Below are 72,089 nucleotides of genomic sequence, written 5' to 3'. Positions count from 1 at the left end.
CCAATCTCTCGGAGAAGGAGAGGTGGTCGATATCACTTCTCTCTGTATGCATATATGTTCATGACGATCTTCTGTTTCCTTCGTTTGCTTACTAGCTAGCTAGCGTGTCTAGTCCTCTCTATACGTATGTATAGTACGTAGCGTCGACCAAGCACGGACATAAGAGAGGACACTTCTCTCTATTAATTATAGCTAGCTAACACAATATATGAAACACCTAAATTAACCCCCCAAAACCCCCAAACCCCCCCCTTCAAAAAAAAACAAAAACCCCAACCACAGAAATGCTGACGCGTGGATGCCTATTGGTCCCGGTTGGTGCCACCAACCGGGACCAAAGGGTCTCCTGCCTGGGCTCCGCACACAGGCCACGTGGAGGCCCATCTGTCCCGGTTCTGGATTGAACCGGGACTAAAGGAAAGGGCATTAGTACCGACCCTTTAGTCCCGGTTCCAGAACCGGGACAAAAGGTCCTTACGAACCGGGACAACAGGCCCTTTTTCTACGAGTGCAAACATGAGGGAAAATAAAGTGAATACCTATTCTCAAAAGTGGCATGTAGTGTAAGCAATGAACATAGGAAAACAGAGGTTATAGGAGGGGGAAATAATTTTTTTGTGTTCAAACTGGCAACAAAAGTAAGTTGTCCATCAATTTGCATACATCACAGCAAGACCAGGAAAAATGGTGACACGACTACAAAGGATTGGAGCTATAGTTTCACTGAATGTCCCATGGAAGAGGGAAGCGCTGCCATGACACCCACCTGCATCACAGTTATTTCCTCCATCCCACGCTCTTATATTATGGGACGGAAGAAGTATGTTGCAAGGAAGGGAGGGGAGATGCAACATGATGGATTGACGCACACGACATATGAATAGATCAGGCGAAGGTGAGCCTCTCCCCCCTCTCCCTCCCGCGACGCTCCCGCGGGCGTCCGTGGGGCAACCCTAACTAGCGCCGCCGCCGGTCCCCCCTCCTCTCCCCCCTCTCCCTCCCGCGACGCTCCCGCGGGCGTCCGGGGGGCAACCCTAACTAGCGCGAGCGGGCGAAGCCCGCTCGTCGCTGGCGGTGGCGGGGCCTTCTCGTCTCCGCCCGTGGGGGTTTTGGCACGGACCGGAGTCCGGTCAGATGCGGCGCTCGGCGCTGGGCGCGGCAGCTCGGCGGCGCGCCGGCGTGGGCCAGCGACGGCGTGTGACGGCTTTGCGAAGGGCGGCACGGCGGTGGTGCGGGCTCGAGGATGGTGGCGGCGGCTGCGTCACGGCGGTGGTGCGGGCTCGAGGATGGTGGCGGCGGCTGCGTCACGGCGGCTCGTCCAGATCCGCCTCTAGCACCGCGGGTCGTGGGCGACCTGGGCCGCGGTCGGCCTTCCTTGCCATGGCTCGGGGGAAGGGGGCGGCGCGGCAGCGGGTGGATGCGTGAGCCGCGGCCAGGCCGGGCCCTTGCGGCTGGTCGCCGACGCACGGCGTGGGAGACTCCCCTGGTGGCCATCCTTGGATGCGGCAGCAGGCTCTGCTCCCTCCTCTCCGGTGACGGGCTTTCTGCTGTGGCCGTGCTCGGGGCCGGGCCTATGACACGGTTGGGCGAAATCGTGGTTTCGGGGGGGGGGAGCCAGTTGGAGGGACCGGAGCTCCGCTGCCGAGCTGCCCGTCGCCGGTCGTGGCTGCGGGCCACCCCTCCCCCTTCCCCCTTCCCCATCTCTGTTTGTCAACAATTCCGGCATTGTTCGGCGGGATTGCTGGTGGTCTCAGAGGTGGTTGTGGTGTAGATTGCTCAAAGCCTCGAACTTTGGTGGTTCTCGGGGCGGTCTGGATGCAGGGCGTCGGCTCTGGCGGTGGGAGGCGTGTTGGTCGTGGGTTGCCCGCACGGCTCAGGTGCGGGCGGGCAGCCATGGTCGATTGGGCGGCATGGATGCGGTGTTGGTTATTGTAGCAGAAATTCAAAATTTTCTACGCATCACCAAGATCAATCTATGGAGTAATCAAGCAACGAGGGGAAGGAGAGTGCATCTACATACCCTTGTAGATCGCTAAGCGGAAGCGTTCAAGTGAACGGGGTTGATGGAGTCGTACTCGTCGTGATCCAAATCACCGATGATCCTAGTGCCGAACGGACGGCACCTCCGCGTTCAACACACGTACAGCCCGGTGACGTCTCCTACGCCTTGATCCAGCAAGGGGAGAAGGAGAGGTTGGGGAAGACTCCATCCAGCAGCAGCACGACAGCATGGTGGTGAAGGAGGAGCGTGGTAATCCTGTAGGGCTTCGCCAAGCACCGTAGGAGAAGAGGAGGACTTGGGAGAGGGGGAGGGCTGCGCCAGAACTTGGGTGCCGCCGCCCTCCCAATCCCCACATATATATAGGGGTAAGGGAGAGGGGGGCCGGCACCCTCAGATCCAATCTGAGGAGGGGGCGGCGGCCAAGGGGGGTTGCCTTGCCCCCCAAGGCAATGGCCCCCCCTTTAGGGTTCCCCCAAACCCTAGGCGCATGGGCCCTAGGGGGGAGGCGCCCAGCCCACTAAGGGGCTGGTCCCTCTCCACATACAGCCCATAGGGCCCTCCGGGGCAGGTGGACGCTCCCGGTGGACCCCCGGAACCCCTCCGGTGGTCCCGTTACAATACCGGTAACCCCCAAATTATTCCGGTGACCATATGATGACTTCCCATATATAAATCTTTACCTCCGGACCATTCCGGAACTCCTCGTGACGTCCGGGATCTCATCCGGGACTCCAAACAACATTCGGTAACCACGTACATCTATTCCCTATAACCATAGCGTCATCGAACCTTAAGTGTGTAGACCCTATGGGCTCGGAGTCATGCAGACATGGCCAAGACAACTCTCCGGTCAATAACCAACAGCGGGATCTGGATACCCATGTTGGCTCCCACATGCTCCACGATGACCTCATCGGATGAACCACGATGTCAAGGATTCAATCAATCCCGTATACAATTCCCTTTGTCCATCGGTACGATACTTACCCGAGATTCGATCGTCGGTACCCCGATACCTTGTTCAATCTCGTTACCGGCAAGTCTCTTTACTCGTTCCATAACACATCATCCCATGATCAACTCCTTGATCACATTGTGCACCTTATGATGATGTTCTACCGAGTGGGCCCAGAGATACCTCTCCGTTTACACAGAGTGACAAATCCCAGTCTCGATTCGTGCCAACCCAACAGACACTTTCGGAGATACCTGTAGTGAACCTTTATAGCCACCCAGTTACGTTGTGATGTTTGGTACACCCAAAGCATTCCTACGGTATCCGGGAGTTGCACAATCTCATGGTCTAAGGAAATGATACTTGACATTAGAAAAGCTTCAGCATACGAAGTACACGATCTTTGTGCTAGGCTTAGGATTGGGTCTTGTCCATCACATCATTCTCCTAATGATGTGATCCCTTTATCAATGACATCCAATGTCCATGGTCAGGAAACCGTAACCATCTATTGATCAACGAGCTAGTCAACTAGAGGCTTACTAGGGACATGGTGTTGTCTATTTATCCACACATGTATCTGAGTTTCCTATCAATACAATTCTAGCATGGATAATAAACGATTATCATGAACAATGAAATATAATATAATAATAACCAATTTATTATTTCCTCTAGGGCATATTTCCAACAGTCTCCCACTTGCACTAGAGTCAATAATCTAGTTCACATCGCCATGTGATTAACACTCACAGGTCACATCGCCATGTGACCAACATCCAAGAGTCTACTAGACTCAATGATCTAGTTCACATCACTATGTGATAAACACTCAAAGATTTCTAGGTTTGATCATGTTATGCTTGTGAGAGAGGTTGTAGTCAACGGGTCTTGCCATATTCAGATCCCTATGTATTTCGCAAAACTTTATGTCATATTGTAGATGCTGCTACCACGTTCCACTTGGAGCTATTCCAAATTATTGCTCCATTATACGTATCCGGTATCTCTACTCAGAGCTATCCGGATAGGTGTTAAGCTTGCATCGATATAACTCTTTACGTCGAACTCTTTATCACCTCCATAACCGAGAAACATTTCCTTATTCCTCTAAGGATAATTTCGACCACTATCTGATGATCCAGTCCTAGATCACCTTTGTACCCTCTTGCCAGACATGTGGCAAGGCACACATCAGGTGCGGTACTCAGCATGGCATACCGTATAGAGCCTATGACAAAAGCATAGGGGACGTCCTTCGTCCTTTCTCTTTCTTATGCTGTGGTCAAGCTTTGAGTCTTACTCAACTTCACACCTTACAACTCAGGTAAGAACCCCTTCTTTGACTGGTCTATTTTGAACTCCTTCAAAAACATGTCAAGGTGTGCGTTCTTTGAAAGTACCATCAGGTGTCTTGATCCATCTCTATAGATCTTGATGCCCAATATGTAAGCAGCTTTATCCAGGTCTTCCTTTGAAAAACACTCTTCAGACAACCGTTTATGCTTTCCATAAATTCTACATTATTTCGGATCAACAATATGTCATCCACATATACTTATCAGAAATGTTGTAGTGCTCCCACTCACTTTCTTGTAAATACAAGTTTCTAGCAAACATTGTATAAACATAAAAGCTTTGATCACTCCATCAAAACATATATTCCGATTCCGAGATGCTTGCTCTAGTCCATAGAAGGATTGCTGGAGCCAGCATACCTTTTAGCATCCTTAGGATCGACAAAACCTTTTATTGTATCACATACAACTTTTCTTACGAAAACTGGTAAGAAAACTTGTTTTGACATCCATCTGTAAGATTTCATAATCGAAAAATAGAGTTAATGCTATCATGATTCCGACAGACTTAAGCATCGCTACGGGTGAGAAATTCTCATCGTAGTCAACTCCTTGAACTTGTGAAAAGACTCTTTCCCACATGTCGAGCTTCATAGACGGTAACATTACCGCCCATGTCTGTCTTCTTCTTAAAGATCCATTTATCTCAATGGCTTGCCGATCATCGGGCAAGTCCACCAAAGTCAATACTTTGTTCTGATATATGGATCCTATGTCGGATTTCATGGCTTCTAACCATTTGTCGGAATACGGGCCCACCATCGCTTCTCCATGGCTCATAGGTTCATTGTTGTCTAACAACATGATATCTAAGATAGGATTACCGTACCACTTAGGAGTAGTACATATCCTTGTCGACCTACGAGGTTCGATAGCAACTTGATCCGAAGCTTCATGATCACTATCATTAACTTCCTATTCAACAGACGTAGGCGCCACAGAAAACTTCTTTCTATGTTGCATCACTCTCTGGTTGAAGTAAAGGTTCGACAACCTCATCAAGTTCTATCTTCCTCCCACTCAATTCTTTCGAGAGAAACTCCTTCTCGAGAAAGGACCCGTTCTTAGCGACAAACAATTTGCCCTCGGATCTCAGATAGAAGGTATACCCAACTGTCACCTGTGGGTATCCTATGAAGATGTGTTTGTCCGCTTTGGGTTCGAGCTTCTTCGGCTGAAGCCTTAAGCATCGCAGCCCCAAACATTAAGAAGTGACAACTTTGGTTTCTTGCCAAACCAATGTTCACACGACGTTGTTTCAACGGACTTAAATGATGTCCTATCTAAAGTGAATGTAGCTGTCTCTAATGCATAACCTCAAAATGAAAACGGTAGATTGGTAAGAGACATCATAGATCGCACCATATCTCATAGGGTTCGATTACGACGTCCGGACACACCATTACCTTGTGGTGTTCCAGGTGGATTCAACTGTGAAACAATTCCACAATGTCTTAAGTGATTGCCAAACTCATAACTTAGAAAATCACCCTTTGATCAGATCGTAGGAACATGATCTTATTGTTATGATGATTCTTAACTTCACTCTGGAATTGCTTGAACTTTTCAAACGTTTCAGACATGTGCTTCATTAAGTAGATATACCTATATCTACCCAAATCATGAGTGAAGATGAGAAAATAGCGATATCCATTGCACGCTTCAATTCTCATTGGATCACACGCATCAGCATGCATGATTTCCAACAAGTCACTTGCCCGTTTCATTGTACCTGAAAACGGGGTCTTAGTCATCCTGCCCATGAGGCATGGCTCGCATGTGTCAAGTGATTCAAAATCAAGTGACTCCAAACATCCATCGACATGGAGTTTCTTCATGCATCTTACGCCAATATGACCTAAGCGGCAGTGCCACGAGAAAGTGGTACTATCATTATTAACTCTACATCTTTTGGCGTGAACATGTGTATTACCACTACCGAGATTCAATGAACCATTCACATAGGGTGCATGACCATGAAAAGTATCATTCATGTAAACAGAATAACCATTATTCTCTAACTTAAATGAATGACTGTATTGCAATGAACATGATCTAATCATATTCATGCTCAACGCAGACACCTGATAACATTTATCTAGGTTCAATACTAATCCCGAAGGTAGATGGAGCGTGCGATGGTGATCTCATCAACTTTGGAAACACTTCCAACACACATCGTCACCTTGCCCTTAGCCAGTCTCCGTTTAGTCCGTAGCTTTTGCTTCAAGTCACCAGTAATAGCAACTGAACTGGTATCCAATACCCAGGTGCTACCAGGAGTACTAGCGAGGTACACATTAATAACACGTATATACTTTGTTGAAGTTGCCAGCCTTCTTATCTACCATGCATTTGGGGTAATTCCGCTACCAGTGACCGTTCCTGTTGGGGATATTACTACTGGGCGTAAACAGGCCTATCTGGGCCGGGTTAACTTCGTCAGTAGTTAAGTATGTTAAAGCCCAAGAAGACAGAGGAGGGATCAAGGCCCATGGTCGGTTCAAGGCCTGTAGCCATAAACCGGCGTTAGTAGTTAACCTGTATTGTAAGTTAGGAATAAGTAGAGACCAAACCGGACACATCTATGAGCCGGTATTGGGACTCCGTAAGCCGACGGGAGTCACCCGTGTATATAAGGGGACGACCCGGCGGCGGTTCAAGGAGAACAGACAACAACTCGAGACATAGGCGAAGCTTGTTTGCTCCCTAGTCATCGAAACCCCATCAATTCCATAACAACTAGACATAGGCTTTTACCTTCATCGAAGGGGCCGAACTAGTATAAACTCTCTTGCGTCCTTGTGTCCGCTTTAACCCCTTCAAGCTAACCCGTCGCGATGGCTCCATGACTAAGTCCTTTCTCTAGGACATCTTCCGTGACAAAACCACGACAGTTGGCGCCCACCGTGGGGCAATCGCACGATGGTTTCCGGTTCTTGGAGGGACGCTTTGAAGGACTCGAGGGCTATGCTGTAGGCCGGATGACTAAGAGTCGTCGCAGCAAGCTCTACATCGACGACGCGGGCTGGGGCCCCGAGGCCGGCTCAATTGAGTACGGGTACCGGGTCCCCTTTGGTAGCATTCACGTTTTCATTGGCAAGATCGGTGAACCGGGCCCTGAGCCGGACATCTGCACCGGCCTCGTCGAGACGGCTCAGCGTGCGCGATCCGCCCGGGTTAAACCGGCCATGAAGCGTGCCTTCGTGGGAGTCATCCATGGAGGAAGTTATGAGGACGGATCGGAATTTCGCGGCACGGCCGTCGTTTGTTCCGGTGACGAATCTTCGACCGGAGAAACCGAATCTCTTTATCAGCTACAAGATGGCCGGATTGGGAGTTGTTCCGATGGCGATAGTATTCCGAACCCCTTTGATCTGCCCAACTGGGTTGGAATATTCATGGCCGGAACACAAGCAGCGCTTCATTCTTCTACAGCTGCGGCAACGATCTCCGGTTCAGAAGCGGCGACGGCTGCCGGGGCAGGAGGCCCTGTGCGCCCGCCGGCTCAGGTTCTATCAGAACTATTTGATGTGTTGGCTGTGCTTATGGCGGAAGTTAATCCGCCGGATCAGGACATTCACAATGCGGAGATTGCAAAGGTAAAGGAACAGATCACCCAGGCCAAGGCGTATCTGGCGGCTGAGGACACCAGGATGGCCGCAGAGCAGGCCGCTTTAGACGCACAGGCCTACAAGCTTATGTTGGACCAGAGCGCATCGCATGAAGTCATGAGGAGGAAGCACCGATCCCGCTTACCTCCGGTTTTCTAGGCCAGAGACCTTTTCAACACTCCAGGACCAAGGGCCGGCAATCTGCTGGAGGGAAACCGGGTAGAAGCCCCTGGGACCGGTGCACCGGTTCAGCCTCGTCAGATGGACCCGCCTCGTCAAAACACCGTTGTACCTCAGGCTGCTCCGGGTCACTACTCCAACCCAATGGACAATCTTGTTGCCGCTGCTGCACGGCTGGAGGCCATTCTAATTGAAGGTGACTCGCCGCAGGCAGTAGAGACGCGACGGGTCAAGGAACTTCTGAGGACAGCTTTGGCCCAACAGGAAGCGTACTCGTACAGCCGCGACCGGATCCACTCGACCCCTCGTCCAAGACGAAGCTATAGCAGACATATGGATGAACCGGCAGTATCGAGTAATGAACGACGTGGGGCACCCCGTGACAACAACCTGGCGGGTGGTGCTGATGACGCTCAGGGAGTGGTGGACCGGGCCCGCGCGCGCAGGGAGGCCGAGTTAGCCACACAGCATCAGGCTTGGCAGCTCACGCCGGTTCGTCCAACCACCTTGACTGAACCTGGTGTTACTTCTAGTTCTTTGGGGGTGCCTTGCCTTATCCCCGCTTTACGCAACGTGCGCCTGCCCAAGGATTTCAATGGCCCGCGCAAGGTACCAAATTACACGGCGGATAAACCTCCAGAGACATGGGTGGAGAGCTATGATATGGCCATGGAGATGCTTGATGTGGATGACGCGGCGTGTGCGAAATACTTCACCATGATGCTCGAAGGAACGGCCCGTACTTGGTTAAAAAGCTTGCCGGCTAATTCTATCAGTTCATGGGCCCAATTACGAGCCCGGTTTATCAGCAATTTCAAAGATACCTGTAAACAGCCTATGTCGATAGTGGACTTAGCTGCATGCGTCCAGGAGGAAGGAGAATCAACGACTCATTGGGTGCACCGGGTTTCACAAGTGTTGCACTCCTCAGACCGCATCAACGCTGACACCGCAGTATTAACCCTAGAAGGCAACTGCCGGTTTGGACCCCTGAAGCTGAAGTTGGGACGGATGAAGCATCATTGCACCGACATGGGGACCCTCATGGCCGCTTTGGTGAAATACGCTGATTCTGATAGTCCTAAGAATCCCGAATCTGATGATGACAAGACAGGGAAAGGGAAGAAGAACAGCAGCTCCAAAGGTCAGCAGCATCACTGGGCAGGCAATGGTGGAGGAGGCAAGCGTAAAGCGCATGTTAACATGGACTTTGTGGCTAATACCAACGCATAGGACAATGGCCAGCGACGCAAGGGTAGGCCGAAAAATCGTAATGGAGCACCCAACCCTAACCCAAACCGCCTAAACTATCTGCTAAGCCAGCCCTGTCCAAGACATGGGACGAAGGAGGCGCCGGCAAACCACCTTTGGAAAGATTGCTTTATTATGCAGGAGTTCAAAATTCTAATAATTTCCGGTATGATCACGAATCTGGCGGTGGCTCGGGATCCGTGCCGGGTTACGGTGGAGGAAGTTTCGGTTCAGGATTCAATGGTAATCCGGGCGGACATAATGGTCAAAATAGTCAGAACAACCAGGGTGGTTACAACCAACAGCAGCAACAGTCAGGTTACCAGAGCAACCCAAAGCAGTTGAGTAATGGGCAGTACCATGTCTTCACCACTAGCTTGGACAAGTGAGACCGGAAAGTTCAGAGGCGGGCGGTCAACTCTGTTGAACCGGCCATACCCCGTTATCTACGTTTGTCTGAACAGTCAATCATATGGAGCAGAGAAGATCACCCTCCCCAGGTCGATAATCTGGGTCAGTTGGCTCTGGTGGTGGCGCCTCAGGTGGGAGGTTACAAGTTCACCAAGGTGCTCATGGATGGAGGGAGCAGCATTAACATCCTGTACTATGAGACTTTCCGTCGTATGGGACTAACAGATAAGAATCTCAAACCGTCTAATATAGTATTCCACGGTGTAGTGCCTGGCAGATCAGCATATCCCGTTGGTAAGATAGCTCTGGAAGTGGCCTTTGGGGATGATCATGATTCCAGGTCGGAGACATTGACGTTTGAAGTGGTGAAAAATCCAAAGTCCATATCATGCCCTGTTTGGGCGACCGGCCTACGCCAAGTTTATGGCTCGGCCCTGTTATGTGTATTTGCAGCTCAAGATGCCGGGTCACAAGGGGACAATAACGGTTCACGGAAGCCGCAAAATCGCTTTGGAATGCGAGGAAGGAGATGCGGCTTATGCAGAGTCGGTTTGTGCCACTGAGGAGTTGGAGTACTATAAAGACAATGTTGATCCGGCGGACATGACTCCGTTGAAGAAGCCAACTACGGAGCATGATCCGGCCTCGAAGTTCAAATCGGCAGCAGAAACTAAGCTTGTTGACTTCGTACCTGGTGATTCGTCCAAGCAGTTCAGCATCAGTGCCAACTTGGATCCGAAATAGGAAAGCGCGCTCATTGATTTCATCCGTGAGAATTGGGACATTTTTGCATGGAAGCCCTCTGACATGCCAGGTGTACCGAGGTAACTCGCTGAGCACACACTTAATGTGGATCCTAAATATAAACTGGTGAAACAGTTCCTCCGCCGGTTTAACGAAGAAAGACGTAAGGCAATTGGAGAAGAGGTAGCCAGGCTCTTAGCAGCTGGCTTTATTGTTGAAGTTTTTCACCCAGAGTGGCTTGCCAATCCGGTGCTGGTCCTCAAGAAAAACGGCACCTGGCGCATGTGTCTGGATTACACAGATCTTAATAAGGCTTGTCCAGCAGATCATTTTGCCCTTCCCCATATTGATCAAATTATTGATGCTATGGCGGGCTGTGAGCGTTTAAGTTTTTTGGATGCATATTCTGGCTATCATCAGATCAAAATGGCAGTTAAGGACTAGGAGAAGACGACATTTATAACTCCCTTTGGAGCCTTCTGCTATGTGTCTATGCCCTTCGGGCTCAAGAGTGCCCAAGCAACTTACCAACGGTGTGTACAAAATTGTCTTCACAAGCAGATTGGCTGTAATGTACATGCTTACGTGGATGATATCGTGGTTAAGTCCAGGCAGAAGGAGACTCTGATTGATGATTTGAAGGAAACCTTTGATAACCTGAGAACATACAAGATGATGCTTAATCCGGACAAGTGTGTCTTTGGTGTACCGGCGGGCAAGTTATTAGGCTTCTTGGTGTCCAATAGGGGAATTGAGGCTAATCCGAAGAATATCACAGCCATCACCTCCCTCGCTAAACCGAAGTGTATCAATGATGTTCAGCGCCTGGCAGGCCGGATTGCTGCGTTAAGCCGGTTTATCAGTCGCCTCGGTGAGAAGGCAATCCCTTTGTATCAGATGTTGAAGAAGACGGATCAGTTTGTCTGGAGTTCTGCTGCTGATGAAGCATTTGAGGACTTAAAACGGCAATTGGCCAATCCTCCTGTGCTCGCCGCTCCCATTGACAAGGAGCCGTTGCTGCTATATGTTGCTGCTAATGCTCGGGCGGTCAGCGTGGCTATTGTGGTAGAGCGAAAGGAGGCAGGTAAGGAGCATCCGGTTCAACGTCCGGTCTATTATATCAGCGAGGTGCTCATTGAGTCCAAGCAAAGGTATCCACATTGGCAGAAGCTGGTGTATGGAGTTTTTATGGCAAGCCAGAAGCTTAAACAATACTTCCAAGGGCATCCAATTACAGTGGTCAGTTCTGCTCCTTTGGGAGATATCATCCAGAACCGGGAAGCAACTGGCCGGATTGCAAAGTGGGCTATAGAGCTGGGGCTGTACGGTTTGAAGTATGTGCCTCGGACAGCGGTTAAGTCTCAAGCACTTGTTGATTTCATCAATGATTGGACGGAAATGCAAGCACCTGAAGAAAAGCCGGATCATACGTATTGGACCATCCATTTTGACGGATCCAGGCAATTGAAAGGCTCAGGGGCTGGAGTCGTATTAACTTCCCCACGAGGTGATAAGTTTTGTTATGTTCTCCGCTTAATGTTCCCTTGTACTAACAATGCAGCTGAGTATGAAGCCTTGCTCCATGGTCTCCGGATGGCTAAGGAGATGAATCTAAGTCGAGTTAAGTGCTTCGGTGACTCGGACCTTGTGGCTCAGCAGGTGTCTGGCACTTGGGACTCCAAGGACCCATTCATGGCAGCATATCGTCGTGAGGTGGATATTGTTGCAGGTTATTTCAGAGGCTATCAGGTGGACCACGTGGACCGGCGGAAAAATGAAGCGGCGGACGCTTTAAGCCGGCTGGGCTCTCAGCGCAAACCGGTCCCGCCCAATGTTTTTCTGGATGTGCTGCACAACCCGTCGGTCAAGATCCCTGGTGAAGAGGATTTGGCTATTCCAGATCCGGAGGCTCAATTGGTGGCAGATCTTCATGTTATTCCGGATTGGACGCTTCCTTACCTGGCGTACAAGAACCGGGGCGAGTTGCCAGAGGATGAGATTCTGGCCCGACAGATAATCCGGCAATCCAAGTCCATGGCTATCATCAACGGCGAGTTGCATCATTGCAGTGTATCAGGAGCTTTTCAACGCTGCGTGTCTCCTGAAGAAGGCCGTGAAATTTTGCGTGAGATCCACGAAGGAGATTGTGGTCACCACGCCGGTTCAAAGTCTCTGGTGGCTAAAGCGTTTCGCCATGGCTTCTATTGGTTAACTGCTCATGCTGATGCGGAGGATCTGGTCAGACGATGTGATGGTTGCCAAAGGTTTTCAAGATGTGCTCATGTACCGGCTCAAGAATTGAGAATGATTCCAATTACTTGGCCGTTTGCGACTTGGGGGCTGGATATGGTTGGGCCTTTCAAAAGGTCCAAAGATAAGAAGACCCACCTCCTAGTGGCGGTTGACAAGTTTACAAAGTGGGTGGAGGCAGAACCTGTTGGCAAGTGTGATGCGGCCACGGCGGTTCAGTTCATCAAAAAGGTGATTTTCCGGTTTGGCTTTTCGCACAGTATTATCACAGATAATGGTACCAATTTTTCCAAAGGTGCTATGAAGGAGTTCTGCGAACGGGAGCACATCCGGCTCGACGTTTCATCAGTGGCACATCCACAGTCCAATGGTCAAGCAGAAAGAGCTAATCAAGAGATCTTGAGAGGCATCAAGCCCCGGCTCATGGTTCCTTTGCAGAGAACGCCGGGTTGTTGGTTAGAAGAATTACCATCTGTGTTATGGAGCATCAATACAACACCCAACAGATCAACAGGATACACACTGTTCTTCATGGTTTATGGAGAGGAGGCGGTTTTCCCCAGTGATATCCGTCATGATTCACCTAGTGTAACGGCTTATATTGAAGCGGACAACGAGACAACACGGCAAGATGCTTTGGACCGGTTGGATGAAGAGCGTGACATCGCAGCCGCCCGATCGGCGATTTACCAGCAGGATCTTCGTCGTTATCACAATCGCGGGGTCAGAACCAGAACCTTTCAGGAGGGAGATTTGGTGCTTTGGCTCATCCAAGATCAGACTGATATGCATAAGTTATCCCCACCTTGGGAGGGGCCCTTCATGGTCAGCAAGAATCTGCACAATGGGTCATACTATCTGATCGAAATTCGAGAACATAAGGACTCACGTACATCAGAGGAGGAGACCAACAGGCCGTGGAACATAGCTCATCTTCGGCCTTATTATACCTGAGCCATTGGTTCTACTTATGTACATATTACAACGATGTATATATTAACTATAATAAACCGGAACCTCAGCTAAAGCGGGGTATCTGTTCTTTTACATCATGTGTGGTTACACGGAGTTGCTCTAAAGCGGCTTCCAGTTTACCCCTTGAGTTCGTTTTGCTAAAAGCATCATGTTATATCACTTGGAGGATTGGTCGTGTCTGAACCAATACCATGCCTCTAGATAGGCGAGAGTCACCAGATCACTTGGGGACTTGGTCATGTCTGAACCAGTCATGCCTCTTGATCGGCCTAAGGCCACAGAATCACTTGGGGGCTTGGTCGAACCCGAACCATGACCATGCCTTTTGGTTGGCATAAATGCCACGGTTTCATTTGGGGACCTGGCTGACTAGAACCATAGTTACACCTAACGGGAGCTTGGTCGTGTTTGGCCATGGTAACGCCATTTGATCAGCTTAAATAAACCTTTTTTGGCAAACGGTTTTGTCATTGCTTTTGCTTCACACTTTTCTTTGAAGGGTTTTTTTTGCTTTTTATTGCGTTTTTTAAACCGACAAAGTTTTTTAACCAATCAATTGACGGAACACAGTTCACGTCAATCCAGAGACTATTTGCCCGGTTTGATCCTTGTTGTTAACATCCTCTTATGGAGTAACACGGTGTTTATTATAACCCGGCACGGTTTACATGGTAAACCAGCGTCATATATATATATATATATATATATATATATATATATATATATATATATACAGGAGTTGTTATCTCCTGCAACAGTGTGGGTTTGCAAAACTCCGCTTCAAGATTGGCCAAGCCAACTTCACACTCAACGATGGCAGGTATTATGTATCTCAAAAATTTGATCATATATTTAAATTTTGTTTTGGATGTTTTGATTTCATATATACAGACATCATATTCCGCCTGACGGTACAACCGCGGTGGCACTTGACGAATTTCTCGTTTCAGAAAGTGTTTTGGAAAGTTCATTACCACAGGAAGAACAAATTATGCACGAAGGCATATCAACATCAAAGGTATCGGCTAGCCTATTACAAGGCAACATGGTGCCCATAATAATATAATTGTTTTTCGCAAAGGAGAGGCAGTTTTAAAACCGGCTTCTGGTTCAAGCTTGGTCACCAGCCTGGCCTAATGGTTGTGGGTCATCCTACGCCGCTTCAGCCTCCGTTTCTCTATGCAGTGGCTGGAAATCCACAGTTGTCCAGTCGATTCCCATTAATGCTTGAAAAACAGCTTCATCATGGATCAGCAATGACGGGTCAATATCGGGAGCGTAGTTATGCTTACGGATTGGAGGGATCAGGTTTTCTGATTCATGGATTGGTGCAGCTATTCGCTTGTTCTGACTGTCATATTGCGCTTGATAATGAGACAAGTCTGCTTCCTCAGCCAACTGACAAGCTAGCGGACGTACCTCCTGGTTTATTGCTCACAGATCCGCTTCACCAAATTATGACACATCTTCCTTCAAGCTGGGATAGCCCTGAGCCGCTTCAATAGGATCAAAATCCGGCACCCAGGCTTTTGCCCGGATTAAGGCATTGATTGCACCGGTTCGAGCAGCAGATTTCTTCAGCTCTTCAACCCGGGCAGGAAGCACTGACAGTTTCATCAGAGTATCTTGAATCAAAGTGGGCGCCGGTTTGTTATGAGATGCGGTACAGATGATCCGCTGGGCACCAGTATACAATTGTTCAACCAATGTATAGGCGGCTTTCAATTTCTTCCGCACATCTGACCCCAAGTGACCAATGCGTGTCCCTGAATACCATAAAGGGTTAATAAACCGGCGACTCTGTAAGAAGGCAGAGCCAATTCAGAAGGCAAGCTGGCTTACCAAAGATAGCAGTGGTCATGGCATGCACGTGCCGCTTTATGCTGGTCAGTTCATCCGCCACTGGTTTTAGTGCAGCCTCGGCATCCTCTGCTCGTTTGATCAAAGCGGACTTTTCAGTGGCCCAATCCGCCCTTTTCTTCTTGAAGTTCTCCTTAAGTTGTTCCATGGCGCTTAAAGCGCTGGCCAATTCCACTTTTTCTTTGGAGGTTTCAGCCTGTTGGGTTTTCAGGTTTTCTTGGAGATCGGTGACTTGGTTTTCTTTCGTCTTCAGCTCTGCCTGCATGCATACAGATATATGCTTCAACAAATCCGTATAAGGATTCAAGTACCAACCACATAACAAGTTATGCACTTAGCACTTGGGGGCTAATGCATATTCGATCTTCATCTTTCAATTGTTTACAAAGTCCCAAGATCAATACAAGTATTCAACTTGGCACTTGGGGGCTAATGGCTATTTGCTCATATATATATTCTGATGCGGCAGTTTCAATTACTTAAAGTACCGGTTTAACTATGCTAAGTTGAACCGGCCCTTGGGGGCTACATCAGCGAATTTCAAAGCATCAAGATTTATATTATTAAGTCCCAGTTTGAAAGAATATTACAAACCGGCCCTTGAGGGCTAGGAGAGTCAGCAAGAATGGAAGCATACAAGCAGGAAGGAGCATATGGAAGTTACCTCATATTTATCTTTCATCATATTAACCAGACCGGCTTCATAGTCGCGACTGGTATACATCCGGTTCAGATAGCCGGAATGGATATCTTGGGCGTTCAGAGCAGCGTAAGTCGTCAGATCAGCGTTCCACTTGCCTTTGCCAAAGGCAACAAATTCTTCCTTGGCAAAATGTTTGGATAAAGCGACAGGATTGCTTGGCTCAGTATGGCCAGTGCCAGCAATGACAACCTCATCATCCTTGGTACCGCCGGTTTGCACTGGAGCTGTTGGCTTGTCAGTAGGTTTTGCTGGACCGGTTGAGCTTTCAATCCGGATGGAACCTGTGGGCTGATTGACAGGACCTGAGGTATCAGTAGGTCTCTCTTCAGCAATAAGATCATCATCTTGCTGCGGTGGATCGTTGGGAATATCCTCAGGAATAGCCGCTTCAACATTGGGTGTCTTGCCTGCTTCAAGAACGACATCTTCTTCAGCCGCTTTGTCCAAGCGGGCCTTTTTGCTTGACCTAGGTTTGGCCCTGAGAAGAATAATAAAATCAAATACAGCATATGTTCTAAGGTGATGTACTGCAAACATCACAATAAGTATAGCTTACCCAAGCACCGTTTTAAGCGGTGGGAGCTGAGTAGCCGATGACTCGCCAGAAGATGAGTGGGAAGTAACCTGGTAATCAGAGTCAGACGGATTAAGAGGTTGACGAAAGCAGCCCGCTTTAGGACAAGCACTGACAAGCAAAGTAGAGACCTCTGAATGGCGTTTCCGAACCGGACTATTCGGTAAACCGGCGGAGGTAACTACCTGGCCGCTATGCCGGGTTGTGCGACGAGCTTCGTGTTGTTGGGTCTTCATAAGAAATTTAGGATCCAAATAAGCAAGAGGATGAGAAAATTTAACTTTCCGGTTTGCCTGGCGGATTTTTTGTGAAGGCAAAGTTTCTGAATCGGAAGAGAGAATAATTACCTCTGCAACATCCGCGTGGCTGGCTTCGGTATCATCCTGACAAATATCATCATCAATAAGACGCATGAAAAATAAACCAAGTGAGTCAAGCTCTGCCTCAAAGTCCGGATTATCCACATCATCATCAGGGGCCGGATTAGAAGATGCAGTGGTTCTTTTCCTGTGGGTAGTCTTCTTCACAACTTTAGTTTTTTGCCGAGTTGCTCTTTCCGGTTTGTCTGGTTTTTCTGGTTTCTCCTGCGGCAGTTTTTTGCTCCAAAACGCATCATTGCCCTGATTACGCAGACACTGATATTAAACAATGACCAGACATATCAATAACAGATTTAGCAAAGAGAAAAATCAAAGTCTTACAGCTGGCGGTTTGTTGGTGACACAGAAGGGAAGCAGGCCGGTTCTAGCATAGACATGTTCCGGTTCATTCAGCATCTTATTCACACCCTCTGTGATTTCTTCATCGGAGAGCTGGATTTTTGAATGTCGCAGTGGGTCATCAACACTGTCAGTATACTCGCACATCAAACCGGAGCGCCGACTAAGGGGCAGTATGCTCCATGATATCCAGCAGCGAGCGAGATCAACCCCTGTTAAACCGTTGGCCATAAAGGCTCTGAGCTTTGACAGTTGGGGAGCATATTTGCTTCTCTCCTGGGCAGTCAATCTTTGAGGAAAAGGGTGTGTATTGCTGAGCCGCTCCGGACGAAAGCCAGGCAAGGGATTCTCACCAGCAGGGGAGGTGTCTTTGCAGTAGAACCATGTCTGATTCCACTCCTTGGGGTGACTGTTCAGCTTGGCGTGAGGGTATGTGACCTCCTTCCTTTTCTGAATCGCCACGCCACCCAACTCCGTATTAGAGCCATCAGTAAACTCAGTATGGCGGTTTAGATGGAAAAGGTCTCTGAACAATTCCACTGTGGGCTCCTCTTGAAAGAACACCTCACAGAGCACTTGGAAGTGACACATATTTGTAACAAAGTTGGAGCCAGTGTCTTGCGGATGGAGTTGGAAATCGGCTAAATCATCCCGGTAAAATTTAGAACCGGGCGGCTTAAAGCCCCGGGCTAAGTGATCTACGAAAACAACAAGCTCTCCTTCTCGAGGTGTGGGAGGGCATTCTTTGCCAGGAGCCCTCCAATGGATGGTATCTTTGCTGCCTAAAGCGCCAATCAGGACTAAATCGTCCAGTTGATCCTCTGTGACGCGAGAAGGAACTCAATTGCACTCATATACTTGCTTGGCCATGATGGAATCTACAAGGTAGAAGATCCCGGTTCAAAAAATGCATTTGATCAAGGTACGTTGGTATGTGCACTGTTAGACCGGAGACAGAACTATCTGAACCAGAGTTCATGAAGCAACCAACATCTGGCGGTTCAACAAGGGGACTAATGGCATATACCGGTTTGGAAAATTTTCTATAAGGTTAAACCGCCTGATCTAAGCATTGAAAAGCTGAGATTGCGGATGGAAAAGTACGCAGAAACAGGTTTCACAAGATTTCTTTACAGCATTGGATCTGAAGCAAGTTCAGAAAAGAGATAAATACTTAGAGGTTCAAAGGAGCAGTACCGAACCAATGAGCAAAACGTTCATATAGATCTATGGTTTGAGATGCATAAGTGAAGGCGAAGGTCAAACAACTATCATTGCACAGATGTCGGGACCCCGATCCTAAGTCACACCGATCTAGCATGTAACACATCATATCACTTTGCGGCCTCACGCACGATATTCCCACGGGTGCCACCTTACCTGGCCCGGGACCGTTTGCGCCTTTTGGCTCACGTATATGATAGTGTCGCTAGCATCCATATGACAAAGAACCCGGGCTGACATGGCTAGTCGTGAACCCAAAGCGGTGCTAACCTATGGGGACAGGCATACATGAATCACATCGAGCATGTCGGTCAACAGCATATGAATCCGGGCTGTAGCACTGGGCTAACAGGACTCCGGAAGTCACCGCGTGACATTTCCCCGAAGGGACAGACACAGGAACGAAGTGAAACACATGCCGGCCAGTCAAGTGTCCTGATCAGTAGTGCTGGGCTAGCAGGACTCCGGTGAACCGGGCTGTAGCGGACTACTATGGCTCAAGGAAGCACTAGACTACATTTCCCCATAAGAGAGGCTGCCAAGGATAAACAACCAGATTGTCGGATCCCACACATAGCAATACATGTTACACGTACGCATAACATGCAAGTATGTGCTGTACAACATGGCATCACAACATAACGCAAACTCATATAGATAAAGGCCCAAAAGAGCCTCATAGCATTAAGTACAAGCAAGGGTCACATGACCCATCATTCGGAGCATACAAGCAACAAGCGGAAGCATTACATGTGTGAGTACAGACAACTACAAATGAAAAAGGCTGAGGAGCCCAACTATCTACAGCATCCGATCAAGATCGTAGCTGAGGTACAAGCTACTTGTCGAAGTCCACGTAAACTAGTAAGACCGAAGTCTCCGCTGCAAAAACATAAATAAAGCAACATGAGTACAAAGGTACTCAGCAAGACTTACATCAGATCCTATCATACATGCACTTGTATCAAGAAGGTAATGTGGAGTTTAGTTGCAGCAAGCCAGCTTTGACTCAGTGGCTATCCTGTACTACGACTGCTGGTAACCCTTTTGAGGTGGCGCACACGAGTCCACTAATCACCACGTCAATACACTACTATGGATTCATTCCCGTCTTCCTACGAGAAGGCCATCCATAGCACTCACATTTGTCTTGAGCATTTTAGAGTATCCACTTCAAGTTGTCTATGTACCACGTAAGCATCCAAGAAGTCCGTAACCGAGGACACAACTATTCGAATAGATCATGATAACCCTGCAGGGGTGTACTTCTTCACACACGCTCTCACCACTTATCACCATGTACACGTCATGTACCTCGACAACCTTCAAGCGGAAGCCTCGCGAGGGTGTCGTCCACGACCTGACTAACCACACAGGACTCTAGTCCAGGTTTATCGCCTATTCGGGTTCCATCCGCAAGGAGATCCGGCTGGGGTGTCGCTCACGGCCCCAAACGACGTGTGCAGGGTTCCCAAGCCCACCTCGTCGGATGGATCTACGCTTGGTACACCGTGCCACTTGTGCCTAGTCTGTCCCAAGCCCACCTGGCCGGGTGCCACTTGGTAGACTACTAACACTACCTACAAACACCAGAAACTATTTGCAACTCCTGGACAGAGATCAAGTTGGCTAATAAATCGAGAAAGCTTGGAGCTCCCGAAGCCCAATGTGTGGTAGTAATTAGTCATTGGACAACTTACACAGAACTCAGTTCTTAAGGACGGTTCCAGTGAGACAACCCACCATGTACTCCTACATGGCTTCTCACCGCTACCTTTACCAAATCGTGTTCACACGCTTAACTCTCAGCACCAGAACATATCGTACCACTCCAATTCATTCCCGATGAATCAGACCTGACACAACTCTAAGCAATAGCAGGCATGGCATGGCAAGAACACAACATGGCTCAATCAGATCCTACACATGCTAGTGGGTTTCAACTATTTACTGTGGCAATGACAGGTCATGCAAAGGAATGGGTTCAACTACCGCGGCATAAAGTAGCAGTTGATTCGCTGTTGTCCTAATGCAATAAAAGAGAGCAGGAGCGAGAGAGTGGGATCATGTCAGAATGAACAAGGGGGTTTGCTTGCCTGGTAGATCAACAGGGGGGCACTGCTCCACAGATAGATACTCTGGATCGGTCTCCGGAGCAGGACCTATCGAGAAGTAATGGTGTCGACAATCAATACACAAACATATGCAACAATATGATGCATGAACATGGCATGAAGATGTGATGTTGTTTGAGCTAATGCAACCAGCATTCAATTGGTTAAAGTCCATTTGAACTAAAGATTCAAATGCATCTTTAACATAAGCTCTTAAATATGCCATTTTAGTGTTTCCCTTATACAGCATGTATAGATTGTTTTTTATGCATGAAAATGGTACAGATGGATAGATTGAATTTTTCTAATCATTTTTCATATATAAATTATTTCAATCTGAGCTACGGTTGAATTTCTATGAATTTTTGAAGTTTTGAATATATTCTGGAATTTCTGAATTATTCTAAATCCAGAAAAGGATTAATTGCGTCAGCATGACGGCAGCATTGCGTCAGCAGGGCACAGGAGCTGTCCGAGTCAAACCTGACGTCCGGGTCCCACATGTCATTGGCTCATTGTTAACTGGGAGTTAATCCCGTGTTGACTGGGATTTGACCTGTTGTGGGGCCCGCCTGTCAGTGTCTGTTAGAGAGGGGTTAGTGGTGATTAGCGCCTAACTAAACGTCCACGTCAGCCCACCGGAGTTCGGCCGGCGACGACCTCAACCGCGGCAGAAACTCACCGGAAAACAGCTACGGGGCTCGGTTTTGCGCGTGGTTTGCGTCTACGGGTAGCTGAAGGTCTCGCGCATCTAAAGGAGGCAACGTCTCGCGCTGGAGTGGACTAAATTGATGGCGGCGGCAGCTTTTACGGTGGCCGGAGTTCGGCCTCGACCGGAATTGCGGCTGCAGCGTGCAAAAGACAAGGGGGAGAGGGGGATTCGAGGTGGGAGCTCACAGCGGAGTTGCTGAGCAGGCCAGTGGGCTTGGGGAGGCGCTGAAGACGGCGAATCGGAGTCGGCGGTCGGCGGCGTCCGAGGAGGAAGACGATGGCGACGGTGGCTCCACAGGGCGTCCGGCGTCTTGTGGCTTGACGGTGGGGAAGAGGGAGATGCGGCGAAGCTCTCGGGCTTGTCGGAGAGGCGAGGGGGAGGCGGTGGCTGCGGCTATGGCGAACGGCGGTGACGGCAGCGCTCGGGCGCGGTGAGAGAGAGCGAGGGAGAGGAGAGGAATGGGCACGGGAGAGTGAGAGGGGAACGGGGCGGCGCGTGGCGTCGTCCAGGGAGGCCAGAGCGACGAGGAGGGGAAGCAGGAGGTGGCGGGGAGACGTGGCCACGGCGTGCGTCGTGCCCGGCTTCTCCTCTGCCTACTGGCAAGAGGTAGAAGACAGGGCTGCCCCTGGTGGGCTGGGCCGCCAGGTAAGGCCAGGTAAGCCTTTCCCTTACTTTGTTTTCTTTTCTATTTTCTGACCTTTGTTTTGATTTAATAAAAATACTAAATCAAGTTATTTTCTTCTGGAAATTTTTGCTGGGGCCTAAAGGATTATTCCAAAGCCCCTCACCAAAATTCAGAATTATTGGACACTATTTTATATATATAAAAATATTTATCCAATGCAAATAATTACTGGATTAATTCCAAATGGCCAAAATAAATATTTATGAGCTCCTAAAAATATTGGTTTGAAATTTTACCTCTGCCCAATATTTTCAGAGAGAGACATGAATATTTTCTTGGACCCTTTTGGAGCAATTTTTATCTAGGTCATTTCTAGAAATGATTTCTGAGGGTTTTACAAATCCCCATTTCAAATTTAAATGAAATTTAAACGTGATGCACACATGACTAGCTAGCCTAGGTCATACCAGAACTAGGGATGTGACAACAGAGTAAAGATTTGCGGATTCATCTAAAGATCTATCGTATGAACAAGAGGCAGACGATGAACACTGAAGAACTGCGAAACCCTAGGCCAGATCTGCGGGGGAAAGGATAGAAGATTTACCGGAGCTGAGGAAGATGCGGAAGGTTGCCGCGATGTTCTGGTGCACTCAGGTTGATGCAGCGGCCAAGGATGAAGCAGAGGTCAACGGCGGCGGCGGAGCTCCGAGGCTGGCGACGCGAGGAAGATGAAGAAGGCACGGAAGGAGAAAAGAAATGACCCTTCGGTCCTATTTATAAGGCGAAAGAACATGAGTCAGGCGTGACAATCAAGGGGCCACAAAACGGAGCTGTCGCCTCGATTTCCGCCGATCTATTAAACAAAGAAGCATAATGGATAGCTTCGTTATGACAGGTAACTTCATTCCGGTTTACAGCAATCAGAGAAGATGACATCATGGCGGTTTACCAATTTATAAGAAGATGTTGAAGATGAAGCTTTTATTAAAGGATTGACATGAACCCGTTCAAATCAATCTGGGGCCTAATGTTGGGGATATTACTACTGGGCGTAAACCGGCATATCTGGGCCGGGTTAACTTCGTCAGTAGTTAAGTATGTTAAAGCCCAAGAAGACAGAGGAGGGCTCAAGGCCCATGGTCGGTTCAAGGCCTGTAGCCGTAAACCGGCGTTAGTAGTTAACCTGTATTGTAAGTTAGGAATAAGTAGAGACCAAACCGGACACATCTATGAGCCGGTATTGGGACTCCGTAAGCCGACGGGAGTCACCCGTGTATATAAGGGGACGACCCGGCGGCGGTTCAAGGAGAACAGACAACAACTCGAGACATAGGCGAAGCTTGTTTGCTCCCTAGTCATCGAAACCCCATCAATTCCATAACAACTAGACGTAGGCTTTTACCTTCATCGAAGGGGCCAAACTAGTATAAACTCTCTTGCGTCCTTGTGTCCGCTTTAACCCCTTCAAGCTAACCCGTCGCGATGGCTCCACGACTAAGTCCTTTCTCTAGGACATCTGCCGTGACAAAACCACGACAGTTCCCCTTACAATAGAAGCACTTAGTCTCGGGTTTGGGTTCAACCTTGGGTTCCTTCACTGGAGCGGCAACTGGTTTGCCATCCATGAAGTTTCCCTTTTAGCCCTTGCCCTTCTTGAAACCAGTGGTCTTGTTAAACCATCAACACTTGATGCTTCTTCTTGATTTATACCTTTTGCGGTCTTAAGCACCGCGAACAGCTCCGGGATCAACTCCATCCCTTGCATGTCATAGTTCATCACGAAGATCTAGTAGCTTAGTGATAGTGGCTAGAGAACTCTATCAATCACTATCTTATCTGGAAGTTTAACTCCCACTTGATTTAAGTGATTGTAGTACCCAGACATTCTGAGCACATGCTCACTAGCTGAGCTATTCTCCTCCATCTTGTTGGCAAAAAGAAATTGTCAGAGGTCTCACACCTCTCAACACGGGCATGAGCCTGAAATCCCAATTTCAGCTCTTGGAACATCTCATATGTTCTATGGTGTTTAAAACATCATTGGAATCCCGATTCTAAGCCGTAAAGTATGGTGCACTAAACTATCAAATAGTCATCAGGATGTGTCTGTCAGGTGTTCACAACATCCACAGACGACGTTGTAGGGGTTTGCACATCGAGCGGTGTATCAAAGACGTAAGCCTTCTATGTAGCAGTGAGGACACTCCTCGGACTACGGACCTAGTCCGCATCATTGCTTACAATATCTTTCAACTTAATCTTTCTCGAGGAACATATTGAAACAGGGAGCTACAACGTGAGCTATTTATCTACAACATATTTGCAAAGACAATTTACACTACTAGGGAAAAGGCTAGCAGCAGCGCGGGTTTTAGGTGTATCAGCAGCGCGGGGACCGGCGCTACTAATAAGGCGCTACAGCTAATAGTTAGCAGTAGCGTGGGAGAAACCCGCGCTACTACTAACTTTGTTAGTAGTAGCGTGTGCCACCCACGCTACTGCTATTACAGACTCGCGCTACTACTAATGAAGTAGTAGTAGCGTGCCTACAATACCAGCGCTACTAGTATCCTAAATACTAGTAGCGCACAGTTTTTTCCCACGCTACTACTAACCTATTAGGAATTAAAAAAAATCAACCAATTCCATTCCATCACACAATTCCTCATTGTAGCGGCAACTCATGTATAATTCAAATCACACAGTGTTGTGCGTAGCAACTTGGTAAGCAACTACCTAAGTAAGCTCTACTGCTATTAACTTGGTAAGCAACTACCTAAGTAAGCTCTACTGCTATTACACATCGGGCAGCCTCAATGAGCCGCACCTGACCGACGGTAGCCGCCGTCGTGAGTTGCGACACCATCACGTCCCTCTCCCTGGCCCTCGGCTCCAGCTGGCCTCGATCGATGTCGTCCTCGTGCCTGCCTTGCCACTAGCGGGCTGCTTCTCCTCTACTCGCCTAGGTACCCTACTTCTCCTCAGCGCTCCCGGGCCCAGGTCCCCTGCTTCTGCTCGCGTCTCCAGCAGCAGCGATCCGGAGGCGGATCCAGCAGCACACCTAGGTCACAGATCCCAGGTCCTCAGCGCTCCAGCAGCAGCAATCTAGGGCCTTCTTCTCCTACTCGTTCATCTCCTGAGCATGCTCCTACTTCTCCTACAACAAAAGCAACATCAGGTCAATGACAACAGCAGCAGGTCAATAACAACAGCAGCAACTCCTGGGAATGCTTCAATTTAAGTCCATTTCTTTGATCAACAACTTATGCTAAGGACGACGTGCTATCGAACTTTGGAAAGTACAGTACGAATATGACAACAGCAGCAACAGTTTTACAACAAAAACTAAACTACTAAAATTACAGCAAATGCAAGTTAACTGAACATTTTGATCTACTTGAAGTTCATTGATCTCCATTACCTACTGGAGTACTCCATTTTAAGCTACTGAAGCTACTCTAACTATCCTATTTTACTCTAACGGAAACTAAACTAAGCAAGCACTACTGCTTGCAAGTCCTACACTAAACTAAACAATCATGATTTCTAGCAACAGCAATCATCATCTTCAAGTCCTAACTTAACAGCAGCAAAGAGAAGAAGAGAAGAAGAGAAAAGAGGAGAAGAGGAGAAAAGAGATGAGAAGTTTCTGTTAAGGAAAAATAATTACTCCTCTCTTCAAATGAATCAAATGAGTAGCTCTATACTGCATGTTTAATTAAAGTAACTGAAAATGTTTCTGTTAACTTAAATTAACAGAAAAAGGTTTTATTTGAAGTAACTGAAAAAGGTTTCAGTTAAATTCACTGAAAAAGGTTTCAATTAACTGAAGAGAGGTTCCATTTAATCCATTTACAGTACTCCTAATGCTTGTGCTGCAGTAAAACTACTCCTAATGCTACAACAGTTAACAACAACTGAAATTACTGTAATGTTCAGATATTACAGTACATACTCCACTGAATATTAGTGAAACTTAATAGAGGTCGGAAAATATGCTTCGTTTCAGATAAATTTTGACAAATCCAGTGTGACAACTTCATTCCAGTCAAATTTTGTCAAATCCATTGTTACAGGCTAGCAGCAGTAGCTTAGTTACAAAATTGGGAGTAGAAGTTGTTACAGGCTAGTAGTAGTAGCTACAAATTTACAACTTCATTTCAGACAAACTTATAACTTCATTTCAGAATTAGGAGTACAACTTGATTTCACTAAATCCAGTGTTACAGGTTAGCAGTAGTAGCAAGGGAACTGTAAGATTAACAAAGCTACAGAAAATCAACAAGCTATTTCAAAGGATGATTCATGACTAACAAAGGTTGGCCTTGGCGAAGCTGCACATTCATGACTAAGCTACAGAAGTTGGAGTAACAGAAGCTACAAAAGCTTCACAAGAAGATTAACAAAGACGTGCAAGATTAACAAATCAACTACAGTGCTGGATGGATGGATGGACGAGAAGGAGATTACCATGAGGATGACGACGCCGTGGCGCTGTGGCGGGGCAGGGCCCGCGCTACCAAGGTGGGGGCACCATTAGGACGACGACGCCGCTTTGCTGGTCCGGCGCTCTGCTACTCCGGCGTCGCTCTAGATCCGCCGCTTGGGCCACACTCCAGGTCCGCTGCTCCACATCCAACGCCTCCATCGCTCACATACAGCACGGGCGCAAGCCTCCGTCGCATAGAAGCTCATCACCGGCGCAAAAAAAACTCAATCTTTTCACCTAAGTACGTTGGTGGACACCTTCAGACAGATGTGGGAATTAATCCCTGCAGCATTAATCAAGGATACAACAAAAAATTGTCAAGGGGAAATCTCGGTGCAGTAGCATGACAAAAACTGAACTTGAGTAAAGTAAACCTGGTTGCGTAATCACTTATTAGATTGACCGAACTTATTCTTTGCACAAATGAGAAATCTAAAGCCCTTCTTGTACTTTTGCCGCTGCTACTAGTACAACCTAAGCACTAACAACCAATGAGCAAGAAATATGATGCAGGAAGAAAAGAATACATCCATCTGAAGCCCTTCACATGAACCAGATCCTCTTACACGTGCAGAATATCAACATTGGCCAACTAAAATCAGTCACAAACATGGATTTCACATCCAGGTCGGCAGTAAATCACGCATCTACGCAGGTCAACTAGGATAAGCAGGTGAACAAAATCTTCATCTAACGAGGAAACTCTGATGAAAGATACCATCTCTTGCTCTGTATCTTCTGTAGACATTCTTACACTGAATTTATGAACACATTCTTCTACTATCCACTACTTACTATTCACAGGGATTGAATGCTAAAATCAAGGTACTACAACAATCTAGTCTAGATAAACAACACAGGGCGCAGGGGGAAGTCCTCTTCGTAAAAAAATCTCGCGGAAACCGCCTCATTAGTTGGAATTAGGATGCCATGGCAAGACGAACTGAAAAAGGAAAAAAGGCAGCCGTACTGACCTTGATGAACTCGGCGGGGACGCCGCGGACGCGCTCGACGAGCAGGCCGGCACCCTTGAGCTCGCGCATGAGGCACGCCACGCTGTCCTTCCCCGCTTGCACACGGCCTGCCAAATCGAATCCAAGGGGGTCAGGGGCTGCCTACGGTGAAGAGAAAGAGAGGATAATGGGGAACCTCACCTCCATGGCGTCGGTCCGCACTAGCAGCAGCAGGAGGAGGGTCGGAGGAGCAAGTAGTAGGACCACCGACGGGCCGTCTGCATCGGCGGCGGGCAAGAGGGAGCCCTCCCCGCGCCGCGCCACACCCGGAGAAGGGGGCCCCTAGCAAGGGTTTGGGGCCGGCACAAGGGCACGGCGAGGAGGAGGATCCGCACGTGAGGTGGGGGGCGCCGGTGGTGGGGTTGGGGGAGAGGAGGTCGTCGGCGTCGGTGGTGACGGCGGGGTTGGTTGGGGGAAACGTGGGGAGTGGAGGACGAGGAGAGGCGTCGTGGGAGAGAAAGGCAGAGCAGGGGTGAGAGGCTGAGGTGGGGCGGCAAGGAGATAACTTAACAGTAGCGTTGGGTTTATACCCCACGCTAATCCAACGCTACTACTATGGTATGTCTTGGGTGCACGATTGAGACCATTTAGTAATAGCGTGGGATTTATAACCCGCGCTGCTACTATCAACTTAGTTGTAGCGTGGGTTTATAACCCGCGCTACTACTATGGCTGGTCCGGAGGGGCACGGTGAAAATCACTTAGTAGTAGCGAGGGTTATAAAACCGCGCTACCACTATCAACTTATTAGTAGCGCGGTTCCTTTAAGCTCGCTACTGCTAGTTAGCAGTAGCGCCTGTTTTTAAACCGCGTTGCTGCTAAGATTTTGTGTATAACGTTTTCCCTAGTAGTGTTAGACTATGTTCATGATAATTGAGTTCATCTAATCAAATTATTTAATGAACTCCCACTCAGATAGACATCCATCTAGTCATCTAAGTGAAACATGATCCGAATCGACTAGGCTGTGTCCGATCATCACGTGAGACGGACTAGTCATCAACGGTGAACATCTCATGTTGATCGTATCTTCTATACAACTCATGTTCGACCTTTCGGTCTTCCGTGTTCCGAGGCCATGTCTGTACATGCTAGGCTCGTCAAGTCAACCTAAGTGTATTGCGTGTGTAAATCTGGCTTACACCCGTTGTATTCGAATGTTAGAATCTATCACACCCGATCATCACGTGGTGCTTCGAAACAACGAACCTTCGCAACGGTGCACAGTTAGGGGGATCACTTTCCTTGAAATTATTGCGAGGGATCATCTTATTTAAGCTACCATCGTTCTAAGCAAATAAGATGTAAAACATGATAAACATCACATGCAATCAAATAGTGACATGATATGGCCAATATCACTTTGCTCCTTTTGATCTCCATCTTCGGGGCTCCATGATCATCGTTGTCACCGGCATGACACCATGATCTCCATCATCATGATCTCCATCATCATGATCTCCATCATCCTGTCTTCTTGAAGTTGTCTCGTCATCTATTACTTCTACTACTATGGCTAACGCTTTAGCAATAAAGTAAAGTAATTACATGACGTTTATGTTGACACGCAGGTCATAAATAAATTAAGACAACTCCTATGGCTCCTGCCGGTTGTCATACTCATCGACATGCAAGTCGTGATTCCTATTACAAGAACATGATCAATCTCATACACCACATATATCATTCATCACATCCTTTTGGTCATATCACATCACAAGGCATATGCTGCAAAAACAAGTTAGATGTCCTCTAATTGTTGTTGCAAGTTTTTACGTGGCTGCTATAGATTTCTAGCAAAAACGTTTCTTACCTACGCCAAAAGCACAACGTGATATGCCAATTTCTATTTACCCTTCATAAGGACCCTTTTCATCGAATCTGATCCGACTAAAGTGGGAGAGACAGACACCCGCTAGCCACCTTATGCAACTAGTGCATGTCAGTCGGTGGAACCAGTCTCACGTAAGCGTACGTGTAAGGTCGGTCCGGGCCGCTTCATCCCACGATGCCGCCGAATCAAGATAAGACTAGTAACGGCAAGTAAATTGACAAAATCGACGCCCACAACTACTTTGTGTTCTACTCATGCATAGAAACTACGCATAGACCGAGCTCTGATACCACTTTTGGTTATTGTAGCAGAAATTCAAAATTTTCTACGCATCACCAAGATCAATCTATGGAGTAATCAAGCAAGAGGGGAAGGAGAGTGCATCTACATACCCTTGTAGATCGCTAAGCGGAAGCGTTCAAGTGAACGGGGTTGATAGAGTCGTACTCGTCGTGATCCAAATCACCGATGATCCTAGTGCCGAACGGACGGCAACTCCGCGTTCAACACACGTACAGCCCGGTGACGTCTCCTACGCCTTGATCCAGCAAGGGGAGAAGGTGAGGTTGGGGAAGACTCCATCCAACAGCAGCACGACGGCATGGTGGTGAAGGAGGAGCGTGGTAATCCTGCAGGGCTTCGCCAAGCACCGTAGGAGAAGAGGAGGACTTGGGAGAGGGGGAGGGCTGCGCCAAAACTTGGGTGCCGCTGCCCTCCCAATCCCCACATATATATAGGGGCAAGGGAGAGGGGGGTCGGCCCCCTCAGATCCAATCTGAGGAGGGGGCGGCGGCCAAGGGGGGTTGCCTTGCCCCCCAAGGCATGGGGGCGCCCCCCTTTAGGGTTCCCCCAAACCCTAGGCGCATGGGCCCTAGGGGGGAGGCGCCCAGCCCACTAAGGGGCTGGTCCCTCTCCACATACAGCCCATAGGGCCCTCCGGGGCAGGTGGACCCTCCCGGTGGACCCCCGGAACCCCTCAGGTGGTCCCGGTACAATACCGGTAACCCCCGAATTATTCCGGTGACCGTATGATGACTTCCCATATATAAATCTTTACGTCCGGACCATTCCGGAACTCCTCGTGACGTCCGGGATCTCATCCGGGACTCCAAACAACATTCGGTAACCACGTACATCTATTCCCTATAACCCTAGCGTCATCGAACCTTAAGTGTGTAGACCCTACGGGCTCGGGAGTCATGCAGACATGGCCGAGACAACTCTCTGGTCAATAACCAACAGCGGGATCTGGATACCCATGTTGGCTCCCACATGCTCCACGATGATCTCATTGGATGAACCACGATGTCAAGGATTCAATCAATCCCGTATACAATTCCCTTTGTCCATCGGTACGATACTTGCCCGAGATTCGATCGTCGGTACCCCGATACCTTGTTCAATCTCGTTACTGGCAAGTCTCTTTACTCGTTCCGTAACACATCATCCCGTGATCAACTGCTTGATCACATTGTGCACATTATGATGATGTCCTACCGAGTGGGCCCAGAGATACCTCTCCGTTTACACGGAGTGACAAATCCCAGTCTCGATTTGTGCCAACCCAACAGACACTTTCGGAGATACCTGTAGTGAACCTTTATAGCCACCCAGTTACGTTGTGACGTTTGGTACACCCAAAGCATTCCTACGGTATCCGGGAGTTGCACAATCTCATGGTCTAAGGAAATGATACTTGACATTAGAAAAGCTTCAGCATACGAACTACACGATCTTTGTGCTAGGCTTAGGATTGGGTCTTGTCCATCACATCATTCTCCTAATGATGTGATCCCGTTATCAACGACATCCAATGTCCATGGTCAGGAAACCGTAACCATCTATTGATCAACGAGCTAGTCAACTAGAGGCTTACTAGGGACATGGTGTTGTCTATTTATCCACACATGTATCTGAGTTTCCTATCAATACAATTCTAGCGTGGATAATAAACGATTATCATGAACAATGAAATATAATATAATAATAACCAATTTATTATTGCCTCTAGGGCATATTTCCAACATGCGGGTGGTTGGCGGAGTGAGGTTGCGACGGAGGGGTAGGAGCACCGGGGTTCATCACTCGCCCAGTCCCGATACTGGCCGACGGAGGCGGCGTCCGTGGATGTCGTTCTCCTTCTTGCAGGCTCCGTCGTGGTGCTCCCGTTGCCTTCGTGTCACTCCGGGTGAAAGCCTGATCTTCGAGATCAGACGGTGACGGCTTCCTACAGTCGTTTCCCTCTTGAGGGCATCGTCTTGGAGTCCTCGCTCCGGCTTTGTCCATCTCATTACCCCTCGGTGGATTGCTCATATTCGTGGTGGTCTTCGGCTTATCATTAGGGTGCTTTGTCGTCGTTGGGGTGGTGTTTTCGGTGCTCGGCACCTTTAAATCTCGCCTTGGGTGTGTGTGTTGAGTGTGGTGGTGGCGTGCGTTTGTATCTTCTTACTCGTTGTTGTGGTGATGGTGATTTATATATAAAGCGGGGGGAAATCCTTTTTCTTAATAGATCAGGCTGTGGAGGCCTCCACTTGCATGTGAGAGGTGAGGCCTCACTGTAGGCAGTGATCTCCGAAGTTGCATGATGCCCAAACATCAAATAAGACTGTTGATGCTCCAAGAAACATATACTTGGCGTCTTTGCAAATTAAACTGACTATACCTCCGCCATCAGCTCGATCAACTGCCCCATCAACTTTTCTATGTGTGTTGCAAATAGATGGCGCGACCTACCTTGGTCGTGAGGGACGGTTACTAGTCCCTCTAAAAGAGCACTCTTCACTGGCAATAGCTCCAGTTTTGCAAGAAATCATTGGATGGACTTGAAGGTAGAGAGTGGGGCTCTGAAATTGTTACTCGTGAGTCACCTTTCTCCAAGCTCATTGGATGAACCACATTTTAACAGAGACATTTACCAATTTGCCTCGTTATGTCTAACTTTTCTTCAGTGGGCTTTATCCGATGGGCAGGCCCAGGTTGCAAGAGTTCTTGGAAATTTCCACGGGGATAGGTGTCCTATAAGACGTGGCACACTTATCGAGAAAGCATGAAGTAACCCAACAATCTAACAGCCAGAAACAACCGGAACGCGAAATCTGACGATCAGAATCTTTATGGCCACAAGTGGTCTGCAAAGTTGCCCAGTTTTACTGTCCTAAAGTTTTTATGGGAAATATGTTTATTTGTTAGTCGGATAAAAGTGGGGAAATTATTGCAGCAAATGAAAAACATAGATGTTTGTATATACAAAGTGACTCATGTGTTCAAAATATATTCCTGCGTATTTGAAAATTGTCTGTAACATATTTGGAAAACTATTCATCGCGATTTGTGAAATGTTCACAAGTTTGTCAGAATGTTCATCGCATATTTTGTAAAAAAAATCATGTATAAAGAACATAGAAAGGAAAAAACTGAACATGAAAAAGAACAGAAAAATATCTAGTAGAATCCCGAAAGAAAAAAGACAAATAAACAAAAGAATGACAGAAAAACTAGAAGAAAAAGGACAAGAAGTGAAAAAACTGGCGAATACCCCCGCACATGGCCCGACAAAAATCGATGATGGATGTGCACAATTCTTGAAAATTCTGCATTTTGAGCATGGAATAGGAATTGCGGATGGTACTATTTTTCTCCTTGCACATGAAGTATCTTCTAGTAACTCTGGCAAAACACGACGCAAATGTACGCTCTTTGTGAGTGATATATAGCAAGCATGACGCAAATGCGCGATATATAGCGTCTATACAGTTTCCCAGTAATGGCGGTGCTAGGGGTTTGGTTTGTCACGGTTGTTTTATCCTAGTTTCATGTTTTTTGGTTTGTTTTCTGTCTACCCTTTTTAGTTTTTGTGTTTACCCATTTTGTTCATTTTTTAAAATATAATCATATTTTAACAATAAAACAATATTTACAAAATGGTATTATTTTCAAATTAGATGAAAATTTTGAAAAAGGTGTGGACGTTGTTTTAAAATTACACCAACATTTCTAAAATAGGTGAACACTTTTTAATTACATGAACGTCTACTTAAAATGTGAGAACACTTTACCAATTACATAAAAAAATCATAATTTTACGAATATTTTTAAATACACATTACACCTTTTGGATAAACATTAAAATGTCCCTTATCATGAGACAGTTTATATATCATTGAATGAATATTGTATTAGGATTCTTGCAAGAATAAAACGAAATGAATACTCTCTTATTTTTTAGAAGGAGGAAGAAAATACTCTACTTGTGTTTTTTTTTTTTGAGGAACAAATGCTCTATCTGTTAATGGGGCGCACCATGCAGGCCTATTAATGCTTGTTCACGCGAGCGAGAAACATGATGGGCCTATGCTTATCTCGATGAATATGGCAGTGAGGCAACAACAAACAGGTCCACGATGCCAAATTCAGAACGCGGATGCGTAGCGGGCTTTGAGGCACTTATCGTAACTTCCTCACCAAAGAAACCCTAACCATTCTTCAAGCCAGTCGAATCTTAAGCGGCCGCCGGCGGCGGGTGCCGAGGATCGATGCGCGGCGCCAAAGTGGCTAAACTACCCTCGAGAAAATTTCGTGGCGTCTATGAAAGACAGCCCGGCCGGTGGGTGGCCGACTTCCGGAGCCATCGCCTCAACGTCCGCCGATGGATCGGCACCTTCCCTTCCGAGGCGGAGGCCAAAGCGGCCTACGATGACTTCGTGACGCGCTTCTCGTTAAGCGGCTACGTTCAGGTTGACATTGGGTCAGCGGCGTCGCCGGCAGACTTGGGCCGCAACGTGCACGGCCACAAGACCGATCCTGTATCTGATGAGTCGAATCAGTCGGAGATGAGACTGAAGCAAGACGATGTTGGGGCGACCGTGCCGTCGTCGGCGCCGTGCGTGTCTTCTTTGACGTCGCCGCCGTCGCCGCCACTGCCGGCGGTGGTCATGCCCCATGAGGCGCTACCGTACGTTGATGAGCGGCAGATGGTCGAGCCATTCCTGGCGGAGGATCTCGGCAGCAACGATCTCATCACCGCGGCTGATCTCGCCAACCTGCCTTTGCCGTCCTTGGATGACAAATTGGACTTCAGTTCAGGTGATTGGTCGCTCGCTAGTTCCGGATTACAGTGAGAAAATAAAATATATACAATGTACTCGATCGATCCGACTTCAGTTAAGAATGTAATTTATATCTTCTTCTCAATGATAGTACAACATCTGTTAATCTATCTTTTTTACAATATGGATCAAGCAGTAGAATTCAATCTCTGTGTAAGGAATGTGAACTGACGATTTGGTGTAGTAGACATAATCGCAATCAATTGATCAATGTAACGAGATCAGCCCAGCGGTGACAAGGCGCCAGGGCACTCGTAGGTGACCTCGCAGCCCTCCACCGGCGTGAGCTTGATGACGTGCCACACCGAGGTCATGAACACTGGGAGGCGCGCCGACGCCTGGCAGATGCACGAGTTGTCGATGGACATCAGCCGGCGGCAGCAAGCTGTGTCACGCGGGTCGCTGTTGTCGGCGCTGTGGCGGTGCCGCTGTCGACGCCGGTGCCGCCCCTCATGTTCTCCCCCTTCATCGTTGTCATCGTCGTCGTCGTCGTCGTCCCGGGACCGAAGCTCGTAGTCCTTGCTGCCGGGTGTCGTCGACGTGGATGTTTCGTTGAGTAGCTGCCGGGGCACGTAGGGGGGCCTCGACCCCGGGAAGGTCCTCAGGTTGCAGGCCTCGTTTGCGAGGCTGATCTGCGACTGGCAGTAGGCCTGGCCATCCGCGAACCGATGCGTCGTGGTCAGGAGAGTGAAGAGTAGCAGCAGAGCTAGTGCTACGGTTTTCTCCATGCCGAAGACCACAGCTAACTTTGGAGGTGAGTATGGTCGTCCCTGTCTTGGTTTTTGCTGCTGTGATTCGGTTTTGGATAAGGTTGGATGAGCAAGTAGCGATCAGGCTACTTAAGTAGCTTATGGTTCCACCATGAAGATCTTTAAACAATGATGTTGAATTTAGGTTTACCTTTCCTTCTTTCTCAAGAACTCATATGCTGACAGAAGTTGTGACTGTTTGATTAACATGACATGCACGGTATATCTAGTGATAATCTGTGTCTGTTTAGAGTTTAGTACCCATAAACAGTACGTATTCTTGCACCTGAGGTTTGTCGGTATATCATAATTTTCGTACATGCTAGTAATAACTATGACAGGCTTGGATCTGCGATCTTTGTGTGCATCTTGTTAATCCTTACCTTAGGTTGTTGGCTAGCTAGCTAGGCAGACGAGAAGATGGGTAGTTTCGTTGAAACAAAGAGGGGCAGTTATGAGATCAACAGCTGGTAGTCAGGTTGAGATTAATCAAGTTAATCGATTCACATAATCACAGGATCTTTGTATGCATCTTGTTGATCCTCCAACTGCATCTTTGTATGCATCTTGTTGATCCTCCAACAATTGTTGGCCAAGAGGGGTAACTATACAAAACCTGGATCAAAAGTAGGTGTAGCTATGTCGGGACTGGTTAAGCGACTGTTTATTAACAAAATATTATTGTTCATTAGCTTAGCCTCCCACAGTTCCACTTTGGCTGCAGCTTTGTACTTCATTTTTTAACAGAAGGATAATCCGTTAGGTGAAACGATTCTCCTTCGTATGATGCAGTACAAGTGATCTACTACAAAGGAGCCGGACACTCATCGAAGAATTCATTTTTCAGCACGGTTTGAATGCCAAATCCCTAGTTGTAAGGCGGACACACCAAAAGTAGCTGACAGTACGGCAGATTGAACACGCAAAACACATGATGTATGGTCAAGAAAACCTCTGTAGATATGGAAAGTACCTACAGAATGAGCAAAAAATCTGAATGAGGGCGTTAGGCATGTAGAGGTATTGTAACTTGTTCTACATCATGACAAATACGATCGTCGTGAGGCGTATGCAGTGGCTTTAGGAAGTAAAATTGTAGATCATCTCCTTGGTTTCTTTCAACATCGTTGGATAAGAGATCTACCAACCTAAACTGAGTTGGAACTGCCATGGCGACAATTTGTTCGTTTTTTTTTTTGCACAAATACACACGAGTGTGCGTATCATATACTCCCTCTGTTCCATAATGTAGTGCATATATATTTTTTGAAAAATCAAACGTCACAAACTTTGATTAAATTTGTAGACAAAAATATTTACATTTAGAATGTCAAACCTATATCGTTAGATTCATCATAAGATGTACTTTCATATTTTATTTAATTGATATTGTAGACATAAATAGTTTTCTCTATAAACTCGGTCGAAGTTTACAAAGTTTGACTTTTCAAATAATCTACACGCACTGCATTATGATCAATGGAGTGAGTATTAAAGAAGGGGTAAGGATACCCATCCACTTTGATGGTTCTAGTTACATGGTAGCCCAGCATCTACTGTGTCCGCAAGATACATTCATGAAGAACTGCTACTAACTAGCCTTGAGTATTCATGAAGAACTGCCAAGGGCAGCAATTTGTTCGCTTCTGGAAATGCGGAAGCAGCACGGTTCAGATATCCTTTTTCTGTTCGAAACTCATCTTTATGATACGAGAGGGCAAAGGCTAGGTGTGAAGTTAGGTTATACCAGCATGTTTGTTTCTTGTAGCGATAGGTGAAGTGGTGGTTTGATCATGTTTAGTAGAAGTAACGTGAACTTGCATTTGAATTTTTTGCATGCCAGTTACATTGATCTGGTCGTGCTAGGAGAATTACCTTGTCAGGACGCAGGGATATATGGCGAACCGGTGTGTGGCGCAACAGACACTGTTACATGGAGGAGAATATGGGATTTTCATACGCAGGGATGTATGGCGCAACAAACACTGTACATGGAGGAGAATTTGGCATTTTCATACGCAGGGATGCTGATTCAGGACATGAATGAATCCTTTACTCAACGTAAAAAGGAAGGTGGGGTACCAAGACCTCTTTCTGACCTTGGCAAAATAAATTTTTGACGCTCAAGTGCATATATAAACTCTAGAGCCAAAAGCAATATCTGAATGAAAGATATATTTTACCGATCTCAACAGCCAAATAAGATTTGCGCCTCTTGGAACATAGACACGTAAACCTACATGGTTACTTGGACTAGCAGACTAAGGCTCGAAAGCAGTAGCTTCCAGCAAGAGCTTAGTCTTCCGTCGCGTCGTCATACCATACGCCTCAGTCATATCAAGTTTATTTCCATTTCCGTCACCGGGCGAAACCTCCAGTTGAAGTGATAGAGAAGACTCGCGAGAGCAATCTCGATGTTCTTGAAATAGGCTTTCGCCCCGTTTTATAGATAAAGCACCAACGAAACAGGTACATGGCCAACCGATACAAGATGGTGAGGTAACCCTCTTACAAAGCCAATCCTGAGATAATCAGCACATGCAGAACGCACGCGACCACTACCAACAAAGAGCACCGGGACTAGACACACCCCACAGTACGACCTAGCAAACCTAAGCTCCACGACAACGCCCTCAAGAGGGAAAACGGCGCAGAGCGTCGCCGTTGCCGAGTCCACACCTGACAAAGGTCTTCACCCGAAGCCCTGACACGGAGAGAAGAACGACGACGACGTCTTCAAGAAGAGCACGACACCCACGGGCGCCGCCGTCATCGGCGCCAAGGCACAAAGCTTTTGCTCAGCAACTCCCACCGTGTCACCATGAGGCCGCCAGGCGTAATGCGGAAGTGCTAGAGTCCCATATCCGGATCAGGACGCCGCCGCTCCGAGCGAGAGGGAACATCCGAGCTACCAGCCGCTGCACGTCCCGTTGCCCACACAACCCCGGAGGAGCGCCACCACCATTGCAATGATGCCCGCCGGAGAGCAACCATGCGAACCGCCATCCGGAGCCGCCACCCCGGCATCCCTGTCGCTAGATAGCATATGTCGCGCACATCACGACGCACTCAACCACGGTAGGAAGAGCAACGACAGTCCGTCAACTCCTAGCCCGGCATCAGTCCCAGAGTCTAGGTAGGCGCGTCAACCGTAGGAGGCACCACACCTGTGTCCCTAGCCAATCCTGTTGGACATGGAGGGACACAACTCCAAGATTGCCGCCGGCCGCCGATGAGTCAGCTCCAAGCCCTTGGCCAAGCGACTCACACGATGCCATGTCCATGGTTACCGATGCCGATCCGCGCATCGACACAACACTACCACGACCACCACCACCGCTACCGCGGATCTTCACCGACGCCATAACGAGAAGACACCACCCCTACCAACCGCAGATACCCATCTTGGCAAGGTTGGAGCAGATCCGTAGCTGCACGAGGAGCAACTAGTCCCGAGCAGGAGGACCGAGTCAAACTCTTGCCCTTACGACCAGCCTGCGTAGTCGGCCCACTACCGGCGAACGCACCCAGAGAGGCGGGCACCACCGCAACGGAAGAGACACATAGGCCGCTGGCAACTCCAGCCGCCGAGTATCCACTCTGGCGCCCTGGCCCGTCATCGACTCCTCAAGCAAGCTTCTTCCCCGGAGTCCAACGCCAAGATCACCACCGGACACCCTCTGCGCCGCCTCCACGCCCGGGAAGGAACCACAGCAACACCTCAGGCCGCCGGACGCCGGATCCCGTGCCAGCCACCAGACCCGGCCCGCGCTCGCCACCCAAGGACGCTCGGAGGAACAGCCCCCCCCCCCCCCCGGGCATCTGTGCCGCCCCCCGCACCAGCCCCCGCAAGGCCCAGCGCTAGCGGAGCACACCACCGCTGTCAACCTCCGCCGGTGCCGCCGACTGACACGTCTCCAACGTATCTATAATTAATGAAGTATTCATGCTGTTATTTTATCATTCGTGGATGTTTTACAATCATTTTATAGCAACTTTATATCATTTTTTGGGACTAACCTATTGACCCAATGCCCAGTGCCAGTTGCTATTTTTTGCTTGCTTTTTACATCGCAGAAAATCAATACTAAACAGAGTCCAAACACCGCAAAACTTTTTATGGATTTTTATGGACCAGAAGACTCCCGATGGGCCAGAGCAGCACCTACGGGGTGCCCCGAGGGGGGGGGGGCACAACCCACCAAGGCGCGCTAGGACCCCCTGGCGCGCCCAGGTGGGTTGTGCCCACCTCGATGGCCTCCCGCACCCCTTCCGTGCACTATAAATTACCAAATATTCCAAAACCCCTCGGGGTTAACCTAGATCAGAAGTTCCGCCGCCGCAGGGCTCCATAGCCACCGAAAACCAATCTAGACCCGTTTCGGCACCCTGCCGGAAGGGGGAATCATCTCCGGTGGCCATCTTCATCGTCCCGGCGGCCACCACGATGAGGAGGGAGTAGTCCACCCTCGGGGCTGAGGGTTTGTAACAGTAGCTATGTGTTTAATCTCTCTCTCTCTCTCGTGATCTATATCATGGGTTTTGTTAATATAGTCAGATCATATGATGTTTCTCCCCTCTATACCCTTGTTGTGATGAATTGAGTCTTTACCCTTTGAATTTTTGTCTTGTCGGATTGAATATTCAGATATGAGAACACATGATGTATGTCTTGTGGCATGAATACTTGAGGTGACGATAAGGTATCATATTGATTCACTTGATATACGTTATGGCACTCAACTTGCGGATTCCCGTGGTGATATTGGGGTAATCTATGCATAGGGGTTGATGCACGTTTTTATTATCTTTTCTCCGACAGAAACTTTGGGGTCTCTTTGTAGTTCTTTGTGTGGATTGAGTATTATGAATATGAATATGCTTTGGTGTTATTCTAGTACGAACTCTAGGATAGATCTAACGGAAAAAATAGCTTTGTGTTATTTTAGTACGAACTCTTGAATAGATCGAGCGGAAAGAATAGCTTTGAGGTGGTCTCATACCCTACAAACAATTTCTATCTTTTGTTCTCCGCTAATAGGAACTCGGGAGTGATTCCTTGTTGCACTTTGAGGGATAATAATATGATCCAACTATGTTAGCACTGTTGAGAGATTGCACTAGCGAAAGTACGGACCCTAGGCCTCATTTTTAAGCATTGCAATACCGTTTTTGTTCCCGTTTACTATTTGCTACCTTGCTGTTTTTATTTATTCAGATTATAAAAATATATTGCTACCATCCATATTACACTTTTATCACCATCTCTCCGCCGAACTAGTGCACCTATACAATTTTCCATTGTATTGGGTGTGTTGGGGACACAAGAGATTTCTTGTATTTGGTTGCAGGGTCATTTGAGAGAGACCATCTTCATCCTACACCTCTCATGGATTGATAAAGCTTAGGTCGTCCACTTGAGGGAAAATTGCTACTGTCCTACAAAACTTTGCGCTTGGAGGCCCAACACGTGTCTACAAGAATAAAGTTGCATAGTAGACATCAAGCTCTTTTCTGGCGCCATTGCTGGGGAGGTGAGTGCTTGAAGGTATATCTTTAGATCTTGCAATTGAATCTTTTAGTTTCTTGTTTTATCACTAGTTTGGTTTGTAAAAGAAAAACTACAAAAAATGGAATTTAGGTTGCATCATATTATTGATCATCTTTATAATGTCTTTCTTGAAAATGATGATTTGGAAAATTGTGCCCAATTGTTAGAAGAAGAAGTCAATAAAATGCTTGGCACAAAATATTTGAATGATGAGCGTGATTGCAATGTTGTTAGTATGAATTCTTTGAATATCCAAAATGCTAATGATGATTGCACAAGTCATGACAAAAATGTTTCTTATAAGCATGTCACTTTTTGCGGAGTGAATTGGGAGTGCAATTGCACACCAAAAAGGGAAGATGGATTTTGTAAGAAGCATAAATATTTAAAAACAAAAAAATTGCAAGAGAGGCTAGATGATTGTGCTGGAAGATTTTTTTTCCGCCATCCTTGTGAACTTTGCAATGAACATGGTCATTTAAATCTCCAATGCAAATTCTTTCAAGATCAAATCGTGTCCAAAAATTGTGATAACTTGATTACCCTTGAGCATCATAAAGAGGTTAGTCTTCTTTTCGGGTATGAAGAAATGAAACGTATAACTAAGGGTATTCCCAAATTTAATCTCGAGAGATTTCTTGATTTTGATCTAGAGGAAATGTATACGTTTTGTGTGGTAAATTGCATTGAGAATCCTTATATTGCCAAATATCTAAAGTCAAGAAAACAAATGGAATATGAAGTGAGTACTAATGAAAGGGGAAAATGTTTCCCAATACCCTCCTAGTGTTTACCATGATGAATCAGGTAACAAAGAGGAGCTTCCTATCCAATCAATCTCTTCAACAAGAAGCTTGAAAAAATTAATTAAACCCACACATGATGTGGTGAAGAAGAAGAAAAGAAGAAAGAATAAAGGTAAAAAGGTATGTCTCCCAAATAATGTTGCTCCTATCACCATTGTGCCTCATGAAAGTGAATCAAATATGTCAATGGAGGATGATGATATTGAGTATGATTTGTGATACCCACTACTTGTTGTAATGATTATTATTGGGAAGACAACAATGTCCATTATGATCTTGGAAATCTTTTTAGCACTTTCTTGGAAGAATATGATAATAATGCTTGCTATACTATTGGTGCCATTCATGCTATTGATAAGAATGATTGTGATGATATGCAAAACCACAAGCTTGGGGATGCTATGTTTAATGAGCATGATATGTTTGAAGATTTATTTGCTGGAAATAATGCTTGTCCTAAGCTTGGGAATGCTTTGCTTAATGAATATCATCCTTTGATTCCTTCTACTTTCGATAAGAAAATTTATTATGATGATAGCATGCCTCCTATTTATGATGATTGCATTGATGAAAGTGGGTTTGGAAGAGTGTCAACTCTAGGTAGTAGTGATCCCACTATTTTCGAGGGTGTTGAATCTTATTACAATATTGATGAAAGTGGATTTGGAGAGGTCATGACTTTATTAAGTGATACATTCACTATTGTGGAAGAGGTTTCAATTGACTATGACAATAAAGTTGCTATCTATGATGATTATTATGATGACATGTATGCCATTAAGAGTAATAAATCTTCTATGCTTGTGCATCATGAAAAGAGTGATGCATGTGATAGTTATATTGTTGAATCCATTCATGATGTTTCTGAAAATTATTATGAGGAAGGAACTTATGCTCTTACATATCTCAATAATATCAAGTTTCTTCTCTATGTGTTGATTGTTTTGAAGTTGCACTTGTTTTGACTTCCTATGCTAGTTGATTCTTGTTTCCATAAGTTGTTTGCTCACAAAATCCCTATGCATAGAAAGTGGGTTAGACCTAAATTTGCTAGTCATATGCTTCATGATGCTCTCTTCATGTTTCAATTCTTATCTTTTATGCAAGCATCATTGGAATCATCATGCCTAGCTAAAAGGCATTAAAGAAAAGCGTTTGTTGAGAGACAACCCAACACTTTTACCTACTGTTTTTGTGTGTTCACATGATTAGGCTACTGTAGTAACAATGTTTTATTGCTTTTGTTTCAATAAAGTGCCAAGTAAGACCTTTGGGGTGGCTTACGGTGATAGTTGATTTGGTCTTGCTGAAAAACAGAAACTTTTGCGCTTAGCAAAACAATTCTAATTTTTAATAGAAGCGTGATAAAATGCTGATTATTTTTGCAGAATATTAATAGACAAATTTCTCAGGTTTTCCTAATTTTTCAGAATTTTTGGAGTAGCATAAGTATGGTTTGAGTACAGATTACTACAGACTGTTCTGTTTTTGACAGATTCTGTTTTCAATGCATAGTTTGCTTGTTTTCTAATTTCCATGGCTTATATTGCTCAATATAAATTGTGGAAATGATATGCTACAGTAGGAATTTTGTGGAAAATATTATGAATCTTGTCTTTGATAGTACCAAAGTGAAATGGTTTGCTCTTTATCATACTAACCTATCTCACAAAGTTTCATTAAGTTTTGTGTGATTGAAGTTTTCAAGTTTTGGGTGAGATGTCGATATGAGGAGAATAAGGAGTGACAAGACCCTAATATTGGGGATGCCCAAGGCACCCCAAGGTAATATTCAAGGAATATCCAAGCAACTAAGCTTGGGGATTCCCCGGAAGGCATCCCCTCTTTCGTCTCCAACATTATCGGTAACCTCACTTGGAGCTATGTTTTCATTCGTCACATGATATGTGTTTTGCTTGGAGCATCATTTTCTTCTGTTAGGATTTTCTTGCTGTTATTTAGAATAATATTTTGCTCTTTCGTTTCAATAAAAATATCAAGTATAGCCTTTGTCATGCTTATTTTGCAAGTATACATGTTGCTGTTTGAAAACAGAAAGTTTACCGCTGTTGCAAAAATTAACTAGAAAAGTCAGAATGTGATAAAATGTTGAAACTTTTTGAAAATTGAGCTCTGATAAATTTTCTACAGTGTGGTAAATTTTCATAACTTTTGGAGTTAGGGAAGTATTGATACTCTTGCATTCTTTAGAGACTATACTGTTTTGGCAGATTGCTGTTATGTTAGCATTGTTTGCATATGTTTGCTTGTTCAATGATTCTATTTGAGGATAGCAGTATTAAATATGTAGAGGCATTTAGTATGAAATGTTGAATAATAATTTTAGTGATTTGCTACAGTAGAGAATGATCAGGTTTTTGCATTGGTTTATACTAACTTATCTCACGAGTTCTTGTTGAGTTTTGTGTGGATGAAGCTTTTGAGATTTAGGAAAACCGTGATATGAGAAGAATTAAGGAGACACAAAAGATCAAGCTTTGGGATGCCCAAGGCACCCCAAGATAATATTTCAAGAAGTCTCAAGCATCTAAGCTTGGGATGTCCCAGTAGGAATCCCACCTTTCCTCTTGAACAATTATCGGTTAGTATCGGTCGAGCCTAAGTTTTGGCTTCTTCACATGAGTTTTGCTATTCTTAAGATGTCATTTTGTTTTGCTTCAGTTGTTGTTTTAATAAAATGCTTAGATCTGAAATTGTTAAATAAAATAGTCCTCAAATAGTTGTCAAGGAGGCTAAGTAAGCGGCATTCACATTCCGTCAATGAAGGTCTTTTCTATGGCATTTACTCTTGTGCTGCACTTATATCCTATGAGTAAATTGTTGAATAAATTGAATGTCATGAAGTTGAAATCATATCATGCGTAGTGGTAGATTCACATTGGGTTTAGAAAGTGAAATCTTTTGAGGCTTGACAATCACAATATTGGTCATACAAGCAATTCACGAATAATTAGTATAAGAAAGAGAACTTTCACATGCAAAACATACTATCATGGAAATCTTTTGTGATTGTGAGCGTCCATCAAAATATTATATGCCAAAATTGTTGATGTTGGACAAGGAAGATAACGTAATGGTTTATGTTTGTTCATATTCACATAGAAGTTATAATGTCATAGATCCTTCAACATGTGGTGCTCCCCCCCCCCCCATCTTTGCTAGCCAAAAATTCCGCAGCAAGTAGAGATACTACTTGTGCATCCAAAAACCCTTAAACCCAAATCTTATTTTCAAGAGTCCACCATACCTACCTAAGGATTGAGCAAGATCCTTCAAGTAAGTTGGCATTGCTGCAATAAGGCAATAAAAAGTGCTTCTAAAAGTGTAAGATCATTTAGTGTAAGAGAAAATTGAGCGTTGTACGAACTTGTGATGGTAAAGCAATAAAAGCGACAGACTGCATAATAAAGGTTGCTATCACAAGGGGCAATATAACGTGTCGTTCTTTTGCACCAAGGGATTGAGCATACAAACAAATAAGCGCATGGCAACCTCTGCTTCCCTTTGCGAAGGGCCTATCTTTTACTTTTCAGTATTTACTTTATGCAAAGATTCTAAGTATTCCTCTCTATTCCTTTTTATATTCTATTTTGGTAAGCATCATGTGGTGAGGAAAGATCTAGGCATATATGTCCAGTTAGATATGGGTAGCATGAGTTATTATGGTTTACATCACCCTTGAGGTGAATCAGGAGGCAAAACAATAAGACCCTATCTTTCTATGTGTCCGGTTGAAACGTTTTGCTCATGTGTACAAGGTGAGTGTTAGCAAAGACTATATGATGGTTGAGTATGTGGAGCTCTTACTTAAACTCTGTTGAATAAGTTGAATTGCAATTGCTTGGTGACTGAGAACATAGGTTGTTGGATTTCAAGAGAATTCAATTTTTGAACCTTAACATGTGAATTGGTTGCTACTATAACATGAGAAGTATTATAAGTAAGAATTGTTGTTATGATGCTAGGAAAAGTGATTGAAATTATCATTGATCAAACTTATGCACTTAACTAGCATTCACATTTCATAAATTATTTCTCTTATCATTTACCTACTTGAGTACGAGTAGGAATTAAGCTTGGGGATGCTGATATGTCTCCAACGTATCTATAATTTATGAAGTATTCATGCTGTTATTTTATCATTCTTGGATGTTTTATAATCATTTTATAGCAACTTTATATCATTTTTTGGGACTATCTTATTGACCCAGTGCCCAGTGCCCAGTGCCAGTTGCTGTTTTTTGCTTGTTTTTTTACATCACAGAAAATCAATATTAAACGGAGTCCAAACACCGCAAAACTTTTTGTGGATTTTTTATGGACCAGAAGACTCCCGATGGGCCAGAGCAGCACCTGGGGGTGCCCCGAGGGGGGCACAACTCAAGATGGCAACGGGGACGAAACCCACCGGGTTTTGCTTGCCCAAACACATCCCCACGAGAAAATCGCAAACCCGTCCCTGTCCCCATCAACGTGCGCGGGGTTAAATTTTTGCCCGTCCCCTAACCCGTCGATTTTTCTAAACCCACGGGGAACCCGCCCCCACGAGCAGTCAATGAAAACAATAACATTTGAAAGAAAAGCATGAGCATATTACAGCAACAGACGACGACTAGGGACTTATGTATAGGTTTAGGTGTTGTGTTGTGCGGGAGAGAGAGGCCTGAAGAGCGAGCGACAGTGCATCAACCGAGCGAGGGGTTGGTTTGTACTCCAGGGCCTCGACGTTGTCAAGATGGATCGGTGCATGCTAAAAAAACGTATTTTGACGGGTTTTGTCGGGTTTCGGGTTCGGGTAGTACTTAAACGGGTTTAAACCCACGAAACATGCCGGGTTTTATAATGTACCCACGAGTAGCCCCACGGGGATAGAAACTCTCCCATCCCCGTCCCCTAATAGGGTAGAAACTCACGGGGACGCGGGTTTCGGGGCCCCATTGCCATCTTGAGGCACAACCCACCAGGGCGCTCCAGGGCCCCTAGCGCGCCCAGGTGGGTTGTGCCCACCTCGGTGGCCTCCCGTACCCCTTCTTTGCACTATAAATTCCCAAATATTTTGAAACCCCTCGGGGTTAGCCTAAATCAGAAGTTCCGCCGCCGTAGGGCTCCGTAGCCACCGAAAACAACTCTAGACCCGTTCCGGCACCCTGGCGGAAGGGGGAATCACCCCCGGTGGCCATCTTCATCATCCCGGCGGCCACCACGACGAGGAGGGAGTAGTCCACCCTCGGGGCTGTGGGTTTGTACCAGTAGCTATGTGTGATTAATCTCTCTCTCTCTCTCTCGTGATCTATATAATAGGCTTTTTTAATATAGTCGGATTATATGATGTTTCTCCCATCTATACCCTTGTTGTGATGAATTGAATCTTTACCCTTTGAAATTTTGTCTTGTCGGATTGAGTATTCAGATATGAGAACACATGATGTATGTCTTGCGGTATGAATACTTGAGGTGGCAATGAGGTATCATATTGATTCACTTGATATACGTTATGGCACTCAACTTGCGGATTCCCGCGGTGATATTGGGGTAATCTATGCATAGGGGTTGATGCATGCTTTTATTATCTTTTCTTCGATAGAAACTTTGGGGTCTCTTTGTAGTTCTTTGTGTGGATTGAGTATTATGAATATGAATATGCTTTGGTGTTATTCTAGTACGAACTCTAGGATAGATCGAACGGAAAAATAGCTTTGCGTTATTTTAGTATGAATCCTTGAATAGATCGAGCGGAAAGAATAGCTTTGAGATGGTCTCGTACCCTACAAATAATTTATGTCTTTTGTTCTCTGCTAATAGGAACTCGGGAGTGATTCTTTATTGCATTTTGAGGGATAATTATATGATCCAACTATGTTAGCATGTTGAGAGATTGCATTAGCGAAAGTATGGATCCTAGGCCTCATTTTAAGCATTGCAATACCTTTTTGTGCCCGATTATTATTTGCTATCTTGCTGTTTTTATTTATTCAGATTACAAAAATATATTTCTACCATCCATATTACACTTTTATCACCATCTCTTCGTCGAACTAGTGCACCTATATAATTTGCCATGTTATTGGGTGTGTTGGGGACACAAAAGATTTCTTGTATTTGGTTGCAGGGTCGTTTGAGAGAGACCATCTTCATCGTACACCTCTCACGGATTGACAAACCTTAAGTCATCCACTTGAGGAAAAATTGCTACAGTCCTACAAAACTCCGCGCTTGGATGCCCAACACGTGTCTACAAGAATAAAATTGCGTAGTAGACATCACCGACCAAGCCCCTGCGCCAGATCGATCGGATCTGGGCAGAGCCTCGCCCGCACGCCGCCTCCCGACCCGGAGCACCGCAACCGCTACGCTTCACCAGACGCGCGACGCCGACGCGCCGCCTTCGGTCGCCGCCGCATGCGCCCACCGCTGCGCCGCAGGGCCCCGCGGCAGCCCCGTGCCGCCACTAGGAGCCGCCGTCCTGTCCCGGCCACTCCGAGCAGAGAGAAGAAGGGGCCCGCCGCCGCCGCGCCAACTGGGCTTTGCCCATCAGCACCATCCGGCGGTGGCAAGGGAGGTGGGGACGAGGGGTCCGGCGGCTAGGGTCCCCCCCCCCCTCCCTCACAAGAGCGTCACGGGAGGGGATGTGTTTTTTTTTTTGTGAGTGGCTTCTTAGGCAGGCAGGCAGCAATCTCGATGTTTGACACGCCAAACATCATACCGGGGCACATCCTCCGGCCCGTACCACCAGGGAGGAATCTGAAGTCCATCCCACCATAGTCCACCATTTCGCTCTCGAATCTCTCAGGCTTGAACTCTTCGGCATCGGTCCAGCTCTTCTCGTACCTACCGATCGCCCACACATTAGCGAACACGGTGATACCCGGAGGCACGTCGAAGCCCATGATCTTGCACTGTTCCGTGCACAATCTGCGGATGAGCAATGGCACCGGAGGGTGCAACCTGAAGGTCTCCTTGATGACCATCTGGAGGTAGTGGAGCCGGCCGTCGATGTCTGCCTCCGCCACCTCGGTCTTGCCTTGGAGCACCCGCCGCACTTCAGATTGCGCGATGGCCATTATCCGTGGGTTTTTGATAAGCTCCGACATGGCCCAGATCGTCGTTGTCGCCGTGGTTTCCGACCCCGCGGAAAAAACGTCCTGATGATAAAAACTGCAACAGTTTATACTCTGCAGATGCGGTGCAAGAGAGGATGCATGGTAGCTAGAGGTCTTTACTGGTGGTGACTTGCGAACAAGACGCCGCTGACATATTCGTTTGTGAGGGTGATGCCATCCATCCCGCCGTCTCTCTGGAACCGCAGCAGAGTGCTGAGGATATCCTCCCTCTCATCTCATGACAGGCGCTGGCTTCCTCGCTCTCCATCGCCATCTAGTGCTCATGGACCATGGCGTCCATGATGGACTGGATCCTCCCGTGCACCTCCCACGTCGCCCTAAGGGGCTGGCTGCCGAGCACCCGCGCCAGCCGCGACGTCCGGAACAGGTCGGTCAGGTTGAACCCGGACATGAGGTCGATCGCCCTGTCCAGCTCCTCGAGGTATAGCGCCCTCTGCTGGCACCGGTCGCCGACAGAGACCCTCATTATGACGTCGTTCATCATGACCTTCACTCTCTTGCCGACATCGACGAGGGCGCCGGCGTCAGCGACGGACCGCACGAGCCTCGCCGCCTCCTCCTCCCGGACAGGGCGGAACGAGCGGACGCGCCTCGGGCTGAGCAGCTCCACGGTGCACAGCTTCCGGACGGCCTTCCAGTGCCGGCTGTCGTGGCGCGCGAATGAAATGTTCTGGCCGCCGTTGGTGAAGACGTCCGCGGTGGTGTACACGGGCCGGTTCGCGATGGCGGCGTCGTGGACCTTCATCACCTGCCTTGCCGCCTCCGCGGAGGAGAGCACGAGCGTCAGGACGTGGCCGAGGCGGAGGAGCATCACGGGGCCGTGCCGCCGGGAGAGACTGCGCATGGCCTGGTGCGGCAGGGCGCCGAGCAGGAAGTGCATGTGGCCGATCACCGGCAGCGCCCATGGGCCCGGAGGCAGGTTCGGCCGGCTTCCAGAGGCTGGCCTGAGCGTGAGGAGTACGGTGACGACAAGGACGCAGAGGAAAATGTAGCACACGAGCTGGATGGGTGTGGTTTCCATTGGAAGGTGGTCAAGATTCAAGACGCGAATTGCAATGCACCTAGTATATATATTGAACGACAACAAAACAATATGCGAATCAATCTGTAGTTGAGTTGGTTAGGTGGACAGTGGTATCCTCAACCCACCAGGGTTCAACGACGAGGCGCCTACGGTGACTTCGTAAATCTCAAGATAATATGCCCATAGGGGTACGGTGTGTGTGTGTCCGTTCATAGGGATGAGTGTATGCATGTGTATATGAACGCTTGTGTCTGTACTAATGCTAAAAAAAACAAGTAAACAATATTTTCATGGGGCTGGTACGCGTGGCTGGCGGATAAAGAAACGGCCGCCTCGCGAGCGGCCGTGATCATACTACACAAGGCATCAACTAACAGAAGGTCCAGACTTACAATACGGCGCGCGGTCGTACCATCGGTTGAACGAGATCCATAGCCCAAGCAATAAAGATGTAAACTTTTCTTTATTAATAGCACTTTTTATTAAACGAGAGTATATGTTGGGCAGCTAAAATGATGTACTTCCTCTGTTTCAATTTAACCTGGATATAAAATCTGTCCGAAGTCAAACTTCGCAGAGTTTGACCAAAAATAAAAAAAAATCAATTATATCATTAGACGCATCATAAAGTTAATTTTCATACTATATAACAATGTTGATATTTTAAAGATAAATTTGGTCAAACTTTACCTAATTTAACTTTGAACAAATTTTATACGTAGAGTAAAAAGAGACGGATGGAGTAACACATAGCAATGTCAACTTTCATTGTGCTTTTCTGTAGTGGTAACTTTCATGATGCCAGTACTGTGCATTCATCGTCAGATTAGGTTCACAATGGTGCCATCGGAGGTGAAGTTCACTGCTTGCTAATGATCGCGGTTCGAGCAATGATACACCTATGTAGAGAGTGGCTTTCGTTACCCGTTGATGCTTTTATTTTTGGAAAATATGTGTTACTTTCACTAGTAGAAAAAGGCCCATTAATCCTGATTCTAGAGGGCCTTTAGTAATTTTACGAAAAAATTGATTTTTTTTATTTTTTCCTGATTTTTAAATTTCTGAATTATTTTACAATTTAATCTCTAATCACCCCTCACCACTGCTCAATTTAACCTCTAATTTTTAATCACTCCTCATCATTCCAAATCATCTAACTTCCTAGCCGGTCACCCATCCTCTCACTACTCCAGCCTAAGCACGCTTAACTTCCGGGCTCTATTCTCCCTCGTTTCCAAGTCTACACTTGTTGTTTTCCTGACAATAGTAAGATGTCAATCCTATTAACCCTAGGAGTTTAGCTTGAGCATGAAGTCACGCGTTTCACTGTTTGAGTTTGAAACTATTATTCTAAAAAACAATAATTATTTAGTAACACTAATATTTCTTGAATAAGTAGTTTGACCAGATTTGACCAAAAATCAAAAAATGAAATAATTATTTAGTAACACTAATATTCTTGAATAATTTTTAGTAACACTAATATTTCTTGAATAAGTAGTTTGACCATAATTTGACCTGATTTAACCAAAATTCAAAAAAACTGAAATTTGAGCATATCTTTTTTTTCCTTTAAGAATTTAAGGATTCTAAAAATTTGCAAACAAGCCTATGGCTGTCAAAATCGGATGTGGATTTTCGTGCTGAACATTTTGATGTATTATACGTTTTTTTCCGACATCGTATGCAAAAATTATAGCCGTTTTACTTCTTCATAACACTTTTTTGCAAAACATGTCCAAATTTAAGTTTTTTTATTTTCCTAACTAGTAGATGTAGTAATGTAACTACATCTCGAAGGATTTTATTTTTTTGAAGTATTTATCATTTTCTTTTGTTTTTTTCAAAACTGAAATGGCGATAGGGAGGGGGGGGGGGGGGTAGCGTTTGCGAAATGGACCCTTTAGTCCCGGTTTGAGACACAACCGGGACTAAAGGACCCATTTGAACCGGGACTAATGCCTTTAGCCGCTTGAACCGGGACTAATGCTCACATTAGCTTGAACCGGGACTAATGCTAATGCCGGTTCGTAATGCAACCGGGACTAATGTGTATATTGCGCTGTGACCAAATCCTTGTTTTCTACTAGTGTTTGTGCTTCATGTCACTTCCATCATCCTTATACTATCAAATATGTATACACTTTATGAAATTATGTCCCATGTTCAGTGACGGGGCATCGTTGAAGCAAGACAGTCTCGTGGCATGTCCAGTTTGTTGTAGCAAAACAGGCCATGAGTGAAACAAATTTTGGCTCCCCTCTAGCCTGGCCCGCCCAGCCATTTTTACTATAGCTCGGCTACTCGACATGTTTGTATCAGATTTTCGATGAATAGGTCGATGTACACTTCATGCCATGATGCCATATTTTGTGAGATTCCCTCTCCCCAATACCACTCTTAATAGTTTATAAACTGATAATATCTTTATTTGGGCAATGATGTTTGTTGTGACGAGATTTTGAAAATAAGGCCGATCGATATTGAATAGTTGTTCTAACAAAATATAATTTCGACTTTAAAACCTGATCAATAATATGAAACTCTTCCCCTCAATAATAGTAATAATATGAAGCTCTTTTAAAACTATGAAAATGATAAAAACTATGTATCTTAATGTTTCATAGGGTGTCAACAAAAACTATTTTTTAGTGCATCACACGGTTACATTCTGTACCAATATGCATAGATCTTTTTGCAAAAAAATTCTCAATTTTATGGCGGTCCCTCAAAATCCAGAGTGAATCATATTGTTTTCATCGTGTGTCGGTGTACTTTAGGTTGTTTCATATGGTTATATATGTAAATTTTTGTAAGAACAATAGTTTATGCCTAGTTTCATTTTGGGTCACCGTGTCCCAAGTGTATCATTGTGTTTCATAATTCGAATTTCAAAACTTGTAGGAATATATTCAAGACAGGTCCTATTTCAAAGTCAATGCCACCAAGAACGCAAATATGCAAACTAATTATAAATTAGACTTTTGGTTTAAAAAAAGTATTCAAACATGGAAATCAGATATTAATGCATGGGGTGAGCGGAGCAAAGCCTGGCACTATGGGTGAAACATAGTGTGTCTTGAATCTCGCACATAATTTGTGAAAAAAGTTGTCAGGGTTATGTGATGTAATAGAAATACAAGGAGATATATGCAACGAATACATAATCCCTCCAGATGGGAATATGAGTCAGGCACACATAGTTCTTTGGTTTGATTAGCAAAAATGTGTTGTAGGTCACAAAATATTTATTTTGAGATTAGTCATCGAATGAAGTTTCTAAAAATACATATTTTGTGTCATTTTATACATGTTTTCCTAGTTAATCCGACGACCTAAATTTCCATGCAAGACTTATATTCCCATCCAGAGTGAGAAGAATGTTGCACTAGTCTCGAAAAAGATGGACAGGTGAGGCATGCAGGATATACCCAGTGCATTTTTTCGATAATGGGCACTTTATTACTTAAAGATTTAAGCATTACACCCGTCCTCTGCAGAACTGAGATGCACACAGCCATACCAAGTCGAATCTAAAAAATAAAAAATAAAGGCGAAGTACAAGAAATTGAGTCTGTATGCCGCCTAAGCTGTAGGATGGCCAATTCTAAGATCATGTTGCCATCCATGTTGAGTAAAAATATCCCTTACCGTGTGCTCCAAGCGTGCACACACCTCTGTAAACAGGTCTTGATTGTCCACACGTTGTAGAGACGACTATAAACGGAGTGTACCGGTACACCTGTAGATAACCTGCATAAGAGAAGTACTTTCATGTTGAAAACCTTATAATTCCTACATAGCCAAAGCGACCAAATAATGGCAAGCGCTCCCACTCTGATAAGAATTCTAAACTTGTGATAAATCCCATGTAATCAGTTGCAAAAAATATTAGCAACATTACGTGGAGGATACAAGCCAAAAGCTATTTGGATGATTGACCATATAGACCAAGCTAATTTGCACCGAAAGAACAAGTGTTTTATTGTTTCGTCATGATGATAAAAAAAACACATTGCATATTTCCATACCAATTTCTCTTAATAAGGCTATCTTTGATAAGAATGATTCCTGGAGGAAGATACCATGCAAAGATTTTATTCTTAAGCGGCATCTTCATCTTCCAGATCTTCTTCTTATTATAAACTGCCACATCATATTGGATCAACGCTCTATACATTGAATCTACCGAGAATTTACCACTCGCATTTAGATTCCACCAAAATTGATTGACTCCATGTGATAAATGTACCATGGCGAGACGATTTATCAAATCATTCCACGATGCAAGTCTGAGGCCTATTAAATCTCGTCATTCGGGGGAAAGGATTCCATAATCGTGGCGATAGTATCACCCTTATGACGAACAATATTATATAGAGCTTGATATTGTTTCAGGAGTGTGGCATTTCCTAGCCACTTGTCGAGTGCATAGTACATCCAGCATTGTTGCGGGCATAATGAAGTATAATGTAATGAGGTTTGCTTCGGTAGATACCCAATTAGAAAAAAAGATCATAACTTTCGATGCTAACAGCAGTGAGATTAGAAGATACCCTTTCATTATACCTGTATTATAGTAGTTACGAAAACTAGTTTATTTGGATAGCCCCATGCATGTGACCCAATCGCCCCATAATCCCATCAATCTATATGTATTTCGTCCACTGATCCATCGTTGATCTGATCAGAATCTGTCTCGGTAGGACATAATAATTTGTGGATGCCTTAAAAATCTTTCTTGCAACCATCAGTTGCACAAACTTTTCTTTCTATTGACGGATCGAAGCACAAGGCTTTCGCATTTTCTAGAATAAAAGAATGAGGTGAATATCATAAATTGATCTCACTATTTGATGGAGAAAATAGCTGGTCAATGAAAAAAGCAATATCTTAAATGATCAATATTTTAAGGGAATTAGAAACTCGTACGAAAAAATAGACAATTCATAGCCTAAACAGTTGTGTACTTAAATATTGGAATCCACTAAACGTTGCAAAGCAACATCAGATGTCCCACCTTCGCTAGTGCACTTCACCACCACATGCCTCAGATCTCTCATTCTTTCTCTGACCATTTCACCCTCCTTTCCATCCATCAGTCTTGTGATGGCCGCCTGGACTTCCCCTCTCTTCAACTGGTTCTCCACCTCCACCCTAACCCCCACCTTCCAGACATCACACACGTACCTGGCAGTACCCATTTGATCGCCGGACAATGGTCTGCATATCATCGGCACACCTTCCGATATGCTCTCCGTCGTCGAGTTCCACCCGCAGTGCGTGAGGAACGCGGCCACAGACGGATGCCTCAGCACCTCCTGCTGCGGAGCCCAGCTCACTATCCTACCTCTGTTGCCCATCTTCTGCTGCAGCTCGCCAGGGATCGCACTGGACTCGCAATCGTGCACAAGCCTCGGCCGGACCACCCACACAAACGGGCGCTGGCTGTTAGCCAGGCCCCAGGCCATCTCCAAGAACTCATCTGTGTCGATGCCCACCAGGCTCCCAAAGCTCACGTAGACCACAGAGTTTGGCCGTTGTGTGTCCAACCAGTCCAAACAGCTGCGATCTTCTGTCAGTAGGCTGCTCTCGACGGATGAAGACGTCATCATGTGCAGAGGGCCGACGGAGAACACCGGGAGGGCAATCTCGCTGCGGATTCTCTCGATCTCCATGCCCTCGATGTCTTCGGATGTGTTGATTATTAGGCCCGAGGATTGCCGTACGCCGGCGACGATGTGGGCGAGGAGATCTGTGTACGCGAGGTGTCGAGTCTTGTCCATCACAAGATGCAAGTCTTGCACAACGAAGGGGGGAAGCTCCTCCACTGCAATGTTGAAATTTGACTCTGATGGACAGATGAACGATCATTCAATATCGGCTCCAACCAATCAAGCAAAGAAAAGACGACAATTAAGGAGCAAACCGAGTGATTGCCAATGTGTGCTCTAAAATGGAATTTAGATTCCAATAGTACATACCCGGTTGAATACGCAAAATGGCTGTTCTCGATCACGCATGTGTAATGGGTACTGACTAGCTACTACGTAGTATATTACATACAGTATGCTCCTTAATTTTCAGGCCTCCTAAACAATTGAGGTCTTCAATTTGATACTGTGTCACCCGATTTTAACTGGATCAACAATTTCACATGGAGCTCTTTCATTCAATTATTTTAGTTCACTATGCTCCTTAACTTTCGAGCTCTCTTGTTCGATCTAGAGGTATACAATTTTGGATTTGGTTCATATTTTGATCGGGTCAACAATTTTTAAAATCAAATGACAACAACCGGCCTATAAAAATATATCAATCCCGCGCACCCTCTCATCATCTAGAAAAAAGAAACGCCAACATATGATACTATATATAGGACCAATATAGTACAGGCAGTCATCGACTTCCCACACTGTAAAAGGCCCACCTAAACACCACATTATTACATACACTATGGTCCCTAATTTTTAAGGCCTCCTAAACAATTGAGGTCAGCCGATTTTGACTGGGTCAACAATTTATCATGGAGCTATCTCAATCAATTATTTTAATTCACCATGCTCCCTAATTTTGGAGCTATCTCATTCGATTGAAGTATAGAATTTTGGATTTGCCTCATATTTTGACCGGGTCAACACTTTTTTCTAAATCAATGGGTAGCAACCGGCCTGTAAAAATACATCAACCCGCTGCACCCTCTCACCACCTAGACAAAACAAGAAATGCCGACATATATATGTTATTATAGCACCAATATAGTGCATGCAATCATCGACGCAGAAAATTTCCCCACACCATGAAGAACCACCAAAACACTTCACTTGTCAAACCAAATATTCCCTCAGTTTCATAATGTAAGATGTATTAGTTTTTTGAAAATTCAATTTTCTTGTAATTTGACGAAGTCTACAGCCAAAAATATCGACATCTACAATAATAAATATATAAAATCTAAAAATTCATTTCATGATGAAGCTACTGATACTGATTTGATATTATGGATATTGATACATTTCTCTACAAATTTGATCAAACTTTAAAGAGTTTTGACTTTTCAAAAAGCCAATACAGCTTACATTTTGAAAAAAGAGGGAGTAACTTTTTATGAAATACAAATAATTCCAACGACGCAGCAAAGCGCGCCCATCTCTTCTAGTAGCACATGAATTTGGTCAAACAAATCTAAAAACATATTCACCACCACCACCACCACCAACAACAAAGCCTTTAGTTCCAAAAACATATTCACCGTGTTGTAAAAATCCTCTAATGCAAAAGGAAAATGCAGTAGGGGAAGCGGCCTACTTTGATTTCATTTTTGTCAAATTATGAACCAAAATTTACGCTCGTGAGGCAGTAAAGTAGGCCTACAATAATTTTGTTTTTGAAGGAATATGAATCCAAATTAGCAATCGCGAGGACTTGAACCAATGGCCAGGTTGTACATCCATTCCCCTCGCAAGAAAAAAAAAAGCTAGGCTCATTTCTTGTAACTTTTGGTTTTATCATGTACATTGGTTGTTCATAGACCACAGATGAAGATAACCATCTTCATATTTTACGAACTTGTTTTTTAGGACGTTTGTAAAAAAATCTTAATTGACAACATCGATTAATTAGATCGTAGATCGCATCTTACCTACTTCAAAAAAAAGGAAAGAATGTACCTACTTCATTTTCTATCTTTGTTTCTCCTATTCGAGGATCGTACCACTCACAGACCCACGTGATAACGGAGATGGACTGATGGAGTGGGTGATTAGGTGAAGTTTTGGGTGGTGGGGGGAGGGGGTCACACTCACAACCTTTGTGTATGCATGTCATGTTCATGTTGTATTATTTGTTTGGCGGGACACGTCAGATTGTACTTTAAAAATGCAAGTACTAGCAACGCTGTTTTGTTAGCAATAATTCGGATCTAGCAACGCTGGTTATGCTGTTGTTCCGAGAACGAACCTAGCTACTATGTGATATAAGGTTCTCTGTTGATCGATTGAAACCAGACATTATTGCGGATATCCATCGAATATACTAATTTCTTTCGTTGAACGAACTGAGAAAAGCTAGCTAGGCCTCCAAACTCCAAACAAAGAGCACAACAATGGCGATTTGGTATTACCTTGAACGGGCAAGTAGCCCTTGTGGCATAGACTTGGGTACGCCAAGTACACCAGGAACCTGACGGCGCTGCTCGTCATGAGGGCCAGAGCGGCCACGCCAAGCTCCCTAGCCACGGAGAGCGGCACAAACCAGTCCACGTCGGCGACCACGAAGGCGACGTGGCCGTCCTCCCCTTCCTCCTCCTCCCTGAGGGCGCCGGCCAGGTAGTCCCGGAACGCCGCTGCGCAGTTCCTATTCAGCGCGAAGACGAACGACGCGACGTCCCTGGACGCGGCGACCTCCGGAGGTATGTTGTCCGGGATGGTGACTAGGCGGTAGTCCGCCGGGAGCTTCCGGCGGTCCGGCGCGCGGGTCTCTGGGTGGAGGATGGTGACCGCGAGGCCACGGGAGTGCAGCGCGGCGGCGAGGCGAAGCATGGGGTTGATGTGGCCTTGGTAGGGCAGCGGTAGGAGGACCACGCGGCGGCGGTCGCGGTTGGTGCTGCTTGGCGCCATGGCGATTGTGTTAGGCCGTGACTGCGTGAGTGCGTTGTGTGGCTGCAGAGGAGGAAAGCTGTGTTTCTTTGTCTCGGAGAGAGATGCTGTCCCCTCCAAACTGTAAGAGTTGGTGCATTGTAGACCTTCAAACCAGACACTACATCCGTCCGCGGATCCTCAGGACCAGTCTATGGACATTAATGGAGATGTCAACAAACCGAACAAAATTTGTGCAAACCGGATAATTTTCATATCAGTTTTGCTAAAGCACATCTAGATGTGCCATAAGTATTGCACATCTAAGTCATATGTCATTGATCTTACATTAAGATTCGTGTGAATATTTTCTTTCTCTTTTTTCTTTTTCTTTTAAGCTTGATTCACTCACTTAGATGTGCAATAACTAGAGCACATCTAGATGTGCCCTAGACACACCCTTTTCATATAAACCAGATGAAAACATTTACATTTCGGAAATATTTCAACTAAAGTATAGTGGACTAGGCTATGCTATTCTAATATAGTCTATCGCCGGCCACAGTGTCTTCCCTATGTTCGGCAGCAAACTCACCGGACCGCCCCGAGCCTCGGAGGAATTCCCTATATTCGAATATGCTTCAGCGGGAGGGAGAGAGTAGCCTCTGTTTCCACGAAGCACGAATCAAGGTTGGCTTTGGGGGCTGTGGAAGACGGTCACCGTGGCCTACGCCCCCATGAAGTGGGCAAGTGACCAACTGTGTAGGCCGGCGAGGCGTAGGCGGTGGCCTTCTTGGGACACAAGCGACGGCGGTCTCCCATGGCCTACTTTTTCCTCGGTGTTGGTGGCGACTGCAGGCATGGCCGACGCGGAGTTGACGATGTCATAGTCGGTGCCCCAGTCAAATTCCTTCGCCGCCGTGTCGACCTCCACGAACATGGCTTCTTTCTCTGCTTGTTGGATGTGTTGCGGTCATCACTCGCGACGGATTCGCCGGGAAGCGGCGTTGGCCAGCCTGTGGTGGCGACGGCTCCTGAGAGCTTGCCGGCAAGCTAGTCCGTCTCTGGCTGGATCATCAGGACACATGGCGGGCTGTAATGCCAGAGAGCTCCTTCTTCTTCTCACCGAACAGGCCGTCCCACCATGCATTGGAGCGATAGGCCATGGCGGGTGTGGTGCAAGGAGGAGATAGAGAGCGGAGTTGTGGTGTGGTTCTTGCCCGGTACCACTAGTAGAAAAGGGGGCAACGGTCCAGGCCGGGTCAGCCCATTAGTCCCGGTTCAATCTAGAACCGGGACCCATGGGGGCATTGGACCCGGTTCGTGAGCCCAGGGGGCCGGCCGGGCCACGTGGGCCATTGGTCCCGGTTCGTATGGACCTTTTGGTCCCGGTTGGTGGGACGAACCAGGACCGATGGCCTCGCTCCTGGCCCACCACCATTGGTCCCGGTTGGTGGCTTGAACCGGGACCAAAGGCTCCCCTTTAGTCCCGGTTCATGCCACCAACCGGGACCAATGAGGTGCCTATATATACCCCCTCGCGTAAGAGCAGAGCACACTGCTTTGTTTTTTCTGGCCGAGGGGGAGAGGGCTTGGTGGTGCTCTAGCTCACCTCCTATGCACACAAGGTGTTCGATGGAATGCCCGAGCCACAGTACTTAAGCTTTCTCCTCTCCAAGCTCGACCTTCAAGCTCCATTTTCCTCAATATTTGTCTACGTTTAGCGGTCCGTCACGCCCCGTCCCCGTCTTCACCGCCGTCGATCACCCGCGCCGAGCTCATCGCCGGCACCACCGTGGTGAGCCTCTTGTTCTTATCTTCTTTTTGAAAGGAAAAAATATTCTTACTTGTATGTTTAGATAGATACTTCTATTATTTTCTTACTTTTATTATTGCATCTTATATAGTGCGATGGTTTTGGTATCCGCCCCCGTCGGCCCTCGTCCTGTCTATGATTCGGATGTGGTATATATATTATAATTTATAACTATTGGTTCATTTATTGTTTATGAAAATTATGCCGACCAACGTGATATAGATTTTATTTATGTAGGATGTATGTGAATCGGAAATTTCAACCGACCCTATTGTCGAGAGGTTAAATTTAGTTGAAGAAGAAAACAATTTGTTGAAGGAAAAAATAAAAAAAAATTGAGGAGGAGAAGATGATATTGGAGTTGCATGTTGCGGATGTCGTCGATGATCACAAGATCAAGATGGATGCAATGCGCTTGAAGATTAGAAAGATTAGAAAATATGCCATTCATACCGAGGCTTGGTATCATTATGTCGTTGGATCAATTGTTACATTGGTTGCGATTATGATCGCATTTGTTTTCGCATTGAAATGTTTTACATAGTTTCAATGTATGGTTTAATTAATTAGATGCTCTGGAGAGATATATGTTGTTAGATGAGAACTATGTATGTACTTTGGTTTTAATGTGATGATGAACTTCTATTAATTTGGACACTTAATTATATATAACGCACGCAGATGAACCGGCAATGGATGTACGGTGACAGACACACCTCCGAGTACATTAAGGGCGTGCATGAGTTTCTCGGTGCGGCTGAGGCAAACAAGCAGAATGGTTTTATGTGTTGTTCATGCACTGAATGTGGGAATACGAGGTCTTACTCTAACCGGAAAATCCTTCACTCCCACCTGCTTTACAAGGGTTTCATGCCACACTATAATGTTTGGACGAGGCACGGAGAAATAGGGGTTATGATGGAAGACGGCGAAGAAGAAGAGTACGATGACAACTATGTGCCCCCTGAATACGGTGATGCTGCAACGGGGGGAGCTGGTGAAGATCAAGAGGAACCAGACGATGTGCCCAATGATGCTGCCACGGGTGAAGCTGCTGAAGATCAAGAGGAACCAGACGATGTGCCCGATGATGATGATCTCCGTCGGGTCATTGTCGATGCAAGGACGCAATGCGAAAGTCAAAAAGAGAAGCTGAAGTTCGATCGCATGTTAGAGGATCACAAAAAAGGATTGTAACCCAATTGCGAAGATGGCAACACAAAGCTCGGTACCGTACTGAAATTGCTGCAGTGAAAGGCAGAGAATGTTGTGGCTCACAAAGGATTTAAGAAGCTACTGAAAATATTGAAGAAGAAGCTTCCAAAGGATAACGAATTGCCCGACAGTACATACGCAGCAAAGAAGGTCGTATGCCCTCTAGGATTGGAGGTGGAGAAGATACATGCATGCCCTAATGATTACATCCTCTACCACGATGCATACAAGGATCTGAACGCATGCCCGGTATGCGGTGCATTGCGGTATAAGATCAGACGAGATGACCCTGGTGATGTTGACGGCGAGCCCCCCAGGAAGAGGGTTCCTGCGAAGGTGATGTGGTATGCTCCTATAATACCACGGTTGAAACGTCTGTTCAGAAACGAAGAGCATGCCAGGTTGATGCGATGGCACAGTGAGGACCGGAGGAAAGACGGAAAGTTGAGAGCACCTGCTGACGGGTCGCAGTGGAGAAAAATCGAGAGAAAGTACTGGGATGAGTTTGCAAAGGACCCAAGGAATGTATGGTTTGCTTTAAGCGCGGATGGCATTAATCCTTTTGGGGAGCAGAGCAGCAATCACAGCACCTGGCCCGTGACTCTATGTATGTATAACCTTACTCCTTGGATGTGCATGAAGCGGAAGTTAATTATGATGCCAGTTCTCATCCAAGGCCCTAAGCAACCCGGCAACGACATTGATGTGTACCTAAGGCCATTAGTTGAAGAACTTTTACAGCTGTGGAATGGAAATGGTGTACGTACGTGGGATGAGCACAGACAGGAGGAATTTAACCTAAAGGCATTGTTGTTCGTGACCATCAATGATTGCCCCGCTCTCAGTAACCTTTCAGGATAGACAAACAAAGAATAACACGCATGCACGCACTGTTTAGATGACACTGAAAGTATATACCTGGACAAATGCAGGAAGAATGTGTACCTGGGCCATCGTTGATTTCTTCCGACCAACCATCAACGTCGAAAGAAAGGCAAGCATTTCAAAGGTGAGGCAGATCACCGGAAGAAGCCCGCCATGCGTACCGGTGATCACGTACTTGCTATGGTCAATGATTTACACGTAATCTTTGGAAAGGGTCCCGGCGGACTAGCTGTTCCAAATGACGCTGAGGGACACGCACCCATGTGGAAGAAGAAATCTATATTTTGGGACCTACCCTACTGGAAAGACCTAGAGGTCCGCTCTTCAATCGACGTGATGCACGTGACGAAGAACCTTTGCATGAACCTGCTAGGCTTCTTGGTCGTGTATGGGAAGACAAAAGATACACCTGAGGCACGGGAGGACCTGCAACGTTTGCACGAAAAAGACGGCATGCCTCCGAAGCAGTATAAAGGTCCTGCCAGCTACGCTCTTACGAAAGAAGAGAAAGAAATCTTCTTTGAATGCCTGCTTAGTATGAAGGTCACGACTGGCTTCTCGTCGAATATAAAGGGAATAATAAATATGCCAGAGAAAAAGTTTCAGAACCTAAAGTCTCATGACTGCCACGTGATTATGACGCAACTGCTTCTGGTTGCATTGAGGGGGCTTCTACCGGAAAACGTCCGATTAGCCATTATGAAACTATGTGCATTCCTCAATGCAATCTCTTAGAAGGTGATCGATCCAGAAATCGTACCAAGGCTAAGGAGTGATGTGGCGCAATGTCTTGTCAGTTTCGAGCTGGTGTTCCCACCATCCTTCTTCAATATCATGACGCACGTCCTAGTTCATCTAGTCGACGAGATTGTCATCCTGGGGCCCATATTTCTACACAATATGTTCCCCTTTGAGAGGTTCATGGGAGTCCTAAAGAAATATGTCTGTAACCGCGCTAGGCCAGAAGGAAGCATCTCCATGGGCCATCAAACAGAGGATGTTATCGGGTTTTGTGTTGACTTCATTCCTGGCCTTAAGAAGATAGGTCTCCCTAAATCGTGGTATGAGGGGAGACTGACTGGAAAAGGCACTCTTGGAAGTGACTCAATAATATGCAGGGACGGATATTCTTGGTCTCAAGCACACTACACAGTTCTACAGAACTCTACCTTGGTGACCCCGTATGTCGATGAACACAAGAACAGTCTGCGCTCCAAACACCCGGAGCAGTGCGACGACTGGATTACATGTGAACACATCAGGACTTTCAGCAGTTGGTTGGAAACACGTCTCAGAGGTGACAACACTGTTTGTGATGAGCTGTACTTGTTGTCCAGGGGACCATCTTTGACTATATTGACTTACAAAGGATACGAGATAAATGGGAATACATTTTACACGATCGCCCAAGATCAAAAGAGCACCAACCAAAACAGCGGTGTCCGCTTTGACGCAGCAACCGAGAGCGGAAAGTACACATATTATGGTTACATAGTGGACATATGGGAACTTGACTACGAACATGATTTTAAGGTCCCTTTGTTTAAGGGCAAATGGGTCAATCTGTCAGGCGGCGGGGTACAGGTAGACCCACAGTACGGAATGACAACAGTGGATCTGAAAAATCTTGGGTACACTGACGAACCGTTCGTCCTAGCCAATGATGTGGCACATGTTATCTATGTGAAGGACATGTCTACCAAACCGAGAAAAAGAAAAGATAAGGAAGCGAATACATCATACGATGAGCCAAAGCGCCACATAGTTCTTTCAGGAAAAAGGGATATCCTGGGAGTGGAGGGCAAGACAGACATGTCTGAAGATTATGAAAAGTTTCATGAAATTCCTCCCTTCAATGTCAAGGCTGACCCAAGCATCCTGATAAACGATGAAGATTATCCATGGTTACGGCGCAATAAGCAAATGACACAAGCGAAGAAAAAGTGAAGACTTTCTCCCGCAACTATTATGATGATACCATGCCAACTTTGTAACACACGAGTATGCTATGCCAAATTTTTCAGAGTTCATTTGAAAACTATGAATTTAGGTCGAATTTTCTCTATAGGTGCATCTATGTTCATTTTTTAGTAAAGTTAATCACAAACTTGTGATTCACACAAATTTCAAAGAATTCAAATTTTAATTATTCAAATTTGAAAACTAATGGCACTAACAGAAAGTTTATAATTTTTCTAAAACTAATGGCACTAACAGAAAGTTTATAATTTTGCTGACCTAAAAGCAAAAAAGAATTAAAAAATAAAGCAAAAAACAAAAGAAAATAAATAATAAAGAAAACAAAACAAAAAAACTGAAAAGAAATAAAAATAGCAACAATAAGTATTTTGTTGGTAGAAACAAACTAAAATAAATAAAGCAACAAAGAAAACATAAAAACTAAAAAAGTGTTTTCAAATTTGAAAACTAATGGCACTAATAGAAAGTTTATAATTTTTATAAAACTAAAAGCAAAAAAGAATTAAAAAATAAAGCAAAAAACAAAAGAAAATAAATAATGCAGAAAACAAAACAAAAAACTGGAAAAAAATAGGCACTAAAAGCAAAAAAACAAAAAAAGTGTTTTCAAATTTGAAAACTAATGGCACTAAGATAAAGTTTATAATTTTTGTGACCTAAAAAAAAGAAATCACTAAAAAACTATAAGTATTTTGTTCTAAGTAGAAATTAAAAAATAAATAGAAAAAAAGAAAAAAATGCTTATAATATTTGTTATGACTAACTAAAATTACCAAATTAAGTATAATGATAAAACACAGTAATATTAAATAGCAGGAAAAAGAATGACTCAAAAATCAATATTTATTGTAAAGTCATTCATAAACTAGTGATTCACAAATTTTTTAAAAAATTCAAATTTAAACTATTCAAATGTTATAACTAATGACAGTAACAGAAAATTTATAATTTTTGTGACCTAAAAGAAAAAAACCACTAAAAAACTATAAGTATTTAGTTCTAAGTAGAAATGAAAAAAATAAATAGTAAAAAAATGCCACCTACTGGGCCACCACGGCCTGAATACGACTAGAAGTCCATCCATGGGCCAGGATTCAGGCCCGCAGAAGGCCCAGCAGGCCCACAGGCATAGCGGTGTGAGATTAGGCCTAGAGGCCTGCAGTTCTGAGGAGTTCGATGGAGATGGCGGGGCAGCGCTTGCGGCCGCTCCTCAGCTAGCGAGGTGGGACTAAACATCCCACCGCATCGCGGCTTTGGCAGGCGCAGGCCTTTGGTCCCGGTTGGTGGCACCAACCGGGACTAAAGGGGGGCATTGGTCACGGTTCGTGGCACCAACTAGGACTAAAGAGGGGTATTGGTCACGGTTCGTGGCACCAACCGTGACCATTGCCCCCCTTTAGTCCCGGTTGGTGCCACCAACCGGGACCAAAGGCCGCCGCTTCCCGCCCTTTGGGCTGCTGAAAAGAGGCCTTTGGTCCCGGTTGGTGGCACCAACCGGGACTAAAGGGGGCATTGGTCCCGGTTTGTGCCACGAACCGGGACCAAAGCCTTTCCTATATAACCAAACACTTGAGAAATTTCCCCCCACCCGCCATTCTTCTCCAACGCCGCCAGGCTGCTGCGTTGCTCCTCGACGCCGGCCCCTGCCCCGACGTCGTCGTCGCCTCCCCTAGCCGCCCGAGGTCGCCGTCGCCCCCCGCTCGCGTCGGCCGTGCCCTCGCCCGACGCCGCTCGCCACCCTGCCCCGACGCGCGTCGCGTGCCCCGGCCCGCCCGTCGTCGTCGCCCTGCCCCGCCCGTCGCCGTCGCCCCGCCCCGCCCGTCGCCATCGCCCCGGCCCGCCCGTCGCCCTCGCCCTGCCCCTCCGTTGGTCCGGCCGGCGCCCCTCCCCTGTTTTTTTTCATATATTATATGCTTGTGTATATTGTGTATATTGCTTCTTTGTGTATATTATGTATATATGTCAGTATATATATTGTGTATATTGCTTCTTTTCATATATTTTTTTCATATATATGTTTGTATTTTGTATTTTTCTTTTTTATAAAAATGTATATATGTTTGTATGTTCTCCGTGTATATATGTTCATATATGCAAAAGTTAGATTTAAATATTTAGAAAAGGATTATCTATATATGTTCTCTGATTTAGTACATTTTAGGTTAGTTTCATTTCTAGAAAAGTTTTATATATTTAGGAGAGGAAAAAGGAAAATAAGAAGAGGAAAAAGAAGAAGAAGAGGAGAGGAAGAAAAGGAAGAGGAGAAGAAGAAATGAATAGAGGAGAAGAAGAAAAAATAGAAAAAATTTCTATTTGTTCTTCTTCTCCTCTATTCCTTTCTTCTTCTCCTCTTTTTTTCTTCTTTTTTTTCTTCAATCTTCTCCTCTATTCCTTTCTTCTTCTCCTCTTTTTATTTCTTCTTCGTATTCTTATGTTTTATCGGGTCTGTCGTCGTCGATATACCCCTCCCGATAACTTCAACACGAGGGGGGGGTTGATATACCCCCTCCCGATAACTTCAACACGAGGGGGGGTCGATATACCCCCTCCCGATAACTTCGACACGAGGGGGGGACGATATATATACCACCTCCCGATAACTTCAACACGAGGGGGGTCGATATACCCTAAATGGCAAGTATCATCGGTGTGAGATACATGTGGCCGTCGGTGTCGGACAGTACATCCACGTCCCACAAGTGACGCGGGCATCGACCCACATCACTTGTGGGACGTGCATGTAGTGTCCGACACCGACAGCCACATGTATCTCACACCCATGATACTTGCTATTTAGGGTTTCCTCTACCGCTCGGCGACCCTGACCCTCGACGACCCTCGTTCCCGATAAAAAAAAGAGGAAGAAGAAGAAAAAAAGAGAAGAAGAAAGGACACCGACGGCCACATGTATCTCACACCCATGATACTTGCTATTTAGGGTTTTCTCTACCGCTCGGCGACCCTGACCCTCGACGACCCTCGTTCCCGATAAAAAAAAGAGGAAGAAGAAGAAAAAAAAGAGAAGAAGAAACCCTAAATAGCAAGTATCATGGGTATGAGATACATGTGGCCGTCGGTGTCGGACACTACATGCACGTCCCACAAGTGACGTGGGCTTTGACGCCCATGTAGTGTCCGACACTGACGGCCACATGTATCTCACACCCATGATACTTGCTATTTAGGGTTTTCTCTACCGCTCGGCGACCCTCGACGACCCTCGTTCCCGATAAAAAAAAGAGGAAGAAGAAGAAAAAAAAGAGGAGAAGAAAGAATAGAGGAGTTCTTACTCCTCTATTCTTTCTTCTCCTCTTTTTTTTTCTTCTTCCTCTTCTTTTTTTATCCTTGAAGCGTTGTCGAGGCCACCCCAAACCCTAGAGAAGCAGCGTCGAGGCCACTAATTAATATTAGTTCTACATTTGCCACTAATATATCCATCTGTCATGTTTGAATAATAATTGCCATGTTGTAAATATTTGTAGAAACTATGGACACCACCCGAGACGAAGTACAAGAAGAGTTGTTGGGGGACATAATTGCACGAGGAAGTGATGCCGTCTGCTCATTGTTTCTCAACAACACCGATGGTCAGGAAGCAGCTGGCTATGATTATGATGGCTCCGGTGACCTAATGCCGGTGCAAGAAGGAGACAGTGAGGACGGCTCCGGTGACCCAATGCCGGTGCAAGTAGGAGACTGTGATGACGTCTCCGGTGACCGAACCGAGTCCGGGGAGGTATATATATTATTTAAGCTTCTGCTGACTAGCTAATTGATGCATTCATTGTTTTGGTATGTACACATATTAATTAAGTCTTTGTTCTTTTTTCTAGCTCTCCGGATCGAGCACAACTTCGGTAAAGAGACGAGGCTTGAAGAAAAAGTTGAGCTCGGATGAAAAGTTTGAGATCATAGCAATCACGCCCGACGGCCAACCGATTGAACTCCTCCGGACAAAGAGCGCATTTGTTGCTCAGTGCGGGGTTTTGGTTACGGACAAGATCCCGATCAGCATCCAGCAATGGTTAAAGCGGCTACAGAAGACCCTGAGGTGTCTTATGTCAATGATATGCAGAAAAATGATCTTTGGACTAAGCTGAAGTCAAATTTCACCCTACCGCCAGAGGATGATCCGGAGAAGCTAGTTAAAGAGCAATTAATCAAGTATTTTGCTCTTAAGAGGATGGCAGAACTATTCAGGAGGTGGAAGAAAGAGCTGAATAAGTTTGTCGAAAATAAAGAGACACCAGAATTCAAGGGCAGATATGAGAAGATCAGAGATCACTGGCCCGCATTTGTGGCCCACAAGACATCGGAAAAGAGTAAGAAGATGTCAGCGACAAACAAGCAAAATGCTGCAAAGAAGAAGCATCACCATCGCACGGGGTCATGTGGCTACCTCGTAGCCCGGCCTAAGTGGGCCAAGACTGAGAATGATCTGGTTGATAAAGGGATCGAACCAGAGACAATTAACTCGCCAGATCGTTGACGGACTTGATTCTTCGGGACTGGCGGAACCTTGGACCCTGTATCAGGGAAGTGCATTTGGACGAACGATCAAATGGACATACCAGTCAAGAAGCTTCAGTAGTATATCGAAGCAGCACAGCAAGGGACGTTCGTTCCAAACAGAGAGAACGACGAGCTCACAATGGCCCTCGGGAATCCTGAGCACCCTGGACGGACCCGAGGCACGCCAGGCTCCATTCCGTGGAAGGTTGGGTTTCCGGACGCAGGCGGTTACAAATGCCACGAGAGGAGGAAGAAAGTGGAGCAGACCCAACTGCAGGCGCTGCACGCTAGGGTACAAGCGATAGAGGAACGAGAAGCAAATCGCAGCAAATGAACTGCCGAAGCTTCCCCCGAAGCTACCCCGCCATCTCAGCGGAGAAGCAGCGTGGCTTCCACCGAGCTGCTTCAGCCGGAGCATGTCTTGACGGCTCCTGCCAGCTATCCCGTGGATGCTATCACGGAGTCTCAAAATTTCCACCTTATGACGCAATGGATTAATATGAAGGTCAAGGCGGCTGTTGGATCTGTTTTTCCTACTGAACCCGGCACAACTTTTTACTGCCGGCCGATTCCAGAAGGATATGCTAGGGTGATGGTGGATGAAATAACGGAGGGATTTGAGGACCTCCAGCTTGACCACCCTACCGGTGAAGGGAGACTCGGCTGGGTTCTGCTCTGAAGACTCCATGCCTATGGCGGAAGGAGCTCATCAACCTTCCGAACCGGACGCCTCTGCCTCCTCCTCCTCCGACGACGAGTCAGGGCACTCAGCCTCCACAACCGCCTCCTCCTCCGGCGAGTGACGATCAGGGCACTCGGCCTGCTCCTTCTCCCGCGCATGGCGGCACTCCACCTCCTTCTCCGCCTGCGCTGGCGCGCCCGAGCAGCCAGCCTCCTCCTTCTCCGCCTCGTCAGCAAGGGCGGAAGAGACCTGCCGCCGCTCCGGCTGCTCCGGCGCGTTGTAGTCCTTCTCCTTCGCCTCATAAGCAAGTAAAGAAGACAACCGCTCCATCTGCTCTACCGGCGTCTAGCAGTACAGCCAGAGGCGGGAGGACATACAGATTCGGTCCTTCTCTGAAGACTCCAGAGAAGTTACCATACGAGAGGACCCCAGAGGAGAACGCCGAGATCGCGCGAGAAGAAGTGAGGAACTTATTTGAAGGGGTGAAAGCAAAGAAACGTCCACCTCCGAAGGAGAAGGTAGATCCGGTGAAAGCGAAGCGCACTCTTGTTGCCCTGACAAAACCACCCAAGTCTCCGCCGAAAGGAAACTATGAGTGCATTATTGGAAAGGAATTTGTCGAAGCGGAGCAGTCGGGAAGTACTTTCAGTGATCAAAGGCTGAAAGAACGACGAGCTGGGAAACAAATTGCCCAGCTCGGCGAACAAGCGAAGCAATCGTGCCCCCCGCTCAAGGTGCCTAGCGACATCGTCGCTAATGAGCCGAGGATGGTGCCCGGTTATAGCAATCTTGGAGATTACCTGCCCGACGATGTACATTATGATTTCATGGAGGTGCAGATACAAAGATACGAGTACGGGAAGCCTCTCGTCAAAGATGAAAGATCTCTATCAACGATGATGCGAAGATTGCATGATTGGTACTTGAAAATCTGCAGAGAGTCTGGGGGGAGGAGTACTTTGTATGTGAGAGTTAAAAAGGAGCATGACCTCGTTGGAATTGATTTGTTGCCTGTTCCATTTGAGGAGTTCTTTCAGTTTTTCAATCAATTGGCCCTCGATAAAGCAACGGTCACCTGCTACTGTCTGTAAGTAGTACTACTTCTGTCATTAAGTCTCTCTATATAGCTCAGCTCTTTCATTGCATGTATTTATAATTATCCTGACTATATTATGCAGATTGAAGATCGTCGAATTGAAGAAAAGACAAGTCGGTGATATTGGGTTCATTAACACATATCTCATAGATGCAATTGAGGTTAAATTTCATGCCGCAGATACCGAGGACAACTTGCTACGATCGTTGGTCATAAATGAAAACAAAGATATAATACTCTTTCCTTACAACTTCAAGTGAGTGTTACTGTCTTGTGCATATTCGGTTTCCCTTATATATTAGTCAAGGTTATAGTAATGTAATTGATGAGTTATGCATGCGTGTGCAGTTTCCAGTATATTCTCCTAGAGATTAAGCTTGAGCAGGGACTAGTAACCGTCTTAGACTCAAGACGAAAAGATCCCCAGGACTATGCGGACATGATTCAGATGCTCGAGAAGTAAGTTAAATCGATCATTATCCACCATATCAACAACTTTGTTCATTTCCTGATATATCAAGTAATTGTTTTCTTTGTCTGGCAGGGTTTGGAAAAATTCACCAAAAAAGCTCCAGGACTCCCGAAGAAGCTGCAATTTAGACACCCGAAAGTAAGTACTATAGTAGTATGTTCCGCGCATCTCCTATTGATTCAAGCGCTAGTTTCATCAATACCATTTGGCATTCTTGCTTATCAGTTTGATTGACCTCTATTTCTTATAAAGTGGTTGTGGCAGGAATAAGGGAATGATTTCTGTGGATACTACGTTTGCGAGTCCATCCGCCACACGACCTGTGAGCGGGGCTACTCTGACGAACAATATGAAGTGCGTAAATAACAACATTCACAATTTTATTTTATTACCATCATTTGTGTTGAGTTTCATTCATTCATATTTATATATATGTATTGACCCCCTTCTTCAAATTAGATGTTTCGGAAGCGAGATGAACTCCTAGCACCAGCTCGCATGCGAGCAATTCAAGAGGAATTGGCGGCATTCTTTCTTGACCACGTGATCGCTGAAGACGGAGAATACTATGTGGACCATGAGTCCGTATGTTAGGAGATTATATTTGTAAGAGATAATTATTGTATATATGTAGCCGATAGTGTCGGATAGATATACGAGAACTTGTTGTTCGACCAATCTCTCGGAGAAGGAGAGGTGGTCGATATCACTTCTCTCCGTATGCATATATGTTCATGACGATCTTCTGTTTCCTTCGTTTGCTTACTAGCTAGCTAGCGTGTCTAGTCCTCTCTATACGTATGTATAGTACGTAGCGTCGACTAAGCACGGACATAAAAGAGGACACTTCTCTTATTAATTATAGCTA

General features: G+C 46.0%; 3 protein-coding genes and 1 pseudogene across 3 annotated transcripts; 1 reads left to right on the top strand and 3 right to left on the bottom strand.

Annotated features, from left to right (window-relative positions):
* The first annotated feature begins 34,033 nt into the window (after positions 1–34,033).
* LOC147961521 (AP2/ERF and B3 domain-containing protein Os01g0693400-like) lies at positions 34,034–34,861 on the top strand. Its single transcript, XM_087536719.1, has one exon. It carries the CDS (start codon positions 34,143–34,145, stop codon positions 34,725–34,727), a length of 585 nt encoding a protein of 194 aa, XP_087392845.1. The 5' UTR covers positions 34,034–34,142; the 3' UTR covers positions 34,728–34,861.
* Positions 34,862–34,921: 60 nt separating this feature from the next.
* LOC147961520 (uncharacterized) lies at positions 34,922–35,529 on the bottom strand. The gene has a single exon (XM_087536720.1). It carries the CDS (start codon positions 35,441–35,443, stop codon positions 34,937–34,939), a length of 507 nt encoding a protein of 168 aa, XP_087392846.1. The 5' UTR covers positions 35,444–35,529; the 3' UTR covers positions 34,922–34,936.
* A 2,196-nt stretch (positions 35,530–37,725) lies between these two features.
* On the bottom strand, positions 37,726–49,984 carry LOC125528848 (zealexin A1 synthase pseudogene; annotated as a pseudogene).
* A 4,830-nt stretch (positions 49,985–54,814) lies between these two features.
* LOC125528849 (DIMBOA UDP-glucosyltransferase BX8) lies at positions 54,815–58,728 on the bottom strand. The gene is made up of 2 exons (XM_048693278.2): positions 58,110–58,728; positions 54,815–55,838 (listed from the first exon to the last, which is right to left on the bottom strand). The coding sequence occupies exons 1-2, from the start codon at positions 58,603–58,605 to the stop codon at positions 54,958–54,960; spliced, it is 1,377 nt and encodes a 458-aa protein (XP_048549235.2). The 5' UTR covers positions 58,606–58,728; the 3' UTR covers positions 54,815–54,957.
* Positions 58,729–72,089: the final 13,361 nt, after the last annotated feature.

This window comes from Triticum urartu, chromosome 7A (assembly GCF_056163025.1).
Source record: "Triticum urartu cultivar PI428250 chromosome 7A, HENAU_Tu73, whole genome shotgun sequence".
Classification (NCBI taxonomy): domain Eukaryota; kingdom Viridiplantae; phylum Streptophyta; class Magnoliopsida; order Poales; family Poaceae; genus Triticum; species Triticum urartu.
The sequence above is the reverse complement of the archived record's forward strand: the minus strand, read 5'-3'. Positions and strand labels throughout refer to the sequence as shown.

What these genes read in the sequence shown, in the direction of transcription:
- LOC147961521 (XM_087536719.1), top strand. Translation starts at nt 34,143, where the DNA reads ATGCGCGGCGCCAAAGTGGCTAAACTACCCTCGAGAAAATTTCGTGGC.
- LOC147961520 (XM_087536720.1), bottom strand. Translation starts at nt 35,443, where the DNA reads ATGGAGAAAACCGTAGCACTAGCTCTGCTGCTACTCTTCACTCTCCTG.
- LOC125528849 (XM_048693278.2), bottom strand. Translation starts at nt 58,605, where the DNA reads ATGGCGCCAAGCAGCACCAACCGCGACCGCCGCCGCGTGGTCCTCCTA. An exon ending in GGGCTACTTGCCCGTTCAAG is followed by an intron (nt 55,839 to 58,109) that starts GTAATACCAAAT and finishes TCTGTCCATCAG; the next exon opens with AGTCAAATTTCAACATTGCA.